Genomic DNA, 50,807 nt, shown 5'->3' on the forward strand with positions numbered 1-50,807 from the left:
GCATCTGTAGTTCATTTGGCCATGTGATGTCTGTGGGATTTCGGGTGATGGTCGTGGACTTGAGTTTCAAGAATTTCTCTAGTAACCGGGGCTGATTGTATGGCTGGAAAGATGGGATGAGTAGGAGGAGGGTTGGAGGTCCTCTGGGGTTGCAGGAGGATTGGCAGGGGTTCATAAACATTCTGGAATGAGATTCTCAGAATTCAAACACCAGCTGGACGAACTTGAAACAGAGTGGGGCATACCAGGTTAGCTAGAGAGATTCAGGTGTCTTTATCCACACTAAGTGGAGGGAACAGAGGCTGGGGACCAGGAGATCTGAGCGACCCTTTTAGCTCTGCTCGGAACACCTCCCACATGTCAGGCCTCAGACAGACCTCTTGACCTTCAGATTACGTGTATCCCTTCCTTACAGGTTTGTCACAGAGGTCCTGAGATGACCACTTTTGATGAGCAGGAACCTCTGCTCTTCAGTTCTCATCCTGAAACCTCAGGTTCACCCTTGGCCTAATCTCCTGCTTCCTGTCACCAAGAGGTCAGGGTGAACCTCCCACAGGCTGACTGTCCCTTCTCCTCTCTGTACCCTCTCCGCAGGATACCTGTGTTGCTGGCCCTGCATGTGAAAAATTCTTTAAATATCTATACATTTAGTCATGCATTTTTCTATAGTGTTTCGTGAGTTCTAGTGACAGAGGCACACAGGTGGGTAGACAATACTTTTGTTCTTCTGGAGTTCAACTGCCATCAAAAAGGAGATAGAGCTAATTATTAATTAATTAATTAATAATAAATAAATAAGCTGTGTCGGTGATCTGATGGAGAACGGGGGTGATTTTAGATGCAAGAGTCTGAGAGAGAAGATCTTCACTAAGACCTGAACACCTGGGTGTCAGGGACTGTCTCCGTGGCCCTCCCTGCAGGGTTGATTCAGACACAAGAAGACGTTGGGTAAATAAACTCTCAGGTCCAAGCTGCTCAGGCTTAAACACTGCAGAACACATTGTTAACACTTGCAGCCCTGCTTTTTCCACCCATTTCCTTACTTTGCTCTACCTGCCCCCAGCCCATACCGAGCCAGGAATACGTATTTATTTGTTGTGTTTCCTGTTTTCCTCCTGTTTCCGGGACCAAACAACAGGCTCTTTGAAGGTGTTGTCCACTTGTAGGAAACTCATAGGGACTAAAAAGGCTTGATTTAGCATTAGGGAGGCTTCTTTCTTTTTTTTCTTTTCTTTTCTTTTCTTTCTTTCTTTTTTTTCTTTTCTTTTTCTTTTTCTTTTTCTGTTCTTTCTTTCTTTCTTTCTTTTTCTTTCTTTCTTTCTTTCTTTTTTTTTTTTTTTTTTGAGAATGAGGAGTTTGTATCAGGGTCATAGACCCTGGTCACAAATGAAGCCAGGGAGAAAATTCCCAGTCTATGACTTCTCAACCAACAGAACAGGTCAAACAGAACTGCCCAAAAGGTCACTAGTCACAGTCCCCATCTCGGAGCACCAAGTTCCCACAATGCTGGTGGAGAAAATTCTCACCAAGTAGGCTAAGTGGCCTGGGTGTACGGCAATGCTGGTGTCACTGAAGTGGTGACTGCACCCCCATCCCCTTTGACAGACTTAACAGGAGTTCTGGGAATCTGTTGCTCTCCTCTGTCCAAAGGCCAGAGCCAGGTGTTTTGGGGAGCTGCCTGTTCTACTCCTGCTGAAGAGAGTTGGAAAGGGTGCTAAGCCAGGTCTGAGTCTCTGGGAGTCCGGCTCCCGCCACCCCGGAGCCCTTGGGAGCTGCGCCCCCGCCTCTGCCAGTCCCGGCCAGGCTGTCAGTCCGCATTAGCGCTAACAGGCTCCAGACCGAGCGGGCTGGGCGCGGGGCTAATGCAATAGGCGCATTACCTGGGGCACAGGCTACATTACCAAGTCGGTCTCCTCCTGGCGCGGCCAGAGCCAGCCAGCCCTTGTCCTGCCGGCCACCCGGTGCCCGCAGCACTCCCAGGGCCCCGCCTGAGTGCCACGCGGCGGAGCCCAGCCCTAGCCCAGGCTGGAGCCCGGGATCCCCGTGCTGTCCGCCACGTGAGTGCGCTCTGCGCGCGGGACCGGTAAGTGTGCGGACCGGCTCCGAGGCACGGCGAGAGTGGCGGCACCCTCTAGAGTGTCCCCAAAGGCTCCTAGTGCTGTCGGAGGGCGCCCCCCGTAGCTGGACAGGGGACTCTAGTCAACTCCAGTTCCTCACGGGCCCGCAGGAAACTTGGCATTTAGGGGAGGGAAGACAGTGAACGATCCAGGTAGATCTCGGCGGGGTCTTTAGCCCGACCCACAAGGCGGCCCGAGGAGGTCCCCACCTATAAATTCTGTCCCAGTCTAATGCGCGTCACAACCTCAGTCTCCAAAAATTCCCAACCCAGGCGCTCCTTTCCTAGGAAGCCCGGAGTCCGCTCAGCGCACGGATCCTGACGTCTGGCTTCCCCTGGGTGGTCTCAGTTGGTGTAAACAGGGCCCGCAAGCCTTGTTGATTGTTTTTTTTTTACTCCTTTCATACAAGCAGAACTTTGGTGTGTCCCCAGTGCCTCCGAAGTCCCTCTCTCCAGCCGCACCCATGCTTCTGGCGCGAATGAATCCGCAGGTGCAGCCTGAGCTCGGCGGGGCGGACCCGCTGCCGGAGCAGCCCCTGAGGCCCTGCAAAACCGCCGATCTGCTAGTGGTGAAGGAGCGCAACGGTGTCCAGTGCCTCCTGGCATCCCAGGACAGCGACGCGCAGCCCCGGGAGACTTGGGGCAAGAAGATTGATTTCCTGCTGTCTGTGGTGGGCTTCGCGGTGGACCTGGCCAACGTGTGGCGCTTCCCCTATCTCTGCTACAAGAATGGTGGTGGTGAGCGCGGGGTTGGCTGAAGCTTTTGGACTTGGGATGCTGCCTGTTCTGGTGGCATTGGCTGGCTGGGGAGGGAGCAGGGATGCACGTGGAGGAGAAGAGGAGTTACGGGAACAGATTTAGTGTGCTGGGGAATGAACTCTTTAGGGCACCGAGAAATAGGATTTGAGTGTTCTCTGTTAGGGAAATAGAGACAGGACCTTGAACAGTAAGACTCAGTGGCTCAAGGACAGAAATAGAGGGTGTCTGGTTGGGTGAGGAACTCAGAGTCAATGCTGCGGTGCAGAAAAGAGGAGTAGAGATCAGAAAGCTCTTGAAAGGGTTCCAGAAGAGTTTGGGATGCTCCAGACAGACACAGGATGACAGTAACTCTAAGCACTCAGCCTTGGAACTCAAGCGCCAGGCTGGGTAAAAGAAGAGCCCTTGGATCACCAGTGGGCTGCAGGGGTTAGTGTATGCAGCCTTTGTGAGATCAGGACACTAGAGGTCAGGAGCTGAGCTGGACCTTGAGGCAAGCGTGCATGTGAAGCTGGAGAAGACACTCAGCAGGCAAGCTTTTGTCCTCTTCTCCATGAGCTGTCATTTGACCCACCTGCCCCAGAATGAGCCCAGAGGTCACATACAGCATCACGGAAGTAACCTCAAGCTCCTTTCTGAGGGGCTTGGAGCTTAACGTGGCCAAACCATCCCAGCCCCCACCTCACTCACATGTAAGTTCAGGAGTGCCCTGCACAGAGCCCAGAGATAGGGGCTTTTAGAGGAAGGCACTGGCCTGTCCCTGGATCACCATGCCATGTAGTGGTTTTGACTTGGAATTTAAGGGAAGTCAGCTGGAGGCAGGGTGAGGATTTACAAGAGTCTGGGGGTGTCGGAAGCTTCAGAGACCAAAATGAACAGTTCTTCATTTCTGTGTTCTTCTGTCTGGACACTTGCTTTTGGGTAAACAATACTCACTATTTGTAAAACAGGGTGTGGTCCCAAAAGAGAGCAGGTGTCTCTGAGTTGATTGTCTGCACATAGAAGCATCAGCTCTCACCAATGAGGAAGAGTCGACCGATGAGCAGTCCTGGGAGCCCTTCCTGATACGAGACTGTCACCATTAGATACTCCAGAGAAGACAAAGGTCATGAGTCCCAGGAGGTGCTTCCTGTCTCTGGTGGCCCTTGCACTCTCATCCATAGGTGCTGGTGGGTGGAGAGAGAAAGCTAAGGAAAGGACACACAACCCAAAGGTGAAACTTTTCCTCACTTGGTGATTACAGATCCTCCAGGGACACTGGGAAGATTTGAGCATTCTGGCCCTTGGAACCCAATAGTAACAGCAACAAAAGGGTAGCATTCTATATTTGTAACAAGCAGGGAGATGGGGGGGGGGGGGAGAATGACAAATTGGGAGACCTTGGGGCAAGTTGTGTGTCCTTAGTGACTGTCTGAGACTGCTTGTCCCTAGACACCAGACACTCGGCCATTAATCAACAATATTTCTCTGGGTTAGCTCAGTGTAGGCCATAATGATAGCATCTGTAAGGGTCACCTGGATATATGAGCCATCAGTCTGTCTGCCTGGAACACTGGTCCCCAGAAGTCCTCACTACAATGCTGTGACAAAGTCTTTTCCATTGTTACACACCCCTTGAAACAGAACAATACAGGTGGCCAGCTTGACAGGTGCTAATTCCAGGGCTCTCGTTGACACTGTCTGTTTGGCCACTGCCATGTTTTGGAAAGAGCACTTGCTGTGTGCTGGAGGATAAGTTGGGGGCCTAGGGACAAAGTGCAGCAAATTTGTCACAGATGTAAGGTTTTCTTTGACATTGACTGACATTCCCTTTCTAGCATATACTGGTCCTGGAGTGGTCTATACTGAGTTGTTCCACCTTTTGTCTTTTATGAACCTGTTTCTCAAGCAGGCTGAGAAAGTTGAGGGCACAGACTGTGGGTTTTTATTCCCCAATAAGATTCAAGTCCTAGGAATGTGGTAGAAAGTTCCTACCCACTTATACTGAACAAATAATATATTAACAAAATAACCCAAGCTCTCGGAGACTTACTGCCAATTGCACAAACTGTGGCAGAAATATTATAGGAACTGACACAGTGACATGTTGGGGATGATGATGGTGATGTGTGCATGTATGTGTGCATATGTGTGAGTGTGTGTGTGTGTGTGTGTGCGTGCACGTGCAACCTAGACATTAAGAGTCTTGGGTGTGAAGTTACAGGCTCTGGTCTCAAACATGTATGACAGTGGACAAACTCTCTAGCCTTTTCTCATATATGCAGTCACCTTGTTCAGCTACACACATGAATAAGAATGAAATGCTTCAGTGCACATCGAGAGCCTATATGATGCATGCCCCAGAGAGAGTAGCTGCTGCTTTTTATCAGTATCATTAGGATGCCATGGGAAAGGGATGGGAGGTCAAGTGTTGCTAGAGAGGTTTAAGGAGGAGCTGTTTAGTGGTGACTCAGGGGAAGAGAGCCGTGGTTGGAACTGGACAGGGAGGACTTGGAAAAACACTATTTTAGCATCCACCTGGAACAGGCTCCTCGGGAGAGGAACAGACTGGCTGGAGGGCAAGCCAGGAGAGATAAGAGCGAGAGGCAAGTTGGGGCTGGGTTGTGCGAACTCTTGGATGCTAGACTGAGGGGGGAGGGCCGCTATCAGTGAATTTCCATTGCTGATTAGAAGGTTTGCAGTTGCTCTCAGGAAGGGTAGCATAGTCCAGTTCACCATCTGGAGGACAGAGCACTTTCATTTAGTGTTCCCACTTCCTGCTCCAGGGGATGCACAGCTCCGTCCTCAGGCCTTGATCTCTTCTGAGACCTCATGCTGTTCTTTGTGGGTCCATTCTCCTTCAATAATTCCAAATTCAGCTCCAGAGATGGGTGAGCAGGCAGGTTTTTCTTCAGTCTTGGAAGAAGCCAAAGAGTTGAGTTTAAATCCCAACAATGCCACTCATTGTGACCCCAGGCCTCAAAATTCCTGGTCTCAAGGGATATAATCTGAGATGACCCAACTTCTCACTGCTCCCCGAGGCCCCGACTACAGTTGTAGGCACGCCAGGCTTCATCATCTTGCTCTTTACCATCCTGGCCCTGGGTCTTTGTGTTTGCTGGTGCCAGTGTTAACATAGAACTCTCCAAGTCTGAGTGTTTATACTGGCTCAGACTGGAGAATGTTTTGAAATTATCAAGTTGCCAATAGTTTATGCCCCTGGCTAATATTTTATGAATGAATTACTGTCAAAGATCAGCCTGTCTGAACATCTTCCTGAAGACCAGCTGCCGGGATGACAGGCTGTGCGTTCCAGATTGTTCCCTTTGAACCCAAGGTCTGTGCTGGTCTCTGGGAAGGAGCAAATATGCAGGTGGCTGAGTATGCATGCCTAGGAGTGACCTCTGGATTGTCCTCAATGCACGGCGCTCTGCACTAGGTCTTGTGGTGACTGCGGATGTCTGGATTTGTGCATACCTGATTTTGACTATGAGTATGGCATTTGGTAGAGAGGTGGCTTTGGACAAATCATATAGTGTCTCTAAGCCTCACTTTCCTTGTATAGCAAAGAGAGGGGGATAATTGTGGCTCTTTCTACAGGACCAGGTAACATCAGACAGTATAGATAAAGTACTTGGGATAATGTCACATAACAGAGGCAAAATAGAAATGCTACCATTTTTATGTTTTTGATGATACTGGTTATATGTTTAACACAGGGATAGATGAGTTCCTGATCCTAAGAGAAATAGAATATATTCTGAAGAAAAATTGATAAAGGGGATAAGATAAAAATGAACTTCTTAAGCCTGAGGCCACAGTGTAGAAAATCTAGGTGACTGTGTTCAGGCAGTCTTTTGTGGTGGTTCTCAACCTGTGGGTCACAGCCCCTTTGGGGGGTTACATAGCAGATATCCTGCATAGCAGATTTTTACATTACAAGCCATAGCAGTAGCAAAATTACAGTTATGAAGTAGCAACTTATGGTTGGGTGTCAACACAGCATGAGGAACTGTGTTTAAAGGAAGCTCGAGGATTCTGGGAAGGTTGAGAACATCTGGTCTATAGCATGTCACTAGAGATTGCTCACCTGGACAGGAGCAGGCTTAGCATTCCTGCACGAGATACTATACTTCTGAGTTCCCAGGATACTTTCCTTACTCCACAAATGCCTGGGATCCTCAAAAGCTCTGATGAGGGCGGGGCTGATACAGACACCCGGGGTTTTTCAACTTGATGCCTTTATGTCTAGTTTGGATACAGGGTTATCTACATAGGATCTTGTTCAGGTGACACATTATTGAGGTCACATGCACAAGGAACCAACCAGCATAGTACCCTAGCTGTGGAGTGTGCACACCAATGATCAAGGAACTGATTCAGGCTTGTTATCATTTAGAGGCCCGATACCCTAAGCTGGAAAAAGGGATCTACAGGGCTGTTCTTGACCAAATGGGATTTAATAGAGGAAAAGGAAACCCAGCCCAGGAATAGCTCCAGTCAAGAAGCACACTGCCCTGGTAGACTGAATCAGCTCCTCTCAGAGGTCAGTGGAGGTGAGACGGCTACTTCTTTGTACGCAGCACCCCTTCTTATGTGACACTGTTGCTGGGTATCTTGCCCTGAAGTTTCAAACACAATTGCCTAAGTGAGGATTAAATTCTAGGACCACCCAGAAGAATGCCCAGGGCTCTCATTCGTGATACCCTCAATATGAGTCACTACAGAGACTTGTTTATTCAAGAGAAACTCATCAGCTAATGACAGCCCTTGGGACAGCGAAGACAAACCCTGCCTGTAAGGAGTTACAGTCTGCCATAGATATTCTGAAAGTTCATGCTGTATGATATGGGTTTCAAACGGGAGATGTGAAACCCCACTCAGTTCTGTATGGGTCACATTTCCTGTGGTAATAGGGTTGTGAGCATCCAAGAAACTTTCAGATTTATTCCCTTTGAAATAGGACAAGTCAAGTAGAGACATGACCGTGTAAGGAGAGGAGTTGCATAGAGGGCAGTGGCCTCCAAACTCATTTCCCTGAATCCCACCCCCACTGACCCCTGGGAGAAGTGGATTCCTTCCTTCTACAGGCCACAGTGTGCAGCTCCCCTGGAGCTGTCCCTGAGTGTCAAGGCTCAGGCAGGAGGTCAGCTTGAATCCCACATGAAAGTGAGGGAGCCATTGTCCCTCTACCCAACAGTGTTCCAGATACCTGGCTCTGGGTTTTCCTGAGCAAATGGCTCCAAGGAGCTGTTGAAAAATGTGCAGGTCAGGATGTTGTTGCCTTCAGGGAATAGAACTGCGGCACAGGACAGGAGAGCCCAACGATGTATGCTAGAGGCCTCTCGTGTGGCCTAACGTCTAAGAGCTGAGAATTCCAAACTTGGACCTCTTAACAGCACCATAATAAAGGTCCCTTGTCTAACTAAGGAAGTAGATATGTTTTAATGAACTGTTGTGGCTGGCGTTGTTATTTTGAGCCATGTCTCTAAGAGGACTATGTTCCAGCCCTGCAAGAGTTTGGGTAGTTTGCTGGACTTAGATAGTAGCCCCTGAGATGCTACAGGGGGACCAAATCTGACTATTTCAGGCATTGGCCCATTGCTGGGCTTGATGGGAGCCTCAGGCAGTGACATCACACAGATGAGCTGCAGATATTCAGGAAACTGACCTGCACATTCTCACTTCTCAAACATTTTCCAGAATGCTAAAGGAAGTCTGTCCTCAGAAGGCTGCTCTAGATGACCTTACTCTCTCTGCAGCTTCTGGTGACCTCACCTCACCCTAGTTCCTCAGAGTCAGACCCTCTCATTCCTCTCAGTGGTCCTTCCTCCCCTATCCCCAGTCACCTTCACACAGATCCCCTTTCCTTCCCAGGAGGTTATCTAATGATCTCAGTGGCTGGAGGCTTTTCCTCCTGATGAACCAGTATTTACGCAGAAAATTCCAGAACCTCTTTGCCAGTGGAGATCCTCTATAATGGAGGGATACCTGGAATTGTCAGTAGCCCTGAGAGATGTATGCTTTTCAATTTTTACTGAGTCTATCCAAAGGCCTTTGGCCCGAGTCTCTTTCACAATGTACAGTGCTATGGATACTTTCTTGTAAGATGATGATGATGTGTGTGTGTGTGTGTGTGTGTGTGCCTCTGTGTGTGAGTGTGCCTTTGTGTATGTGTGTGTGTTTGCACATGCATGTATGCACACAAGATATGCATTGTATGAGTATATGTGAGTGTGTGGGGCTAGGAAGTCACTTTATGGTGACTTAAAGTCAGCAACAGGAGAGATGGGCTCCAAACTGAGTGACTTACTGGTCTGATGTTACCATCTGGAAGTTTGGAGTTAAGGGTTTGGGTTAAAAACAGACCTGTGATGAATTGTATAGGTCCTTTACCTTGGCCATGTTAAAAACAATGTGGACCTGTGGTTGGCAAATCTTAGAACCACCATCCCATCCCTCTCCCAGTTCCCCTTGGCGCACTGACTTTAGTCTTCAGACTTACTCATTTTTGTTTCAGGACCTACTTTCAACTTCCATGAATGGGACCCAGAAAAATCAAGCTTTGAATCTAAGCTGTAAATGTTTCCGAGTGTAAAGAAGCAGCTTGAATTTTTTCCCCCTCTAATCCCCGGTTTCCTTGCCTGCAGAGTGGTGCTTATCTGTCATGGAGAGTTCTAAATGAATACTGTGTGCAACTAGTGTGGCCTGCCATACACTGGGTCCCCACTAAGTTGGACGTTACTTTCCCTAAGTCAATGCTCCTCCCCATTCAGCACTTTATTTATCACAATTATTCCTGTCAGCTATGTGAGCAGATGTCATAAGGGTTCTTCCTGTGAAAGTGGGGCCGAGGCAGAAGTTAAGTGGAAGAAAAGAGATCTTGACACATGATATTTCAAAGAATTCCAACCTGAAGCAGAATGTGGGGTGCTGGGTGAGCCTACGACAAAAAGACCAGATAGCATGGCTTGTCTCAGATCCTCAGATATCCCCCTCTGCCTTAATCAGATTTATATCCTTTATCTGTACCAGCATGTTTTAGAATCTGCAGGGTACGTTGGGCCTAGAACTCAGGAGTCAACCATATCTGAGCCCAAATCCTACATCTATCACTTACCTGACATTTAAGCCTGCTCAGCTCACTTTGATTTGACCATAAACCCCAGTCTCCTCCTCTGGAAAGTGATCACAGCACTGCTTTGCTGCTGGAGGAGTTCTGTGTAGTAAAGCTAAACTCAGATTCTAGTACCTTGCATGACAAGCGTGATAGAAATTTGCAGTAGTTTCCCTCTTCTCCACCCTTGGCCTATCTCAGTCTTGCAGCAACAGAACCAGCACATCCTGCTTTAACCTTTGAGAGCCCCAGGCTCTCCGTTCTGAGGCAGACACTGAGTCACTGGGTGAGTTTTGACCCTGGATAATATGTACCTTTGCCTCAGTTCTTTTGTAGTGAAGAGCTTGAGCTTCCACCCTTAAAATGGTGTTAGCAATGATCTGTAGAGATGTAGCTCTGTAGAAGTGCTCTAAGGATCGAATGAGGTTGAATGGAAAGTGTCTGCACCACAGCAGGAGCTGCTGATCCCTGTGTTGAAACCACCAATGTGGTCATCTTTACACAGTTGGCGGCTTGGCTCATTTTCCTGGTGTGAAAGGATCAGAAACTCAAGTTTCGAGCATCTCATTCAGAAATCCAGGAAAAGTCTGGTTTTGTACTGTCTGTCCCTGGAAAGGAGCTACTGTTTTATTTTGACACTGATCACAGGGCCCGCATACAATGCTGAGTCATGTCGTGAGCCAGAGCTCATGGTCCAGGTTGCTCACTGAGGGTGTCAGGGTACACAGGGAACTGTCCCTGCCAGTGAGACATGTAGCATTTCACCAGAATTGCCGCTGGTGGCCAAGGAGCCCCTTCGTGTTCTGTCTCAGCAGGTAGATTTCTTATGGCCCCTTTGTAACAGCCTTGTCCTTCAGTAGCCTACAGCAGGATGAGCCCCAGGAACTGGAAGGAACCCTGAAGGAGAAGCCATCTTCTCTCCGAAGTGTCATCAGGAAGTGTAGACTTCTCTCTCTGACTAACAATGTCTCCCAGGGGACCCTGTGATCCCAACCACAACAGTTTCTCATGGGTTTCCGTGACACTCTGAGGGAAAGACAATAAAACCAGGTTTGGGGAGGCCATGTGAAGTCTTGTAGTGTGAGACAATAAGACTCTTCACGTGTCACCTTAGGCGCTGTCTCTCTCTGTCTGCTCTCATTCATCTTGCCTGAGGAAAGCAAAGGTTGGTCTCACATGGAAGCAAAGGTTCTGGGTTTGGATGAGTTTGGTGGAGGTTATACGTGTGGCGCTTCATGGACTGAGGGCTGGGAGAAGCTGTGGAAACACAGCTCTGTCCCTTTGCTACACTCACACTTTACTCATCTGACTGCAGACGCTCATTACGACGATAATGAGCACTATGGCCACTGTGCTTGCTGAGCTGTTGATCAAGGGTTCTGCATAAGTCTACCGCCCTGGGAAATGGGCCGATGAGTAGATGAACAGGATGCACACAGCTGTGCAAAGAGGTGACTAGAAGCCCTCTGAGGCACGTCTATCCCGCAGGTCTAATGCTGCCTCTATGTCTTGTAGGTGCCTTCCTGATTCCATACACACTGTTCCTCATCATTGCTGGGATGCCCCTGTTTTACATGGAGCTGGCTCTGGGGCAGTACAACCGGGAGGGGGCAGCCACGGTGTGGAAGATCTGCCCTTTCTTTAAAGGTAGGAGTGATCCTAGGCAAGTCCAATATTTTCTCCAAAGCCTTTCTTGGTATATCCTGAAGAGTCTGCTCCCAAGGTGAGATTTAAGGTAGACCAATTCTCACACGGGGCTATGGGCATTGGCGATGTCAAGACTGCCCACCATTCAAGTTTAACAAAGGAACTAGGATACATGAGGTATAGCCTGAAGCTCCAGGCTAGGCCCCACTAGTTGAGCAAATGAGTAGAGTTTTTATGTATGGGAAATACAAAGATAGCAGGGATCTCAGCACACATACCTCTGCTCTCCCTTTTTTCTCTCATGGCAGACATGGTAAGTTGATCACAGATGCCTTCAATTTCAAGCAGAAAGCTGCCTTAGAAAGCTGAACACAACAGCCAAGACTGCTGTAAGGTTAACTTGTACTTGAATTTAGAATAGGTCTGTGGGAAGTAGCCATGACAACTGCCATTATTCATCCCCTAGACTACTGGGAGAAAGTCGTGGAACATGGCCAGTATCTCCCAAACACTGGTTAGGAAAGTGGAGACAGTGAATGCAGGTACATCTCCCATGATCCTCTCCTTAAGAGGCAAGAGTCTTTTCAATACCTTGCATATACTGGCTCCGTGGTGAGGACAGGCTGACATAAAAGTCTTACAATGTACATGGATTAGCATCTTTTCTGTTAGGTCACCTGAGAACCAACTCAAGATGGTTTCATGTTGATATTCTTTTTATGCTTTTAAAAATTATTTAATTTATAAAGTTAGCATACAGAGTGATGGGCTTCATTATGGAAACACACACACACACACACACACACACACACACATACACATACACACACACACTTACTTCTTTGACTCAGGTTCTCAAACCGCACTGTCTGGAATCTTTCCTGTTTGTTTTCTTCTGCAGTAGCTCATTCCCAGGTATGTTTTTTATCAATTGCTAGTGAAGATGGCTGTGAGCAGCTACAAGGTTAAATAAATACCACCAAGTTCAACAGTAGAAAGCAGCAAACACATGTGCTGAGAACTACCCAGGGAGTCCTTGGTGAAGTCCTTAACTCCTTTAAGTCTAAGGAGTTACCAGGGAAGCTGAGAGGGTCTTTGGAAGATTGGCTGGAGGCAGAGCGCCTGTCTCTAGTTAAGGAGCCCATCCCTGGCCAGTTCCACAGTGGGTAGGGAGAGAGAATGTGAAAACACACCGCTGTGTTATCCTGCCTAAGTGTTGAGGGAGCTGCAGGACCGGATATGGCATTAAGGCCCTGGCACTTTGTTTACCTGGTAAGCTGACCAAGAGAGCTACAGTATCAAAAGATTATGGGTGAGGCTCTGACAATGTGCTCCAGAAAAAAAAAAAAAAAAAAAGAAAAGAAAAGAAAAAGAGAGGCGCAGGAGTGCACAGTGCCTGGAGCCTACTTCCGGGGGAGGGGGCAGCTCTGAGATGGAGTCCTGGAAAGCCTGACCTCTTTGTCCCCACACAGGAGTGGGCTATGCTGTGATCCTCATTGCTCTCTATGTCGGCTTTTACTACAATGTCATCATTGCCTGGTCACTTTACTACCTCTTTGCATCCTTCACCTTGAACCTGCCCTGGACCAACTGCGGCCACTCCTGGAACAGCCCCAACTGTACTGACCCCAAACTCCTCAATGCCTCGGTGCTGGGCGACCATACCAAATACTCCAAATACAAGTTCACACCGGCTGCAGAGTTTTATGAGTAAGTCACGGGGGTTCCGCTGGCATACTCGGGCCTGGGCGGGAGCCGAGCCAGGTATTAGGAAATAACACAGACAAGCTACGGGCATGGCAGCCAGCATTTGAAAGGTTGCAGGCTTGATGCCAAGTTAAGAACAGAGGCTGTGGTAGTGTATGGAGCTAGAGTGCCTGGTGGAGCTGGGAGTCAGTAAGTTAGCAAGCAGACAGGAAGCATGCTGGTGCTAAAGACAGCATGTGACCTATAGGACCTAAAAGGCACTTTGGAGGGAGTAATTGTCTTTAAGAACCAAAACTAAGAATGTGGGTGAATGGGAGACTGTGGACAGGATATCCTCTCTGGGGAAGCAACTGTAGATATTGGTGATATTAGCCAAGAGAAAGACCAGAAGCTAGCTGGTAGATGGTGGCCCCAGAGCTAGACTCTGCATCTGTCTGGTCCTGAAGCTGTCCTTCCATCTACCCTGTGTGGGGGCGTGGGGTAAGCAGAGCAGAGGCATGCAGCTTAGAGACAGTGTGTCTACAGTGTGTGTGTGAGACATACCAGCTGGCGGCAATGGACAGAACATTGGTAAAAATATATACATCTCAGTTAGAGTAATTTCAGAAGTGTTAAAGTTCTATGAACCTACATGGGACACTCCCTCCCCTGCTTCCAATGTTGACACCTTGGGTAACTTCTGGGCATTCTCAAAATCAGAAAATTAGCATTCACATGATTTTAGCTAGCCTACTGAGGACTCGCGTTTCCACACTGACACCATGTTACGCTGGTTAGTTGTCATGTCTGTCCCCTCCGACGTCTTTGAGCTTTCCTTGAGTTTTATGACCTTGACACTTCTAGAGGGTGCTGGCCAGGGATTCCATGAGATATATGTCACGATGGATTTATTTGTTGTTTCCTCACGTTCTGATTGAGGAGGTTCGCTTTCGACAAGGGCACTCATAGAGGCACTGCGACGCTCTTCTCAGCGAGCCTTGTCTGGGGGACATGATGTCCATCTGTCTTGTTACCGGTCAAGTTAACCTTGAATGTCACAAAGGAGGGTGCTGCCAGCCTCTTCCTGGATAGGGATATTTTTACCTTGGTAAATAGTGTCTTTGAGACAGGCACTTTCAGGTTATTGCGAGCATCTTGTTTCTCCTACTTTGACCTCTGCTGCCCACCCTCAGTGTTTGCAGGTAAGGCATTCTGACATGGCATTTAACTGTTCTCTGTTATTCTCACCATTTCTTCCAGAATAACTGAGTACAGTCCTGCTGCAAAGACCAGCCCTGCCCCCCGTCATGTATTTAATCCAGTTTATTCGCTTAGCTTGGAATGGACTCCCGAATATTTATTTTGTCTGCAGTTGACTCCTGAGCTATCACTAGTCAGTCTGCTGGCCTCTCTCTCATTGGCCTTGCTGGGTTTCAGTGAAGGGAGTGGCTGACATATTTTCTGTCCCCTTACTCATGTGCACATTTCCATCCTCAGAAGACAGACAGCTTCAACTGCTCCCTCCAGCAAGGGTGACTCCCATTTGAGTGATGCCTTAGACACATACATGTTAGTGATCGTCCAGGCCCCAAACATAGAACAGGACAGGAAAAGCCCACTGGAGTCTATCCTCCGGGCTCATGTGATCCATCGCATCATTGGGTCCCACTGTACTAAACAGAAACACAGGTTATACATTCTGAGTCTTTTGGGTCACATATGTGGATTTATCACCTAGGTCATATATAAGCCCACAAAAGAAGGAAGTATAGATATCACCAAAGTCCAGCTTGCTGAGTTATGAGCTCACTGGAGTTACTTACATGGAAATGGGTGAGGGGTCACTTACTGCAGCAGAAATGACTCAAAGACTGTTCCATCAGCAAAGCCCACCCCAGTACGGGTGACAGCTCGAAAAAGCTGAGAGTCTGGAACTCGCTGCACGTGGCCCTTTTCAAGTGAATCTGCTTTAAACTGGGCCCAGGTATATCAGCTGGTTTCTGCTTTTTCCAGGCAGCTGGGCTGGTCTCAGTTTTTGTAGCTTTTCTCCCCTGAGAGTCTTTGACAGCAATTTGCTAGTCTCATAGGAACACTCTGCTTTTGTTGCTTACCCTGGTAGTGAGAGTCCCCTCGGTCTCAGGGACTCCTTGAAATGGTTTTGAGTTGTTTGTCTTCCTGCTTAAGAAGTTCCTCAATAGGATGGAACTTGGTTGATACTAAAATGTTGCTTGCTCCTCGAAAGAGGAAACCTTACAAATCCACAGGTGCTTTGTTCCAGGTTCCCAGTTTAGAAGTAGCATCAGAAGGGAGTTTGTCTCAGTCCCAAACTCTTAGCATAGTGGAGTTAAGTTTTGGTTACTCATCAGAATCACCTGGGGAGTTTTAGAAGGTGCTGCTGCCTGGGTCTTACCAGCCTGGGTACAACCTGGGCACATGGACTTTCTTTATCAGTCTCCCTGAAATCCTAGTATCTAGTCATCATTGAAGGCCCTGGATTAGACACTGTAGGTCCTTGTCTCTGGGTGGATGGGTGTCTCGTATCAGAAAATTTAGGGCTTCCTTCATTCCTCAAAAGAGCAGAATTTGTAGGTGAAGGCTCTGGGAGTTTCTATTGTGTGTGTGTGTGTGTGTGTGTGTGTGTGTGTGTGTGGTTTGACAAGAAGAGAGTAAAATATGGGGGATGGGGAGGGAGTGGCTGCTGATCCCTGCTTCCCAGCATGCACCTCTCTCCTCATGCACAGAGCAAAGAACATGGTTTTCCTTTTGCTCCTGGCAATCATTGCTCTTATAAATTAAAGTGGTAAATGAAAGCCCCTCATCTTGGTCTGGTTAATATTTGATTCCTCCCTGAGTGGCCAGCAGCGCATCTACTCCCTCAGAGATGCACAGCAGGAGGGAGAGGAGACCCTGAGTGCTTTCCTTGCAGAGATGAGCTTCTTCCTGGCCCAGCCAAGAACAGAATGTGGTGGAAAGAGAACACATTCTTTTTTTTTTTTTTTTTTTTTTAGTACAGAATAGAGTTTATTCAGGTCATGGGAGAGTTAAGAGGGTGGTAGAGGCAGAGAGAGAGAGAGAGAGAGAGAGAGAGAGAGAGAGAGAGAGAGAGAGAGAGAGAGACAGAGACAGACAGAGACAGAGACAGAGGAGTAGAGGCAGGCCATGAGCACATGGAGGGAGAGGGGGGAAGGGAAGGGAAGAAGAGGGGTAGGGGAGGGAGAGCAAGGCTGCAAGAGCACAAGAGCAAGAGCAAGAGAACACATTCTTGTCTGAGATTTTACTGGGCCTTGGGGGCCTAGAGTAGACAGTGGAATGCAAGGAGACTGTCAGCAGCATTCTTCTTTGTAGACTTCTTCTCTGTCCCCTTTGTCTGTTCCTTCATCTGTTCCCTGCCCCTGCAAACCTTCATAGCTCCCCTAAACTGGGTTTCCAGCATGCTTTCTCATCCAACTCCTGCCTCATCTTCTTCTCCATTTGTGGAGGTGCAAATCAGCTATAACGTCAGACAACAAAGCCGTGGCCCAGCTTTAGGTGGGAGGCAGAGCTGGGTCTCCTCATCTGGCCTAGGACTCTCATCTTATAGTTCTGGCTTCTGGTTTTCTTATCTGGGACAAGAGTGCAGGGTCCTCTGCAGGTAGATAGGAGCCTGGCTCCGGTTTCTCTTTCTCAAGTGGGCCCTGCCTATGAGCTTCGCGGAACACAGTTCTGTCAGGGGCTGCCTCTGGATTTTGTGTAACACATCTCCCTTTTATTGAAATGCTTGCTGTTCTTTTAAGACAACTCAACGCTGAAAAGAGCCAGCAAATGTGAGCCAATGCTAGCGCCATGGGGGTTGGGCAATTTCTTCTTTTCCCCCAGGCATCCTGGCCAAGTTTGTTGCCATCTTCTGCCCATTCAGAACAGACTGAACATGTCATTCAAGGGGACAAAACTGCTGCTCTCCCCAGGCTCTGGGCCTGAAGCCACATAGTCCCAACACTGAAAGGATAGATAAGTTCTATCCTTATATGCAAAAGCATTTTCAGTGGATATGTCAGGATAGAAAAGTTCTACCCATGACACCGCCAGGGAGGAAGGGAATTCTCCTTCCTCCCTCATATTAAATCTTGATGCTTAAATGTCAAGTGGGAAATGGAGCCGTTTTGGCTCATGGGCTTTGGAAAACCTCGATGGTGCCCTCCGAAGTGATTCATGTTCATTAAGCTGCTGGAAAAGAAATACAAACCCAAGTTACATGTGCCAACCCTAAAGCCCAGGAGGGTGCCCTCAGTTCTCTTCTCCGTGATGAGCTCTGGAGTCTGATTCTTCAGATGCACATGAAGGTGAGGCAGCCCAGTGCTTGAGGGTGCTTCAGTTGTGTAATTAGACACTAGGGGGGTCTCCCCAAGTTTTAGACAAGCAAGGGTGGTGGTGATTCCCTGCAGAGAAAAGAGGGATTTTTAATAGTCAACTTAGCCAAATGGCGATTGACATCATTCTACATTTTTCCCATAAAACTCTGAGACAAAGCAGATCTAAGCATTGGATGAGGCCAGACTATATCCTTGGTGATAGTTAGCCAAATATCCACCCCCCCCCATTTTCTTTTTTCGTTTCTTCCTATCCCGTCCCCTTCCTGTCCCACCTTCTATTCTTTCTCTCTCTGGAAATAAAGGTTACAAGTCAGGGGACCACTTCTGACTTGAGACTAACTCAAAGGTTAGCCAGCCTGACAAATTGGACTGTGCAATGTATTCTAGGATGCAGAAACAGAAGGTCCCAAGGGTCCAAGACTTCCCTCAAGGGTCAGGGGAGCATCTGAAGATTGTAGACAAGCATCTTGCTGTTGCCAGGAGCAAAAGACTGATGTGGCAAGGGGTGCCTGAACTTGGCAGTGGTGGACTGGGAAAGCTCTCTGGTGATGCTGAAAGGCTTGTTTCTATCCCCTGGAGCTGGACTTGACAACTTGTCCTGCATAATGTATGGTAGGGTGATTCTTCCTGGGGACTAGAGGTAGGGCAGCTCGTGTTCTATATGTTTGGCAGTGTCCTTGGCCTCTACTCAACAGATACCAACATCTCCCTTTCCCCTCTACATATAATAACAAGAAAGATCCAGACACAAGAAGAATCATCATGGTATGAAGTTCTGTCTTTTGTGATATGGAGTCTCTGAGTATTTGGGGACAAGAGAGTGACAAGGTCAGACCAATGTGTTGTATCTGTCTAAGGTTAGACCAGATTGGATTTAAGAGAACCAGTGTGAATAGAGAGACCAGGATTGGGGAACCAGTGGCATCTTCTATGGTTCTAGAGGGAGAGAATAAGGGGTCTGAAATGGCTACTGAGGTCCAGAGACAGGACAAGGAAGAGTCAGACACATGGACTGTTATGAGGACATAAGACATAGTGAAGTTAAAACAAGTGATCTGAGGCTTCAGAGACTGGATGTTTGGGGGAACATGGGTGTCTTTGGGGTCTCAGTCACTCACAAAGCTTCATTCATTATCCACAAATGCTCACATACCCATCACTGCAGGTGCATACTGCTGCCAGCTTGCCTTGTGCTCTACTGGCTCCTAGAACCTCGTCAGAAGAGCTGCTTGCACTCTGTGGAACCTTGTGAATGCTCCTCAGCTGCCTTTGCAGGCTCTTCCCTGAAGCCTAGACCCAGATGCAGTGAAAGCTACAGCTACCCTCTGTGGGGCATTTTCTGGCCCACATTCTGCAACTGAATCATGAGAGGGAGAAAGCTCAGAGGTGGGGATGCTGCATAATAAGCCTATTCGCATTGGGAAGCTTCGTGTATGCTGGAGTCACCAGCCTCTAATGCACAACCTGGATCGGAGCTGAGCTACAGGAGGCTTTGGTGCTCAGCCTGAGGTCAGGTCACACAGGCTGGACCCACTGGGGGAGCCTGGATGACTTCACTCTCGTCCCACACTCTTCAACTTTTCTTCATGTTCTTGCAAATACTAGACATCTGATATGAATGAATGAATTACAGAGTGAATACGTGCAGCACGCAGGATTAGCAGTGGCCTTTACACCTTCACAGTCCACTCACAGATGTTAACTGCTCAGGGGCAACCTGGTGGATCTTCAGACCGGGACTAGATACTCTCATGGGCACAGAGTCAGTAAAGACCGGTCAGCTCCCAGTTACCTGTGCTCTCCTTCAAGCACCCAAGCTTCTAGAAGATTTATAAGCCCACCTCTTAGGAGCCTCCTCAAACCTCCTCTCTCTCAAATACAGAAAGACAACTGTATTTTGCCAGGAAAGTAGGTACGTTCGGGAAGGTTTAGTTTGGTCTAGCAGAAGCTTGCCATTTGGGTTGGTATCTGACTCAGTGGGTCCAAGCTTTGGTGGCCAATGAAAGACTTTACTACCCAAGTGCCAACTCCAGAGAGGTTCGACTTAATTGGCTAAGAGTGAGCAGATAGCAGCAGATTGCTTTATGATCTAAAACATCTTTTATAAAAATACATGTTTGTTTGCTCTGGTGGCTCCTGAAAGGATGAAGCAGGAAGAGAGCCATGGCTACACAGCGAAACAATCAAACAACAACAACAAACAAAAAGATTTATTTTGACATTAGACAATTAATGATAACATGTGAGTTGAGAATCCTGTTGCTGAAGAGGGAAACTGCTTGGAGATGGGGCTACATGAACAACTGGTGTCCCTGGCAGGTTCCAAATGAGAGCCCCTATTTCATAATTCTCTTTAGAGCCTGGAGGAGGAGGAAGATAAAGAAAACAGGGAAGAGGATGATGAGGAGGAAGGGGACATGGAAGGCACACACACACACACACACACACACACACACACACACACATACACACACATACGTATATATATATATACACTGTCTTTCTATCGAAGATGTATACAGTTTTTTTTTTATCAGCAGTATGTGATTTGAATTAGTGTTTTATTCTAAGGAAGGATATTATATAAACCTGTTGGTTTCTTATAACGGGCACTATGGTTGATGACTATCTGAAGCTTGAACACATGTGTTTGAAGACTGACACACAAGCAAGTGAAGTGTCTATATGGGAAAATGGGAGGTTGCCCAGGCAGTATGAAAGACCTGGAGAGTTGGGATTTTATCACAAGAAGGCAGGCTAAGAGAAGCAAAAGCATATTGGAGATTCATCCTTTCTCCTTAGATCTCCTTGAAGTGGCTCTGGGTTTTCATTTCTATTTTAAATAGAATAGAGTTTGTTGGACTTGGCAAAAAAGGGTTTAGGACATTGGTCTGTGCTGAATCCAACATGTAGCTTTCAGACCTGTGTTGAGCCCTAGCCACCAGGAGTAATTAATTTGCCTCTCTTTCCAGGAAGACCTTTGTGTAGTGAACCCCCATATTACACTGTGAAGAAGTACAGACAAAAGTTTGTATCTTGCCTTTGTCTCTGCAGTGATACAGAATAGCATGTTTACAGTTATTGTGTTTCAAACAGTCTGTAGATGATCTAGAATGTACAAAAGGGCCTGTGTAAGAAATATAGAATACGATGCCATTTTATCTAAGGGACTTGGGAATCCACTGATTATAGAATCCACGGAAGGTCCTGGAACAAATCTCCCAGGGGTACCGAGGGACATCTGTGTAGTCAGTCTTGGTGTCCATTTAGAAGCACTTCTGCCTGATGAATCAGGAGCCACAGGAACTGGAAGGGTTGAAGATGTACCTAAAGGGTGATTGGGGAACCTTTCTGGTGGAAGGACACCGGAGGCAGCAGTTGTCACCCAGCTGCAGCCTTTGAGTGGGGCATGGAGGCAAAGACCATTCTGGGGGCTCCAGCAGCTTCCTGAGTCCTCCTAATGAAGCCAGTCTTTGTACTGATTTTATACTTAGTGCTACTTCTGATATTGGAGTATAACATCACCGAGGCAGAGGCTGAATGCCAGAGGCTTCTCAAGTGTGTGTCTAGCCCAAATGGGCCAGCCTGCAGCACCCTTTGAAGAGGAATTCATGGCATATATGTCGTCCAACAGCCCACTAAAGTTCTCTTTGTTCTGCCTGCTTGACTTACTAGGTAGGGTATGAATGGTTGGTGAGCCTCTGTGCCCTGTGGCACACATTCCAGAGACTTGATCTTCTATTTTATCTATCCACTTGTCTCATTTGACCAGGTCACATGTGGCTTTGGGTCCTAATTAGCAAGTAGTCATTTTTTCTTTCTGTTCTGTCTCTCATTCTCTCACTGTATGTACATGATATGTGGGGGTCTTAAAAGCCTCAGGTTTTCAGAATTCCTGTTCTGCTTGTTTTTGTTGTTTGAAATGCCTTAGATTGGAGGGTAGCACAAAAAAAATGTATATCATGAAGAGCCAGCTCAGGGACTGTCACCAACTGCATGTAGCCATGTGACCAACACCCAACCTAGGAATCATGGGTCCTATAAGTGTCCATGAGTCCCTTCCTAGTTGGCTACCCTCACTTCCAGCCCAGAGTGACTTATAACCATCAGTTTTCCATATTTCACAGAATTTCACATGAATGGAATCAGATGGAAATTGCTCATTCATCTGCCATGGTCATAAGATATAAAAAGTCCATCTCCATGGGGTTGGATCCTTCTTAGTACTCTACACGCTGTCCGTTCTGCTAATGGTGGATTTTTGTTTTGAAGGTTGTTGTGTTTTTGTGAAAATTAATTCCACGAGTAGTAGACATTACCACATTGGGGTTGGAGCCTTTGTGAACATCAAATGGTAGATATTAACATGCTAGTGATGTAGTGTGTGTGAACAGTGGTCTTTCTCCTACTGAGGACTGGTAGTTTAGAAAATACAATCTGGAGACTAGGGGTCTTCCATGTCTTATCACCATGTTCCCATGGCCAGCGGGTGGCACTTGAGCAAGCCATCCTAGATGTAGATAGACCAGAGCTGGCCCACATAAGAACCCCAGAATTATGCAGAATGATGAATCCTGTTACCATGCTAGGTGCTTGACCATCCACCCTGATGCTGTCCTCTCTCCCCACCACAGGCGTGGTGTCCTACACCTGCACGAGAGTAGTGGGATCCATGACATCGGCCTGCCCCAGTGGCAGCTGCTGCTCTGCCTGATGGTCGTCATTGTTGTCTTGTATTTCAGCCTCTGGAAAGGAGTGAAGACGTCAGGAAAGGTAATGTCTCTCTGTGTTTCTTCAGCTGAGAGGTTAGTCTTGGAAAGACACACAGGTGGCACATGCAAGTGTGTGTGTGTGTGTGTGTGTGTGTGTGTGTGTGTGTGTTTTCCTAGCTGCAATCATGTTGCTAGTGCAAAGACGTGGGTCTAGGAGCACAAGTTCATGTCGGTCTCTATGTGGACAAATCTCTTACCCAGAGCCTGACTCAGCCCAGGGTAAAGGGCTGCAAGCAGATCAGGCTTCCTCAGATTTTTCCCTTGATAACTTTCATAATAGCAGGGCTCAGATTCTGGGGCATCCTCTAATGTCTGAGACCAAGGCTAAAACAACTACTGGCTGATCTTTGGCATTGCATCTTACTTGGGAAGTTGACAATTTGCTTTACTATAAAAGTATACTTATTGAACCCCATGCTGAATGTTTGGGAGAAAATGCTTTTAAAGATAATTAGATGTGTGCTTTGGTTCTAACACAGTGTTGGGTGCCCACAAGTGTCTAGATACTTAGGAGAAGAATATAGGGTAACAGACCAGTGAGGTGGCATTTTGAACTTAGATGCTGCTGCCTTCTATGGTCACCTCTCGGGGATGGTGTATACTTAAGGGGTGACTCCTGATGGTTCTCAGGTTGGGGATTAAAATGGGGATAACAATCTCCCAGAGACTTGTAGTGTAGAACTCAGCAGAAATTGAAGTGATACAGCTAGGAATTGTTCTTTCTAACGTTTTGCTTAGATATGGCTTGGGAACAAGCCATACCTGAGAAGAGAGAGTTAAAAATGGTAAGGATCTTATCATGTTTCAATTCTGAGAACTGACTGGGCTCGAGCAGATGGTTTTTCTGCTCTGTGCAATATTGCCTGGGCCATATGTCTGGAAACCTGACTATATTGGAACGCATTAGGTGGTTGAGGCCGTCTGGGAGCCAAGTTGGAGCTGTCAATCAGTGGTGTAGGATCCTTTCCATGTACCTTTTCTGTGTTTCCTGGACATCTCACATGGTGACGACAGACATCCCAGAGAAGAGACCCTGCAGGAAGTGGCTCTTCCAGTTTCTGCATCACGCTTGTTCTTTGTCCCAATGCCAAAACTGATTTTGGATCATTGTCATCTAATGCTTGGCACATGGTAGGTCTTAGTAAATTCTTAGAGATCAGCTGAAGGGTGGGTGTGTGAGCTTCGGGGACTTCTTTCAATGCTTAGCTCAACTTACTAAGCTTTTATGGACACCTAGTACATGCTGTTTTAGATGCTAAGACTAGCAGTACACAAGTAGAAGACAGATGATTTCCTGTTTCTTTCTTCTGTTTGTGTTCCTGATGGGCTTGGGGTTGGCCCGAATGTACAGTGTCTATCCAGAGACATCTATGTGTAGCCTCCTTTAAATAAGCACTTGTGGTCACAAACTACATTTGCTATTATGTAGTCTGCTTTTTGTTTTTGTTTTTGTTTTTGTTTTAAACGTACCCTTACCCTTAGGAATCACTTCACATTAGGTAGTCCAATTATCCCATAATAAAAATATTAACTGTAGTGTTTTATGCTGTTATTAAGAAAACTTAGCAGATAGCCACATCTTACCAGAAAGATGCAACTATTTGCAGTTAGACTTGAGGCAGGCAGTTTCAAGGTCTGCCATGGTCAGAAAGTCAGAGACACTGCATTTTCCAGCAATGGATGCTCTGTAAGCTGAGAGAAAGGTGTATGGAGAAGGTGCTATTTATGCTAACTCCTGTCAGGGTAGGCATGAGCAGAAGTGAGGAGAAAGGGAAAGAGTCTCTCTGGAAGAACTTATGAGCAAAGTTATCAAGGTGTAGAAGCCCTGGACAAGCCCTGCTTAGGTTTCTCTGTACTGCTCTTGGCACCAGGAGCAGGACACACAGCTCATCCTACGAATTGCAGAAGATGGAGCCCTTGTTTCTCACAGTCATGAGCAGATCCAAGCTGCCAGCAGGGAGACCGGTGTTCCAAGATACCAGCAGGAACAGGAATTCTTGAGCATGCTTGGTTCCTCTTGTCAGATGTACTTTCTGAGTTGCGAAGGAGTGTTTCACGATGGAAACACCATCCATGTGGTGGCATGAAGAGAGATGTGCTTGGCCCTACAGGGTCAACTGAACTCAGGGCCCCCATTTGCGTAAGTTCCCCTGAATTATGAAGTTGGAGCACACAGAGGCCCCAGGTGGTCCATGAGGAGGTTATTTCTAGAACTGGCTTTACTTAGGACATTCCAATGCCCTGTCTTTAATTGTTCTTGTAAACTGGCTGATGAGGAATCCAAGAGAATTGCTTATTTCTTTCTGGAAAGGCCCACAAGCTTTTCTTAGTCATCCTCCAAGTCACAGAGGAGGCCTGGAATGAGTCAAAATGTGCAAGTGAAGATGATTTGGAAAGATGATTTGTTGGCTACTTGGCTCTTAGGAAGGTGGGAGCAAGGCACAGTCTGAGCTGGGGTGAGGGGGTACCCCAGACCACACACTCAGTGGCAGATGTGTTGGCCCAGTGATCACTTCAAAGTAGAAGAAAGTCAGAAGGGATCAGAAGCTGGGCTTGCCTCTCCCTCTCCTGAGTTCCCACACAATCTGTTTACACACTGCACCACACTTTGAGAAACTTCAGAGGCTCCTCATCCAGGGAGTTGAGATGGGATGACAGAGCTGTCCAGCCCCAGCCGTTCCTCATTACCTGCTTCTCTGCCCGCTTTTGGGCTGCTTGGAAGATAGGAAGACATGGACCATTGGAATATGTAGACGTTGTCCTGAAGTCTAGAAGATGCAGTAAATGGAGAAAGAGAGAAAGCCAGGCAAATTTAGAGATTATTTGAGCTTTATAATATTTAATTGATTGAAAATCTTTGTTGTTGTTGTTGTTGTTTGCATTTATGGTCAAAGCACAGTGCCAGCTGTCTTCCCCACTGTGTCAATCCTGGCTTGTCTTCCTGACTGGATCTGACTGAGTTACACGGGACGGACTCATTTGCACATGATTCATGCTTACACTAAACTATTTACAGCTCGTTATTTTCTTAAGCAACATCAGCGTTATGCCATACCCTATAAATTCTTCTCTATAAAAGACTATCTTCACCATGAAAATGGCCCCAAAATTTGGTTCCAAGACTATAAACTCTAAACCTGGAAAAGCTAAATGGAGTTCTACAGGGATACAGAGTGGATATGACTTTGTTGTTTATGTTAGTTCTCATCTGTGTGCGCGTGTGTATGTGTGTGGGGTGCACATATGTATTTGGATGTGGGTGGACATGTAAGGCCCAAAGGAAAGACTTCAGGTGGTCATTCCTGTGCACTGTGCTTGTTTTTGTTTCTGTTTGTTTGGGACATGGTTTCTCACTATTCTGGCACTTGCCAAGTAGGCAAGGCGAGCTGACACTGCTGGGAGCTTTCTCCTAGGAGTGCCGGTGTCTATATTCTCAGTTATGGAGCATGGCCACAACTGGAGCTTCTCCAGTTGCAGGTCTAAGAGGACCCTGGGGGACACCCTGATAAAGCTCAGATTTCTGATCTTTCCTGCAGAGCTCTGCCATCTGGAGGCCTTTTCTTTTATGAGCCACAGGCCACAGTCTTCTTCAGGTTTATGATCAGGCATTAGTTCGAATTTTGGTACTGTAGAGCTTCAGAAATTATCCACACACACATCTATGTAGGGAATAATTTATCTTTAGGGATGGAAATAATGGAGCATGTATCTCATACCAGCTTCTGGGAAACAGAGTGAGGCAGATAGATGCCTATGTGTTTGCCTGATCTATAAGAACAGGTTAACCAGGGCTACCCAGTGAGACCATGTCTTAAAAAAAATCAAATCAAACAACAACAACAGCAATATGTTTGAAGTGACAGAAAAAAAAGGGAGTTATTCATTTTGTTTTTTATCTCATGTTAAAAAGGAAGCCTGGGATGGAGATGGCAAAGCTGATAGGTCTCTTCCTTTGCTATGTGCACAGGGGAGCAAATGGATGTGAGGGAGATGTCCTCCAGTTTTTGACAATTGTCCTAGATGTATGACTACGTGTTCACCACCCAAAGCTTTAACTTTGAGTGTGTGGGCATGTCTTGATGCCTGGCACACTCACTATCAGCTCCATCGTGTCCTTATACATTCCTCAGGAAAACCAAATCCGCATTGGAGCCACACTCATTGCCGGTGCAGGCACTCCCCAAGCTCCATGGGAGATCCCTTGGAGTCAGAACACGAGGTGCTGTCTTCGTGGGAGGAATGTGGTCACACTTAACTTCCTGTGCAGGACAGTGCATCTGGGCCACAGCTGTTGATGTGAGTTGCAGGAAACTGTAGTTGTTAGGATAAGGATAGATGACGGCTCTTCTTTGTTCCTGCTGCCAAGGGTTGGGATCCACTTGCCCCAGTTTGGGAAACTGAATCTTCTGAGACCAATGTGAGGCCACCCAGATGCAACAGCCTCTCTTCCAAGGGCATGGTTCTCTCCCCCTTTGGTTATCAAGTTTGTCCCCCCATGTTTGTGCATTCATGACTTGTCAAAGAACACAGAACACAGCCCATGTTCTCAAAGATATCATAGAACCAGGGAGTGACTGGATGCCATAAAGTATGAGAACTTTCTGGTTCCCTCGGGACCAGATGTGCTCACCACTGGAGAGTCTACTCACTCTGTTCCCTCTCTCATTCGTTGCTTGTAATTTCATTCTTCCATTGACTGTCACTCACTGTCCTTCTGGTTTGTGACTCACTTCACTGAAATTCTTCGATGCCTCTATTCAGCCATCCGCCTACTTAGCTACACATCCATTCATTCACTTAACCAGAGCCCATGCTATATCCCAGCATCTGTCTCCTTTTCTAACACAACCTTTCATCCACATGACCATTCATTCACTCACCTAACACACATTTCAAAGGAACCATATATACTAGGAATAAAAAAACCAGGAAGATAAATTCCATCCTCTAAACATGGATATGGAAAAGCGTGGGAGTCTGTCACTAATATGTCAATTTTTGTTTTGGACCATATCTTTCTGGGCTGACAAAGAACGTTACTCTCAGTCATGACCTGAGTCTTCCATGTTCTATCTAGGGCTGTGTATGGATTCTTTAGAAGGCAGAGTTTCTGAGCTGTAGGGAAAGAACAGTGTCATTAAGCCATATGTACACTCACATTTCAGCTTTGTGTCTGACTACCTAGCCCTGGCTCAGTTCGGTGCACAACTTTTCTGCAAAGAAAATGGTACAGCTCACAGCTGTATCAGGAGTGGAGACAGTAACCTTGGCTACATGTTGATCTTAGTTGGGAAAAAAAAAAAACATTGGAGTTGAGGCTGAGGCTGTGCTTTAGACTATTTAAACAGCAAATTTCAGGACTGGGAACTGTCTTCTACGTTCTTGTAAATAAGTCCCCTGGTGTACTTTATTTAATGTGTGCCCAGGAGCATGGAGGATTAGTGACAATGACAACCCTCCTGGTCACTCCTTTCTCTGTTCCTCCAAGTAGGGCAGGGTGTGACTATATGTTTTGATTCTGAAGGTAATTTCTTCCCTTTTGTGTTTCTGCAAAGAAAGTTTGTCTTGATCTCAATCTGCTCATACTTATATAGAGAATTGTTTTTGATTTTGGTTTTTTTTTTTTTCTGTTTTCTGCCCAGCTACATGTACCAGACTTGAGAGGATACACTGAAATGTGGATTCAAAAAAGGGAGAGATTCTAAGTGTTGTACACATTTGTAATCCCGGTACTTGGGAGACTGAGGCAGGAGGATCATGAATTTGAGGGGGCCTGGGCCACAACTGAATCAATGTCTCATAGAGAAAAAAAAGTATCTCAGCGATAGAGTATTTGCTTGATGTGTGGACAGCTCTGGGCTCCATTCTCAACACTGAAGAAAATAAAAACACATAGCACATATGCACATATACATAACGGGGAAGGGCCAAAATATGCACATATACATAAAGGGGAAGGGCCAAAGGAGGGGAAGGAAATAGAGGAGAGAGAGAGAGAGAGAGAGAGAGAGAGAGATAGATAGAGAGAGAGAGAGAGAGAGAGAGAGAGAAGGGACTGGGACTTTTAAGTACCCTGCCTGTAAGGTGGGTGTAACAACCTATGCCTGTAGTGTAACAGAGGCAAGGATGATGGGGCAGACACTGCCTTACTTTGTGAGCACACTCGGTTTCACGCAAAACAGTGTGAAGGGGTACAGAGAGGCAGCTTTGTTGAGAAGGCCAGCAGGGGCTTTGTGAACCTACTTTTTGCCCTTGGTGACCCCAGTTTCCATCTCATCTTTATTCTCTCAATGACTGACTCCATCCATTCTGAGCTTCTCCAGGGAAGCCCTGTATCTGTTCATTGTTCTGTCCCTGAAGACAGCCAAGGACCTGGTCCTGAAATGAAGATGGTGGCTCCTCCAACACCAGGGGAAGGGAATTGGTGGAAGTCATGTTTGCGGTCTGAGAAAAGACCTGGTATCCTTGTTCCAGTTCATGGGCAGGGCGAGACTCTCATGGCCATCTTGTCCACTGCTCAGGTTGTCTGGATCACAGCTACCCTGCCCTACTTTGTCCTGTTTGTGCTCCTGGTCCATGGCGTCACACTGCCTGGTGCCTCCAATGGCATCAATGCCTACCTGCACATTGACTTCTATCGCCTCAAAGAGGCCACGGTGAGTGCCTGGGGGCCACCTACCTAGCATTGGTACATGTGGAGGGAGGCTTCTTAGGGTTGCGTGGTGACGGGTGCTGTAAGATAGCATTAAGAGGGAAATATTTAAAGAGGCTTCCTTCTTCGTTGAATATCTAGCTTCAAGGAGCAAAAGGCAACCTCTTTCCTGTGTATGTCTTAGGAAGATGATAAACCACAAGCCACGGTTCATCTTGAAACTTGCAAAACAGAGTAGTCTTCCATGGGTTCTGCTCCTGTTTGGCTTCCCCTCATTCAGTCAGCTATGCAGGCACTGAATCCTTAGTACAGTCCCAGAGAATGAATCTGCCTTCTCCCCACTATAGTGGAGGCTGGGGAAATCCAGAATAATAGTATGCAGAGGCATGGTAAACACTACGCTACTCCAATGCCTTAGTTTAGGTGTGCTGATGTAATTATAATAATAATATAATATATACATTTATACAACATATATATAATATGTACAAATATTATAAGTATATATTGTATCTTCAAGTTTGCATATTGGAGAGGTGAGATTGACTAGGACCAAACTATGACAGAGATTGGAGAAGAAGGTGAATCTTTAGCCCACCATCTGCTTTTGACACCAGGGAAGGAAGACAGAAAAGTAAACTCCATTGTGTCTAAAGGCTCTCACTGGTCGCCACCATCTGTAGTAGGAAGTCCAGCCGAAATCATCATCTTCTTAAGATACCATTTTCGTAACTCCTGAGATGGCCAGAAGCATTTGGTCCTGCCCTGTCAACATTCTGGCCTAGACTTTCTAGTTTGTTACTTTTTTTTTTTTTTTTTTTTTTTTTTTTTAATTCTGGACATTAAATGGATCCATTGGGCTCCACCAGGACATGATTACTCTGGCATCTGACTTCAAGAGAATCTAGGGAGATTCCAGGCTGTCACTATAGCTGTCTATGTCCGCTTCAGACCACATTTCCTAGTCTACAGCACTCTCGGAGTGGTTGTCCAGCCTCTAGGAAGTAGAGATGGTCATGCGTTTGTTTACCGATTTCAGGTATGGATTGATGCTGCAACCCAGATATTTTTTTCCCTGGGGGCTGGATTTGGAGTCTTGATTGCATTTGCCAGTTACAATAAATTTGACAACAACTGTTACAGGTAAGCATCCTTTTAGTGTTCACCAACACTAGGCTCCTGGAGTTGGTCCTTGTAGGAACAGAGGGGGCTTTATCTAGATGAGCCTGTACCCTGTGGATCATCCTGGTCATTCTGAGAACCCCAATGTGGCCTATGGGATTCAAAGAGCAGATTTCACTAGAAGACACCTCTTGGGAAAGTTGAGATCAGAAGCCATAGGAGCCCGTGGGGAAGGATCACTGGGACAAAGGAGCACAGCATGGTCTCAAGAGATGGTGAGGCTGTCTGACTCTGTCCATCAGACACTCTGTCAGTCAGGGGCAGAATGAACAGGCTGGCGAGGGCTAGCTGACTCAGTGGTAAGACTTCAGGGGAGACGGGACACCAAAGAGACCTCCAGTTTGGATCAGTGAAACCCTGATGCTACCTCCTCCAGATCCTGTGCTATGAGGACTTCAGAGCTGGGACAGATTGGGGCCTGCCTCTCTCGCTCCATTTAACAATCAAGGCAGAATAACTCTTTGATTCATGAAAGAGCAAGAGGAATGTTCAGCCAGGAGAGGTTTTAGGGCAGTCAGAAAATGGGGTGGCCATCCCCTTAGTAGGCTGCCGCTATTAAGAGTCTGGAAGTACAACTGAGGCAACCCCGGGAGGATAGTTGAGGTTACAATGGGCAGATGTGGAGTGGATGGACAATGACGGGGAGGCAGTGTGTCTGTGGATCAATGAGCTGCTTTGTTTGGCTTGCTAAGATGAGTATATGCTAGAAGTCATTAAAAATAAGCCAAGAAGGAAGTATGGCTCATCTTAGCAACACTCTGAAATGATAATGCAAGAAGACAGGAGACAGAGGGAGACAGAGTTTACTTACAGAAAGAGTAACTCTGATACCCAAGAGATTACCATATGCTTTCGGTTAGTTCTTTGCGATGCACTGCACCAGCAGGTAATTACCCAGTGATGGCAAGGCTTTGGGGTCCATGTGACAAGAGTACAAGGGAAGTTCCATAGATGGCCAGTGGTTCACGAGCAGAGTAGGGATGGAGTCATGTGGATTGTCCGTAGCAGCCTCTCTCTCTCTACCAGGGATGCTTTGCTGACCAGCACCATCAACTGTGTTACCAGTTTTATTTCTGGATTTGCCATCTTCTCCATCCTTGGTTACATGGCCCATGAACATAAGGTCAAGATTGAGGATGTTGCCACTGAAGGTAGGTGGCCAAACCACTTTGCTTCCAGCTAAATGAAGAAAGACTGAGCTGGATGCATAACACCTCTGTAGTTGGAGAACTGGGAGGTTTCTGGACTCCCATCTGTTGGGCTTTACCTTGAGACCATTATCCTGGCAACTTTACCTAGCTTACACTTCTGAAAGTCTAGAACGTGGATATTGGTTATCAGTTAGACTTCTAATGTAGGACATGTCTCTTTATCTTATAGAGGAGTAGTAGTAGGAGTCTGTGTGTCAAGAGTCATGCTTGTAGGGACATCTCTGATTTATAGCAACCTACTCCCCGAAAGCCTGCTTAACTCTTAGACAGTAGGAACTCACCGAAAAGAGGGTTAATCTCACTAACATCTAATTAAACTTTAAGGTCCTCAACCCTTTTCACATAACTATTTTGGGGAGCAAGCCTGAGCCTGAATTTCAGCAGGAACAAACTGTGTTCAAAACATACCTGCATCTTTCCAGCCACTTAGTTCTCACTAAGCTGCAAGGCAGAGGCTAACAGACTCTCTTCAAAGATGAGGGATTTGGGATTTAAACTACATAACAGATAGTGAGAGCTGATGCTAGCATTTGACCCCTTTCAGCCAGACTCTGGAACCTTTGTCCTCTATGGCCTTCTGTGTCCTTGGGGCCATAAAGAAGATGAGACCCAGGAAAGAGCAACCTTTGTTGGATCCTGAAGATCATGAGTTTCTGAGAACCAGAGTAGAATTCCACAAAGTAGAAGGCAGGTTGGCCACACATGACTTATAGCTGTTCAGGCAAGATGGTTTTTCTCTGCTGCTTGTTTGAGACGTAGATTGTGTTCATTTGCTTTGTATTACTACTAACAAAATACCCAAGATAATGGATGCATGAAGTAACAGGGTTACTTGACTCACAATGTTGAACTGGCACTCTTGCTTGGGGCAATGGCAGAGTTATCTGTTCACCTAATGGCCAAGGTGTAAAGCAGAGAAAGGGAAAAGGAGCTTGGGTACCAGGATCTCCTACAAGGGTGCCTCCTCAAAGAGTGGAAAACTACGTTGGGCCTCATTTCTTAAAGGTCAAACTACTACACGGTTGCACCAGTTGGAGATCAAGTCTTTGACATAGGGCAGCTTGGGAAACAGAGATCCAGACAATAGCACAACCTTTCTGTGGCTCCATCTCCCATCCTCAGAACCCTTGCTCCCATACATGCCTGACCAAGTGTCCTGAGGCTGGAGTAGAGCTTTTCCTTGTGCAGCCTTTATTAGGCATGCCAGCCACTGACCAGGTCTTAATATTTCTTACAGGAGCTGGTCTTGTGTTTATCCTGTATCCAGAAGCCATTTCTACTCTGTCTGGATCCACGTTCTGGGCTGTCCTGTTCTTCCTGATGCTCCTGGCTCTGGGGCTAGATAGTTCAGTGAGTGATCCTTCTCAGAATACCTTTCTCCACCCCTGAAATCCATTCCAACACTCAGCCTGCAGGCCTGCTGCTGCCTGGTGTCTGTTTCCAAGGGCACTATTTTAATCCAAACAATGAAGTAAGTCTCCCTTCCAAATGATAGCCTAGATCAAAGCCAGGAACCTACAGGAACTCTAAATCATACTGGGCCTCAGACACACTAGCCCAACACTCTGCTTTAGCAGAAGGGCTGCCAGACTTCAGAAAGGACATGGATAGAATGTTCTGTGACCCAGCACTTTCCCGTTCTTTATATTTTATTACAGACAACCAATTCAGACATTTTGGACCCTGTTTTGTTACTAGAGCCCTGTTTTTCTTCTTCTTATTATGACTTAGTCATGTGCAAAGTCAAGTTCCTGACATCTTTTTATATCCTTAATTCTTAAATGACCTTAAATGACATAGGGAGGGGCTGACCAACAGGTCTCACTGTCTTTGCTTTGCATTTGGTGGATCGGCCAGAGTACTATGTTGGAAAGGGATCCGAGACTGATTCCAGACCCCAGGGTAGAGTACTGATGTTGATTAACAATGTCTGAAAGACAGAGGAGAGGAGCAAGGGACTTGTCTGCCACGTAGTGACTCATAAGGAATAGACTCCAGGAGGCAGCAGGGAACCCCTGTCATCTACTGTGGGATAAAGTGTCCACTCTGGAGTTCTTTGGTGGATGTTTCCAGAAGGCCATGTTTGCACTTAGGTGTATTATTTGGGAACTGTATCTATCACTCTCTGTTCTTCATCGGTACTCACTCAGGCTGAGCAAGTGAGAGGTCAGGGACGTGTTGCTGAGGCAGGCAAGAGTTAGCTCTTCACCGTCCCACATAACCTGAGCTTGGTTGAGATTGGAAAAGGGGAAATGATGCATGGGGGGGAAGGCAGGGTCTGCATTTTCGTGAATGCCTTATGTAACTGAGGTTGATACTGAACCACAATAAGCCCTTCATCCTTACACCACCTTCCTGGTTCTCTATAGATGGGAGGCATGGAAGCAGTCATCACCGGACTGGCTGATGACTTCCAGGTCCTGAAGCGACACCGGAAACTCTTCACGTGTGTCGTTACCATCGGTACCTTCCTTCTGGCCATGTTTTGCATAACCAAGGTGAGGCTGGACATGAGACACTCTCTGGCTTTCCAGGACTGTGTTTCAAAAATTCAGACGTTCTCAGCCTCGGTACTGGGGTAGGGTGGGTGGGGTTAAGCACAGTGGCTGTGTTAAACAGTATAATCGTACAATAGTAGGTCCTGGTTGCCTTCTGCTGCTTCTGGGGCTGAGGATCTCCAAGCAGTGTTATTTACCGCTCATTTGACTTACAGCCAGCGCAGGTTCCCTGGAAGCTTATCATACTGTGTATCGAGCAGAACTCTTCCAGCCAGCAGCCCCTAGAGCCCTTGGTTAGAATGCAGACACACTGGGCTGTACCTGAGCCCTGTCACACATGTTTGTAAACAGGGCCCTGAGCAGGCACGAATAGGGACGGGTAGGGTTGGATAGATGCAGTTGGTGACTATTTATAGCCGAGAACGACTTAAGCCCTTTGTCTTTTTGCCCCAGGGAGGGATTTATGTCCTCACGCTGCTGGACACCTTTGCAGCTGGCACCTCCATTCTGTTTGCGGTGCTCATGGAGGCTATTGGCGTTTCCTGGTTTTATGGTAAGTGGGGGTCACACGTTTTAGTCTCTAGAGACCCGGGAGACACCCAGTACCAGCATCTGAAACACAATCAGCAGAGAGCTGCAGATCCCCAAACCAGACAGCTTGAACAAACAAATCAGGATGCCCAGGTAAACCTGAACTTCGGGTGAAATTTGAACACGCAGTTTTAGATCCATAGGACCCAAATATTGCATAGAATTGATATTGAATTTTTTCTATTATGTGTCTGGACTTAACATTTAAACAGATATCCTGTGTTTTATTTACTAAAGCTTCAAATGTGTTATAACTGATTGTTTCCCCTTGGCCAATCTCATTCTTTTTGGAAGAGATCACGGCGAGAATGTTTGATGGCCTCCTTTAGGTTCTGGTTTGGGTATATCCATGTGTGTGAACATACGGACAGATGGACTGTTTTCACAGAAAGTCTATGCTAGAGGAAAAAGATGGGTTGGGATCAAGGCATCTGGCTCCTCAGTCTGTCCCTCCCTTCCCCGAGCCCTTGCTTCTTCTGTTTCATAAGATAACCAGAGGGACACATGCAAGGTGACTGTGTCCTCGAGTCTGGTGTCCTCTCCTTTGTCATTATCGAAGAGCCTGCCAGGCTTCCTGCATTCCAGGGCCTACCTCCTGCCACCTGCCCTGCACTCCAGAACCTCATGCAGTGGCTTCAGGGGGAGGCCCCGGTCCTACATCTCTGGGCTCTCCGTGACAATGCTTGCCCCATGTGCTCACAGGTGTGGACAGGTTCAGCAATGACATCCAACAGATGATGGGATTTAAGCCAGGCCTGTACTGGAGACTGTGTTGGAAGTTCGTGAGCCCCGCCTTCCTCCTGGTGGGTAGGGTGTGGCTGGGGTGCCTGTAGGGTAGGGTGGCTGAGTCCAGGTTGGGGGCAGGGTGTGCATACTTAGTTTCTAAGGGAGGAGGTACTGGGGTCTGGAAACCCTGGTCATGCAGGTCTTGGAGGGGGGTGGAGAGTGTTCTGCCTTAGTGGGAGTGCAGCCAGGTCCCCTAGGTGCTGTGGAGAACCTCACTTTTGTTCTTTCCTCCCATTTCTCCCGGCATCCATCTTCCCTCCCTGCCTCTCACTTCCTGCAGTTTGTGGTGGTGGTCAGCATTATCAACTTCAAGCCGCTCACCTACGATGACTATGTCTACCCTCCCTGGGCCAACTGGGTCGGGTGGGGCATCGCCCTCTCATCCATGATCCTGGTACCTGCCTATGTCATCTACAAGTTCTTCAGCATACGGGGCTCCCTCTGGGAGGTGAGCTCTGGGTGGCTTGTGGGATGGAGGGGGGGTGGCTCTCCTGTTGAGGTGAGACAGGGATAGAGGATACTTAGGTTCAGCATCCCCGCCTCATTTGCGAGATAACCCATCTGAGCCTCAGTTTCTACATCTGTAACCTGAGAATAATACTGTGTAGCTTGGAAGAGAAAAACACTTGGTTACTAAGAACCGGGCTCATGCAAAGTGCTTCCTGAACGTTGCCTGCCAGTACCACAGCTGTTTCTGCTCATAAGAAGATAAAGCTCAGTCATGCTTGTCCCCTTTCAATGTGCGTGATGTCCTCAGATATCCCATCTCTCCTTGTCTGAGCCTGTTACCATGTTCCTAATCATCACAGTATGGTCGCCTAAACCAGGGCTTTCTGAAATGATTTGTTTACATGAATACATCACACACACACACACACACACACACACACACACACACACACACACACACCAGAGGTACCTTTTACTCTGACTTAGTTATGTTATGACACTTATTTGGCCTTACACAGTAGTGCCAGTGGACTTTTCAAATATCCCTACTTTGTAAGGCAAAGACCTCACCTGGGCCGCTTTCCCCAGGCTCCTGAGCTTCTCCGTCTCCCTTACAGAGAGTGGCCTATGGAATCACCCCGGAGAATGAGCACCACCTGGTGGCCCAGAGAGACGTGAGACAGTTCCAGGTAGATGCAGAGCTGAACTTGGGTTATGCGGGACAGGGTGTGGTGGGTTGTGGCTGTTCTCTGTGGTGCCTTCAAGCAAGGTCACAGTTAGGAACGTCCAGATGGCCGCCATCTTCATTTTAGGGACTAAGGTGAGAAGGGGCAGGAGGAGGTCAGACTTCTGTGTCTCCGGCCAGCTTCCTGATGTTGCTGTTCTGTTTCCTAGTCCTCTGATGCCAAGTGCTGGACATTTATTCAGCCCCTAATTTGTCACGTTAGTGTCACCAAATGAAGCCGAGCATTTTATATCTTGAAGGCACAGCTGCCGGGCATTAATAGCATGTTACTGGCCCAAGCAGTGAGGATGATACCTTCTGACCTTTTAGAGTGGTTCCTTTACACCCAGCTTAGCACCAGTTAGGGAAGGTGTTCCGAGGTCTGTGCCAGCAAGGAGGCTATTTGTTTTGTCTGCTCTTTGCTTTGTGTGGCCCCAACCAGCTGGCCCCTTGTCCTCTAAGTCCCCACTGGCTTTGTCCTCACTCTGGTGGCCTTGCTGTCCTTTTGCAGTTGCGGCACTGGCTGGCTATCTGAACCTGGCCCCGAGGGAGGAGGAACCCGTGTGCCAGTGTCCAGGATGTCCCCGATTCAGACACCGCCTTGGGATTCCTCTCCTGGAAGATGCCTTCCCCATCGCTCTCGTTTTCCCGGTTACTAATGATTCTGTGACTCTGGTTTTTGTTCACCTTTTGTTCGTCTGGCCTGGAGGCAGTGAGTGTGGAGAACTGGTGAGCCTCAAGGAAGAGGATGGAAGGAGGAAATGGGACATGAATTCTGGGACTCTGGCTTGAGGGGAAGCTTACTGCATTGGGAGCACACCTGAGCTGAGGTCTTCAGCTCAGGCAGCAACCCCTCCCAAATTTGCTTGTACTTCAGATCATAAAAGAAATCTTCAGTTCATCTAGGCTGAGAGAAGATCGGCTTCTGGTTAGATATCAAAAGCCCAACCAAAACCGGACAGGGTCTGTGGGTGAGCCAAGGGGTGCAGGTTACCCCTCTCTTTCCATTTATCCCGTCACCACTCTGGTATCTGAGCCTCCGTTTGGGAGTGGGACTTATTCACACCTAAAATGTAGCTGGTAGATTTTCGGGGTGGGGGGCGGTGTGGGAGGTTGGCAGGCAGTCTCTAAGGTAACTATCCAGGTAATTGAGAAGGCTGTTTTTGCCATGCTCTAGAGTGTGACTCTAACTTCTGGTGTTTGGATAGTCCCAAACCATAATGTTAGAAGAAATCTGTACCCCCAGAGAAGAAGGTCCTCAAAGTCACTTCAGAAAGGTGATAACTGCTAGGCAAATCATGTCTGCCAAGGCCACCAGCTAGTTTTGTTCTGTGCTACATATGGGTAGCTCCCAAGACCTTCCTAGGGATTGAGGCAGGGTCCCTCTGAAGCCAGATATGTGTGATGCCCATTATAGGGATCTCTGTCCTTTGGGGTCAGCTAGGTGTCTTAAGGCAACCTGATAGACTGTCATGGTTCTTTCTGGCCCACAGACAGTTCCAAGCCTTCTCCTGGGAACCTCAGCAGACAGGGGTCCTGAGGGGTCCTGAGCAGTGGAGTCTGTTGGCTCTGAGAATGGTTTCCTTATTTACGTGACTTGTCCCTTTGAGGGCACAATGGGACTTACCACAGCACAGCACAGCCTCTCATGTCCCTGGAGGACAGTCTGACTGGAGGGGACAGGTAGACAGGTTCAGGAAATTTCTAAGTTCACATATGACACAAACTTTACATCTAGCGCCCTCTGGTGGTTAGTTTTGGTTCACTGAAGGAAAGGATGGTTTGGTAAATTGATAGCATCTCCTTGGGGTTTACGTTTCTGGTTTGAGCCTCTTATGCCCGTATTTGAAATCTAGAATCATAGGTTGCCATTGTGATAGTGGAATTTCCTTCCAGAGGTTGGGCATGTGTGTGTGTGTGTGTGTGTGTGTGTGTGTGTGTGTGTGTGTGTGAGTGTTTGTGTGTCTGAGTGTATGTATCTGTGTGTATGTTTATGAGTGTTTGTATATATCTGTGTGTCTCTCTGTGTGTATATATGTATGTCTGTGTATATCTCTATGTGTATATGTGTGCCTATGAGTGTGTGTTTCTGTGTGTCTCTGTGTGTATATGTGTGTGTGTGTGTGTGTGTGTGTGTGTGTGTGTGTGTGTGAAATTGGAGTCATATAAGAGGCACATGGAGAAATTAGGATGTCTCCATGTCCCATGGAGACTGTAAAAAGATAGTTTATTCTGAGGACCCCAGAATTCCCCTGCTGAATCAGGGTCCTTGAGTTAATCTTTAGAAGATATTTGATATTTACATGTAAGAAGGCCAAATCACCTTAAGGCATCCCTCCCTGACAAATGTCTTTGAGTTCTAGGGAAAGGAAGGCCTTTCCCCTCCACTACAAGGGGTGCAAGCCAGGGCCCTGTTTGCAGCAACCTCAACAACTCTCACGAGTAGTAATTCCTCTCCAGTTGTTACCTTTACAATATTGTATTATTATTATTATTTAAACAATCTACGTTCACCCTCACTGCATCCCAGCTGCCCTATAGAAAGAAAAGCTGCTTCCTGTTTCCCACTGCCCTGGTAAGATGGGAAATCTCACCTGCTCAAGGTCTCTACTCCCTAGGAATCTGAGTCCCCTCATCCCCATCTTGTCTTCACAGTCCAGAGCACCAGGGAACTAACTCCCGGTTTATCCTACTCTACAGAGTACACAAAATCCCACACAAGGGGAAGGAGTGTTTCTTAGCTGAACAGTGTGGGGACGAGGGCAGAAGAATGTTCCTCATCTCACGCTGCCAGCCCCCTAAAAGGCATTGTCCTTGCGTTGATATCGATTTTGATGCCTTTGATGCCTTTGAACGAACAGTGGGGCCTGAGGAGCAAGTCCACCTGACTGTTTGGAGTGCGCATGCTCAGAAAGCCTGGGTAGAGAGCACAGGCTGGCCATTTTCTCTTTGTCATCCGTGTGGCCTCTTCGACTGCAGACATTGTTTCTGGGGGTTAAAGCTGAAATGTGGTGCTAGCCGAATGAGCCTCAGACTAAAGCAATGGTGCTTCTTTGTGGCAAAGTCGGCTCCTGAGTCTGGGACAAAGTGGTTTGTGGCTCCAAGCCCAGGTGCTCTAGTTGGGAGGGAAAGACCCAGAAAGACCCTGGAGGTTCTCATGAAGGTGCTAGAAGGTCACCTTGATCACCTCTCCACCCACACTTGCCTGATGGGGGTAAATGCTTTATCATAAGAAATGCTGGCCTTCTGTGTTCGGACTTTTTTTTTTTTTTAACAGTAAGGATCACCCAGGACCAGCATGCTCCTGAGTATGGTATACGACACTCGACACTTTTGATAGTTGATCGGACTTTCAGAGAATTGTTTTCTCTGGTATGTGAGGCCTTGTTTAAGGTGTTAACATTACTTAGCCTCCACCTGCCAGTCTCCATTCTAGAGTCGAGGGAGACAGACGAGAAAGTGGGCGCTCGCTCACTGCAGATAACCTGCCCCACAGAGGTCCCTAAGCTGCCTTAATTCTCAGAGGGAGTTCCAGGCCAATTGAAGCCAGTCCCCTGCCTCACAGTCATCCAGTCTAGATGGTCTAGATCTGGTAACATAAGACTGACACGTTCTTACCAAAGAAATTATTTCTACCCCATCAAACCCACGCACTTCATGCTGTTTGTTTATTTCTTCTGAAAGCTGGGGCGAGGGGGTGATCAGAGTGGGTGTTTGGTGTAGTAAAAGCAGCACAGCATTTAGAACTGACTAGCAGTGGGTCTGCAGCCAATTAGCGATGGCTTGAGAGAGGAGCTTTACATCTTTGGCTTTGGGGGTGGGGTGGATCTCTATAAAACAAGGATTTAATCGGACCATCAAAGGACACTTCCAGTTGAAAACACAGGTGGGAATAAAGCACAACACCCTTCTGCTAAAGTCACAATGAAGAGATCACAGCACCGCAGAAGCTTCCGGAAGTGACCCGGTACCTGGCCACCTATTAGGCTTAGAAATAGAGATTTCTGGCCTGCAGAGCTTTGATATTCCTTTCTATCTAGGAGCTCCTCTTTTTCAGAGTTTTCTTCTCATCTCATATCGGAAAGCCTTGGTGTTGAAAAAGTCAAGTCCAGCTCACTTGGTTGGACGCTTGGGTAGAGTTGAGAAGGCGGGGTGTGGCTCTGCTCTGTGTCTGAAGGTCTGGGGACCCAGCTCTGCCCACAGCAGGGTGCCTGGCCCCGGTTGGTGAATGTGAAGTGTGTGTGTGTGTGTGGGTGGGTGTGGGTGTGTGGGGGGTGCCTTTTCTTGCACTGCTGTCTCTTTATCTGTGTAAATAGGGTGATTTCTGTCCCATCTTCTCGTGTCTCCTGTGACTTTCTGTGTCTGCTTTGGGTTTATTTTGAATGTTGTTCTCCTCGTGGGAAAAACAAACAAATAAATGTACAGCATAATAAAGGGCGATTCCTGCGCTGCGTGTTTGGTTGTGGAGTCCTGAGTGCTTTTTTCATGCATGTAAAAGCTGCGAGTTACATAAGGCAAGTGACTTTGTCTCTGACGGGTCACCGGCTGGCGAAGAAGAGATTTTGATGGTAGTAACCCACCTTTCACCCAAAGGGCTGCTTTGAGACCCCAAGAAAAAGATAAGAGACAGAAGAGGTTGAGTGTGTGATGTTAACTCAAAGGTTCCCAATTCTCTCCCTTCCTCACCCCTTCTTTCCCCTCTGACCTAGACTCTCCCCTCCCCTGCCCTCCTTTCTTTATATCCTTCTCTCCCCCTCCTCTCTTCACTCTCACCTCTCCCCTCCCCTCCCCTTCTCTCCTTTTCCCTCCTTTCCTCCCCTCCCCTCCTCTCCTCACTCTCCCTTTCTCCCCTCCCCCTCTCCCTTTCTCCCCTCCCCCTCTCCCTTTCGCCCCTCCCCTCCTCTCTCCTTCTCTCCTCCCCTTCCCTTCTCTCATCTTCCTCCTCCTCTCCCCTCCTCTCCTCTTTTTACCTACTCCTCTCTTCTCCCCTCCCCTCTCCCCTCCCCTCCCCTCCCCTCTACTCCCCTCTCCTCTCCTTTTCTCTCCCTTTTCCTCCCCTCCTCTGTCATCCTCCCTTTTTTGTCCCTTTCCTCCAGTTCTGTACTCTTCTTCTCTGGTACTTGGACTCAAACCCAGGCCCCTGAGCATGAGCTTATGGTCCCCCGTCGAGCTGTGCCCCTGGCCCAACACACATTTTTGTTTAAATACAAAGTGAACCCCTTGAGACTTGATGTGTGCTGTCTAATTTTGTTTTGTTTTGTGATCCCTAGGCCTAGTTTTCAAAGGATCAGAAGCTCTGCTGGGTTGAACTGGGTGCACAGATCAGTGCAAATGTGTGTTTTCCCTGGACATACTCAGGCCCTTGGAGCTCATGGTTGGCCCTGTTTGAGGGAAGTTGTGAGGTCAATATAGTCTTTTGTCACCATTTTATTGAAAATAGTTTCTTTTAATCACACAATATATCCTGATTGCACTTTCTTCTCCCTGTTTTCACATTCCCTCCCACCTTTCCCCCATCTGGGTCTCCCCCCTTTCTGTCTCTATGGGATTATAATAAAATACAACATAATAATATAGAACAAGAAATAACATTGGGAACAACAAAACAAACATAAGGAAGAGAGACCAAGAGAAAGCACAAGAGACATATATAGACACAGAGACTCACTTATCCACACACTCGGGTGAGCATACTAACCTGGAACCCATAACATATACCCAAAGGACCTATAGGGTAAAAACAGAGGAAACACACAAATAAAATATAAAAATAAGATTTAAAAAGCCCTGGCATGACATTATGAGATGAGGACTCTCCAACAAGGCTGCTGAGTTTGTTTTCTGTTGGCCGTCTACTGCTGGGCAGGCAGCAACTTCGAGGAGTGAAAGTTTATTTGCTGCATAGTTTCAGTCAACAGCCATTGGTTTTAGGCCAGTGGAAACGCTGACACACAGTTGTGGTGGGAAGGCATGATGGGAAGGGACCTGATTCTCTCATGGCAACTATAAAACATGGGGAGAACAGGATGTATGCAGATGCATGCCTCCAGTGATTCCCTTCTTTGAACTGGGCTCCACCTCCTGGACTGTTCAGCTATGAACTTGGAATAGTCTGTTGATGAGTTTGATGCTTTCAGGGTCTAATCGCCTTTTGATAGCACCACTCCCTGATGACCAAGTCTTCAACAAGACAGCTTTCACTGGGGGATATTTCATACCAAAGCCAGTCCCTGGATCAACACACTTGTCCCATCATTTCACGGGAGGAAACTTTGTGATTGTGACGCTTTGGGTCTCTTGTATGATCTCTGTCTTGTTCTGAGTTTGCAGATCTTTTTAAAGGCATGCCAGCTGGGAGATTGGGTTTTATGTGGATATCCCTTTAATTCACCTTTGGATGATGTCTTTGGTTTGGGGAACCAAATCAAAATCTTCCAGCATCCACAAGCATATGACTGCCTAGGCATGAGGGTAGCCTTCTAGGTATTCCTGGGTCTTGCCTCCCTCTAAAGCACTGTTATCTGACAAATTCTCCACTACTAGCTCCTGTTAGACTTGCAGGCAAGAGAGACACTCCCTTATGTCAGTGATGATACTCACTGGGACCAAAAGTGGAGGAGAAACATGTCTGTCTGTTCCGAGAAACTACTTAAGCATCTAGCTGTGATCTACGGTGCTATTGTTAGCTACCAGCTTTGTCAGATTCAGGTATGAGAGAAAGCGGTCTGAGCCAGAGCAGAAGGACATCAGGGTAGGCAAAGGGAGGAAACACAGTATGTCGACCGCTGGCCCCAGAAAAGGTCTGAGTTATGCCGTGATCCAGACATACCAGGGGCCCAGACAAATGGAGTCTTGAGCAGAGACCAGCTGCAGTGTCAGATCAAGGCATACCGTGGACTCAAAAAGAGACCCAAAACTTCACAACCACAAGGATAAAACCCCGATCCTTGAGTTCTAGAACTGGAAGGGACATGTGACAAAGGGATGTTCATTTCAAGCCTCAGTTAAGAGAAGGAGTTCAGGTCCCAGGCATACAAACCGCAGGTGCCCAGAACAGACAGCTCTGAAGCATCAGCACCTTGGACAAGGGCAACAGGTGCCTTAGTGGGTATTGTTCTGCTTTACAAATTAACTCACTGAATCTGCCCCAGAGCTTCAGGACAGGGAGAGGGGACAGAGGGAAGAGGGAGGACAGGGGACGGGAGACAGGGGGGAGGAGACCAGAGTGGTCGGTATTACTTTTCCAGTGTCCAAATGGAGAAAATAAATTACCAGGTGTTGTCCCTGGGATTTGAACCTAGGAGGCATGGCCCCATTCTTTATCTTATGTGCTATGTTACCTGGCACCAGCCATTATGTGAACACAAGTCCTCATCCAGTTCCAATAGCATCTTCAATTATGAATACATCATGTATGCATGTATAAATAAGGTTATTTGTTTGTGTATATATATATGTTGTACACATATACAGTTTTTAATCTTATACTGTGTGTATATGCATTTGCATGCATGTTTTAATAAAATTTGTAATATGTGCATTTTAAGTCTCTACAGTGTATTAGAGAGAAAATAATTTACATCAATTCACATAGTAAGATTAGCTTAGACCAAGGTCTCCAACTTCCCAGGGACAATGATTGTACTAGTTCTTTTAAATCTACTCCTAATTATGTGTTCTGTGAGTCATGATTCAGATGATTATTTCTGGGTTCAAACCCAGAAAGCAAGGCCTCTCTCTTTCTCTCTCTCTGCCTCTGTCTCGTTCTCTCTCTCTCTCTCTCTCTTTCTCTCTCTCTCTCTCTCTCTCTCACACACACACACACACTCACTTTCATACACACACATGTGTACATACTTGTATATAGTGTTCACTCATAAACATTAGGATGACAAGTGACTGCATATAATAGAAATGTTGCTATAATGTTCCCCAAAGAGGGATTTCCCCTGTCTTTTGTGTTACACAGTAGATCAGAGTCATGGCTGGTGCCAACTTGACAGGATCTGAAAAGCTTGGGAGACAAGCGCTTATTTGCATCTGGGAGCAATTGTGTAACCTCTAGGCATGCCTGGGAGGGATTAACTTGCTTGGGTTAATTGATGTGGGAAGACTTATGTAGATCAGTCTTAGTTTTTTTTTTTTGACAGTTTATCTGTATACAATGTATTAAGATCACACCTCCTCCCTCATGACCTCTTATTCCTGTTCCACACCTGTTGATGACCCACTTCTTCCCAGTTTATCCTCCTCTACCCTCATACACAGGTGGTCACACAAGCAAGTTCCATCAGAGACATCTGTCTCTAGTACTTTTTTCTCCTCTAAAATGTCCCCTGGGCCCCAGGCTAGATGAAATAATATTCTATCTAGAGCTGATCACTCAACAGTCCCTTAATCTCATTTTTCTTTTGCTACCTGGGCTCTGATTTGCATTTGTGGGCAATGAAAGACCATTTATAAAGCACCAGGGCTTGCCTGAAGGGCCACCAAAAAGAACTATTAGCTTCACTCCATCTTTTAAAATAAATTACTTCTGGGCTCTGGTAAGAGGACTCAGGACTCAAGTCTTGCAGAGTGTCTTAGTCAGGGTTTCTATTTCTTCACAAAACATCATGACCAAGAAGCAAGTTGGGGAGGAAAGGGCTTATTCAGCTCACACTTCCACATTGCTGTTCATCACCAAAGGAAGTCAGGACAGGAACTCACACAGGGCAGGAATTTGGGGGCAGGAATTTGGAGTCAGGAGCTGATGCAGAGGCCATGGAGGGATGCTGCTTACCGGCTTGCTTCCCCTGGCTTGCTCAGCCTGCTTTCTTATAGACTGCAGGACTCCCAACACAGGGATGGCACCACCCACAATGGGCTGGGACCTCCCCCCTGGATCACCATTTGAGAAAATGCCTTACAGCTGGATCTCATGGAGATATTTCCTCAAGGGAGGCTCCTTTCTGTGTGATAAACTCCAGCTTGTGTCAAGTTGACACAAAGCCAGCCAGTGCACAGGGTAAGAGTAGACATACCTGCGGTACACTTACAGAGACCCGTTTGACCCGCTGAGTGCTGTATTGGCTAAGCAAAGAATTTCTGTGCTCCCTCCTTCCTTCCCAGGCTCTGCAAAGCACCTCTGGCAACAAAGGGCGATGGTTAAAATATTATCTGGTCACTAGGTGGCGCCAAACACCCTCCAGAGCTAAGCAGGGGCTGAAGGAAGTCTAGAGGTGTCTAGAAATGTTCTTTTCTGGGTTCTTCTCAGAGTCTATTTGAGAACAAAAAATCAGCTATTTTTGTATCTAGACACAATGGATAACTTGGTTTCATACTAGCGTGATCTGGGAGGAATCATTCGTCAATTCACTCACTGATGAGACTCCCATGTACTGTGTATAGGCACAGGCTAGTGAATACAACAGGCAGATAAACACAGCTTTTGAGATCCTCAGCCTGAAAGAGCAACAGATGACATGCTAGCATAGAGGCACTATTGAGCACCTACTGCATACTCATTTAAATCCTCTTAGTCTTTCCAACTGCCTTCAGGGAGAGTGAACGTTTTCTCTCTCGTTTCATTTCATCTCCCGACTCCAGTCACAGCTCGCAGGCTCCTCAGGGCCTCCTAAGTTCTGTTTCGTTGCTCGTTCTCAGTACTGACAATAGAATGGGATGGGAAGCGATGTTTAAAATATCGGGTGGAGCACAGGCCCTAAAGGCCTGGGCTGTGTCCCAGTTCCTCCCAGAACAGAACATTCCTCCTCAACTTAGCCTGCTGTCTCTGCATATAAAACCAAGTGAAGGCTGTTTTCTGGGTCTCTCGGATGTGGTACGAATGAGGGAGGGGGGACACAGTTTTGTAAGACCGCTCCTGATAGGGACATTCTCGATGCTGTCCACAACGAATTCTAGGCTACACATTGAGGTTATCTCTAAGTATGAACACAGAGAAGAAAAACAGTTGATTTTTCCTTACTCGGGATCAACCCAGGCAAAGTCGAGCCCCTTTGCTTTAAAAGAAAAGAACATCTGAACTTTAGAGTTTCTAGAACACTTCTGAGGTGCCCAGAAATGGACTTGCCTTGTCTTGAGGCCGGACAGTTGCCAGAGCACTGAGATTCTCATTTTTGCGGCCCGGGCTGGATTGGAACTGTAGATGCCAAGTAAGATAAGAGCATCCTGAAGTTCCCCGTGTTCTTGTCAGCACTGTCACAGTCACACAAACGGGAAGGGAGCGCCTTCCCAGGAGGCTACTGCTGCTATCTGCCAACTGGCCACCAGAGAGCAGCAAAGCGCTATCGGTTGAACGCGCTCCTTGGCACTAGATGTCAGAAAAGGGCAGGGGCAAGATGGCTTGGCTCTCAGGGAAACGTCTAGATTCAGATCCAAGCTCTGTTCCCAGGGCTGGCTCTGTGGTTGTGAGGCCTCTATAGTCACAGAGTTGTGCCTTTAGAAAGCCTCTACCGTTGTGTTAGTGCTATGTAGTTACTGTCTTAAAATGCACAATAAGGATGAGTATGATGATGATGATGATGATGATGATGATGATGATGATGATGTTTCAACTTTATTTATTGCATTTAGCTGGTCCTGTCACTTACTAGAAAACTTTCTTTGGGCCTTGTGTTGCCTTTCACAGGAGTGAGTAACTACTCATTTCTCAGCTCTGCTCTGAGTGTTAATGTGACTTCATGTGAATCTGAATTAATGTGAATTTAAATTAATGTGAACTTCATTTTAGCACATTAAAGATTCATGACATTTACTTCCAATTATCATTAGAGGGTTTAACATGTAACAAAAGACCATTACAGGGTCCATCTAGCGAGGCATCTCCAATCAACCCCTTTAGTGCAAGCTAAGTACTTGCTAGGGGATCATGGTGGCGGATATGACCTTGACCAAAGATGTGATTCTAACTAAAAACTAGACATGGCTGGCTCACCTTTATTCTTGTTCTGATGCTGCCTTAAAGAGGAATGTGAATCAGGCCATGTCTACCACCAGGATTTACAAACACGGGCCCACTCATGCCTGCATTTCTGCCACATAGTACCTGCCCTCCTCCCTCCCGAGGGAGGATCAGCCTAACAAACCTAACTGTCTCCAGGTTCCAAACCTGTTAGAAGACTAAGGGGGAAATGAACATGCTGCCATTAGCATTTGTCACAATGCTGAGGGGAGCTAAAGAGCCTTGTTTTCTGGTACCCAGAGCTGAGGTATCTGTGAGGAATCAGTGTGTATTATCCACGAGCTTGCAAAACAAAACAAAACAAAACAAAAACAAACAAACAAACAACAACAACAACAACAACAAAAAAAACCCAAAAGGTACCATGACATTCTTACTGTGGAATCCTTACCCGGTTCTCCTCTGACAGAGCTGTACAGAGTCCTAGAACCTGGCAGGATGGACAGACAAACCATGGCAGCCAAATTTCAACATATATATTTTCCTTTTGGCTCTCAATAGGGGATTTATAAGCAAATAAACAGGATCAGGAAGATGGATTAGTGGGCTAAGCACTTGCTCCTCAAGCATGAGGTCTTGACTTCAGATCACCACCACTCACACTAAAGGCAGGCGTGGTGACCCTTGTTGTTAAGTATCCCTGCTGTGTGTGTGTGTGTGTGTGTGTGTGGTGGAGCTTGCTGACCACATTATAGGCACAATGGTGAGATCTAGGTTCCATGAGAGACTTGTGTCAGAGATAGAGCAAGACAGAGGAAGACACCAATATCAACCACCTACCTCCAAATGCACACGCACACACACACACACACACACACACACACACACACGCTCATCCCCACACACATACTCATAACTCATACATGCACACACATGCATGTTGACACTCATATACGCATACACTCAGGCATGCACAAGCTCACACATAAACGCAAGCATGCGTGGGCAGACACACACACATACATACACATACACACACATGCACATATATCAAACAAACATTCTAAGTCCAGGTCTGTCCTTGACCCACAGCTATCAGAATCAAGGTGGGGCACATGCAATGACCTCCCTTCAAAGCTGCCCTATGATACCGCAGGGCAGTGAGTTGGGGAACCTCTCAGAGATGTCTCAGCCTCTTACAGGTTTGGGCTTCTGAAGTTTTTCTTGCATTTACTTATCTCCAATATTTTTTCTTTAATCTCTTTTTTTCCTTCTTCCCTCCTTCCTTCCCTTCTCTGGGCACCTCTATTATGGGTAGTGACCTGCTTTGGATGAGGGCCCAGCTCAGCCACACATTCACCCAGTTGGTCAGCACTGACCGAACTCAGAGCCCTGGGACCACACAGCAGCTCTGAGCAGAGGCCTGTGTGTTGTTGTACCTGTGCCCCACCCTGAGGCTATGTGCAGGAATCACATGTGGACATGGGGTAGTGCAGGCAGTAAGTAGAGCGTGACTAGGAGGGAGAATGTCATGTCCCTGTGTTGTGGGGTCAGGCTGAGGCTGGCTAGGCTGTGTGGTTAAAGACCATGGTGAGGGAGAGGGGTCTCTGTGCGGCTTCATTGCCTTTAGCAATGACTTTGGGTCAGTACCTTTCTCTTTGTCTTATAATGTAGTGGTGGCTTGTGGGTCTTTTAGCTTGATTACATTGCAATGGACAGTTTTCTGCTCAACCCCATGTTCATGGTTCCTACTCACCAGGATGCTTCCCTCTCCAAGCACTTGGGATGAACACCTGTAATGTTTCATGGGATAGGGCACAGGGCTGCAGAAAAGCTACCTGTGAGCAAGGACTAGAGGTTGGTGTATGAATGCCCACCTTCTGAATACTGAGTTTGTTTTGTGCTATTTCCTATTGGTCCCCAAAGTGACTGATGTGGTTTTCACTAAGAAGTCCCTTCCCACAGTTGCATGAGCAGACTTGAACACAGTCTCTTCCCCAACCCTTTCCCACCTCTTCTGTAATGTTGTTCTATTCACCCCACTATGATTACACTCAGGACTTACTCTTGAGAGAACCAAGCCCCCAAACATTAAGCCTGGGCCTTTGAGATTCGATTAGCTGTTGTCGATACACTGGAGTTGCAGTATCTTCTTGGTGAATTGATGGGCTGATATTCTATATACCTATCCCCCTTTGTGACACTGATTCATGGAATATTAATATAATTACCCGATTTGCCTTTTGAGTATCTGAGTTGTATAGTATGCCTTTTCACCCACCTCAAATATAAGTATAAACATATAAATGTGTATGTTTATATCTACACCGCAGAGAGAGTAATCTTGTTTTTTTGGTTTTGTTTTTTGTTTTTGTTTTGTTTTGTTTTTGTACATTCTCAGTTGAGGTGAAAGGCTGACCTGTCAATCAGCTCTAATGAGGTCTGGAAGGAAAGGCTTAGGACTTTTGTGGTTGGGGCGGAGTCTGGTGTGAGCGAGAGGTTTGGATCTTATCCTGGCACCAGGACAGGAAGTGCCCAGGCTCTCTAATCAGCTTCTCCAGATAAGGAGCCAAAGAGGAAGATGACTGGCCACGCCTAAAAGCCAGCAGCCACCGGAGCTCACCAAGTAGAGCCATATTCTGTTTTCTATAAGGTGGAGTTGGGTCTTGCTTTTTAAATCTAGCCTCACAAATCTCTTGATGAATGTGCTCAGCATTTTAATTCCACATAATGATAGCTGTGAGCAGATTAAGATCTGTCTGCATCCTTGTCTGTCTGTTAGTGTTCTGTTTGTCCTGTTCGGCTGTTTGCTTTTGGATTGAGAGGTTTTGATTTATTTTATCTCCAATGTTGAGCTTTGCTTCATACCTCTTTAAGTAGGCTTTGCAGATGATTTGTTAGTATGATTAGGGATTATTGATGGTTATACCGGCACTCCTCTGGTATGTTTAAGCACATTATGCTTTCAAATAATACAATATTGTTAGCACCCAAGGGAAGGATTTTTTTGTTTTTTGTTTTTTTTTTTTTTTTCAGGTAGGTTTTCAGGTGAATATTGTGTACACCAGGGGGTACTTCTGACTGCTACCTTCATGACTGGGACAAAAGAGACACCAAATTCTTTCTGTCCACCACGATAAGCTTTCAAATATCCATCCATGACCTTGAACTTCAAAAGGTACCCACCACTTTATCTACTTGAATCTCCCTTAAACTGAGCATGCTCAACACTGTGCTTCTTAACTGCGCATGCTCAGTGATGTGCTTCTTGATTGGCACACATAAGAGTGTGCTTCTGAGTTGCACATGCTCAGTGATATGCTTTTCAACTGACTACGCTTAGTAATACAGCTCTTAACCGAGCATACTCAGGAAGCGCTTACCTCTA

At 46.8% G+C, this 50,807-nt stretch overlaps 1 protein-coding gene across 1 annotated transcript; it reads left to right on the forward strand.

Moving 5' to 3' along the window:
• Positions 1 to 2,574: 2,574 nt before the first annotated feature.
• Positions 2,575 to 37,051, forward strand: SLC6A2 (solute carrier family 6 member 2; the record flags this gene model as incomplete). Its single annotated transcript, XM_080936922.1, has 14 exons — positions 2,575 to 2,854; positions 11,484 to 11,615; positions 13,088 to 13,325; positions 22,285 to 22,423; positions 28,944 to 29,078; positions 30,114 to 30,217; positions 31,283 to 31,407; positions 32,705 to 32,817; positions 33,837 to 33,965; positions 34,419 to 34,518; positions 35,259 to 35,359; positions 35,623 to 35,790; positions 36,410 to 36,481; positions 37,028 to 37,051. The coding sequence occupies exons 1-14, from the start codon at positions 2,581 to 2,583 to the stop codon at positions 37,049 to 37,051; spliced, it is 1,854 nt and encodes a 617-aa protein (XP_080793048.1). The 5' UTR covers positions 2,575 to 2,580.
• Positions 37,052 to 50,807: the final 13,756 nt, after the last annotated feature.

The sequence above is a fragment of the Micromys minutus genome (genome assembly GCF_963924665.1).
Source record: "Micromys minutus genome assembly, chromosome: 24".
In the NCBI taxonomy this organism is placed as follows: domain Eukaryota; kingdom Metazoa; phylum Chordata; class Mammalia; order Rodentia; family Muridae; genus Micromys; species Micromys minutus.